A 72,089-nucleotide genomic window follows, 5' to 3' on the forward strand; every position below is an offset into this window, starting at 1 on the left:
AGTCAAATGCCAAATTTTCTAATTTCTCATGCTTACGGGCAATTGGACTAAAAATGAGTGGGTGCAGCCCCTCCAGTCAGTATGATTAACACTGCAATTACCGAAGCAATCAATTATCTTAGAAGAGATGCTCATCATTAAGAACTATGTACTGGCAGGCATGATGGCAGCGTAGAGAGTGAGGTTGTGGTCAGAAAAAAAAATCAGTTTAAGGAAATACCAGGTGTGACCAAAACATGCAATCAGAATGTCCTGAGTACAGGTCCATTTACAACAAAAGCTTAGATTTGGCTGAGTTCATATTCAAAATGTCATCTCATGCACCTCTAGACTTTGCCCAGGACGGCTGCTATATCTCAAGATACTTCAGTGGAAGTCTTTTCATGTTCCATTTGCACTTGAACTCTTTGATTGGTGCTGGATCTCCTCCAGTGTGTCAAAATAGTGATCCATTAACTTGGTGTTCATTTTTAGGAAGTGGACAAAGTTGTGAGGAAGCGAGATTAGACGAGTGGGCCAGGTACTGAGGAAAGATTGTGTTTGTGCAGCCAAAAATGCTTAATGTGCTCTGAGCTGGCACTAGAGAACAGCCTGACACACATTGCAGTTTAGTTAAGTTTATTTCTGTGTTTCATGAACCAGGCAACACACTACAGTATTTATAGCCTGGAATCGTTTGCAATGCCCGTTCCCCGGTTTAGCTAATTTCCCCCAAATATTTTTCCTTGAGCACCTGTGACCACCTTGCAGTAGAACTTTGCACTGACAGTCAGACCCTAGGAAGCAACATGTGGTAACTAAATGTTGAGAAAACTTAACACATTCTCCCTGTCTTAGTCCTCACTTGACAGTGAAAATCCACCCCATTAAATGTGGGTCAGTCTGGAACTGACGAACCAACGGGGAAGGAGGTCCGACACAAAGTGCTCTGAGGAGGGGCCAGCCGAGGGAGTCGAGGCAGGACGGGGGCAGGCAATTGGGCAGGAGAAGCAGCCGAGGGTCACCAGAACAGGTAGGCGAAAACACTCCAAGCGGAGCGAGCCACATAAACCTCTGTACATGGAGAGAAGCAGGTTATACCAGGAAAAAACAAGATCATAAGTTTAAGAGAACCAGAGACCAAGTTACCACCGGATGGCACACAATGAGCTGGCGAGGCATGGTAGACTGCTCAGGGTTTAAGAGCCCTCCTGCTGATTGCATGCGAACGCAGTCCAGGTGAGATGTGGAAGGCTCCATCCCAAAGGGACCAGCAGCCACAGATGGAAACTCCCAGGCAATCCCACGGGCCATGACAGTTATGACGAGACACACAGATCTCCTCCACCCACCTCCTCAGTTTTTCTGGAAGGGACAATGGGGCAATGCCAAGAAGATTGAGGTGTCTTCCAACTTAAATATGCCTGAAAGAAAAACCGTAATCCACTTGGCTGGAAGCAGTGCTTAAACAATGGAAAAACACAAACTTTGTCCAAAAACCTCTCATGTTGAGGTGTTTTCCACTTTTTCTTTGGTCATTTTAGCCTTTTAGGCCAGGGTGAAGGGAGTATCTGCCATCAAACAACAAGACAGCCGCATGTAACTACGATGGTGTTTGCTAGTTCACCTTACATGCATTAATGTAATAACGTGGTTAGCCTACTCAATGTAAATTACACACGAACAACATTAAGCTACTCGCCCAGAGAAGAACGGTTGCTGCTGCCATCATCATCCGTCATCATTTCTGCTACACTGGCAGGACTAGGGGCCAGGACTCTCCTCTTCGGGTTATTGGGGGATGTTGCAAACTCCGGGGTCCGATAACAGGCACCACACCCGCAGTAGATGTGCTCGGTGTGAGGTCTTGCAGCAAGCTATCAAATAAGGTGCATTTCTAGGCTTTTAAAAAAACGCTATCCGTCGCCAGGTGTTTCATCAGATTCGAGGTGTCACCTCCTTTGCACAGTGTCATCTTAAAGCACTTGTTGCAGGTTTGCATCTTTTGCTGTGAAGTACAGCCAGACTTTTGACTTAATCTGTAGCTCTGCTCTAAAAGAACGTACGCACGTACGCCTACTATCCTCGGAAAGGTAAAATGATTGGCTGGAATCCAAAGTGTATGACATCTCAGGAAAAAAAAGCACCGAAATAAAGCACTGAAATGTACGCTGCTTTTCGGTCTGGTTACTACCGTTTATGTGATACCGGTACCATCCCTAGCGAACACTACATCCCTAGAAAATACACAAGAAAAAGATGTAGAATTCTGGTATTTATCTTTTTTCTTAATCTTGTTTGAAAATAGACAAAAAAAAACCCCCACACACATACAGTAGCCAAAGGTTCCTGGCAAAAACAAACAAACAAACAAACAAACAAAACAAGCAGCAATAAGCGGTTCTGCACAAAATTCAAAATTTTTTTCCTTAGTTGGGTTTTTTCCATGCATGGTTGGGCGCTGCCTGATTTGAGAAAACCTTTGTTCCTGTATGGGATGTAAATTAACCTCCATCCTACCAAATGACAATGGATTCATCATGTAGATGGTAAACTTCCCATACTAAAAATTATCCATCTCTGGACTGCTTGCTTGTGTGTTTATTACATTAACCTTTTAAAAATTTAATTTTTATATTGGGGGTATAAGGACCCTGACTGGTTTCATCATGTAAATACAATAGAAATAGTACTTACATTAAATTACTAAAAACTAACTGATACCAGAGTCAAAAGATGGTAAAAAAGCTTTGAAGCAATAATGAGGATTGCATGTGGGATAAAAGTACAATCCAAAAGTTACAATAAAAAGTTTTGATTTTTATTTTACAGTACAAAATATGCTAATATATTGCAGCCTTGCAAACATATTTTTTCTTTAGTTGACATTATTGCACAACAGATCATATTTTTGAGAAGAAATATGGTTTTCTATTATTATTTGGCTATTACTGCACATCTGCTTCTCACCGGTGTTAAATTGGTGACATCAATATCATGACAGTAAGTTAGAAAGAAAGAAAAATAAAAATCATATGTGAGCAAGGTAGGCAAGTCGCAGTAATCTGATATGATTCAGTATGACTAATGTTACTGATGAACTACTACTCCAGACCTGAATTTCATCCTCTAACAGAAGCCACAGATGTGGCTGAAACTGTAATTAGTTAAAGTATCTTGATTCTGTCTAAAAGAAGGATTTGTTTCCAAAGACTATAAGTTTGAGAACTGAGAACAGCATTGCAACATAACTGGCAGAATTAAATGATTCTTCATGTAAAGCATCCACTTACACCTTCCCAATCAAAAAAAGGAAAAAGTAATATGTTGCTGAATTATCCAAAGAGTCCCAGTAAATTCATAAATCCACTTTTTCACAGTAATTTGGTAGGTTTATTAAAAGCTATGATTGAGTGACCAAATTTGGCTCAGAGAACAGTGTCCATGGACATCTAGTGCTATTTTCAAAAGTGCAGCAGACTTGCATCTTCTAATGCTCATGCAAAAGCAAAAGAACCCCCATTTGTTTCTGGCAATACAATATATGAACAACAATACAAGCTAAGTTTTATTTATTTATTTTTTTACCCAAAATAAACAAAGACTTCATCTAATCTCAAGGTTTGAACATTGTAATTTTCTGAATACCCTGACTGTTACAGTTTATCAGTAACCCATCCATCATTTTCAGTGCAGAAAATACTGCATCTAAATTATGATCTCTTTCCAGCATTGTGGACTGCACAGCTTGCATGCTCAAGGACCTTTTGCACGCTGGTGTCAGATTTTAATCTTTGTGGCTTTGAAGGTGACTCGTTTAACTCCTAGTCAGGGCTAATCTGTCTGGATTTTGTCAAATGTTAGAACAGCCTGTATTCTAAGATAAGGGCTGGTCGGGGCAAGAACTGACTCTAGCAGTCTGCTTTCAGAGGATTTGGAGGCTGAGCCACTGTGGTTCAGGAAAGACTTTCACACATAACGGTGGGAGGAAAATAATTCCCAAAAATCAGCAGCACATCTATAGCTTCTGAGCACAATCCTTTAAAAATGCAGTTGAGCTGAAACACCACCAGGCGTTCATTGTGGTCTTATGTTATGGAGGAGCCGCTGACTTTCATTCTGCTGTAATTGCACATTCGAGTTTCAAGTTGTGTCTTTTCGGCAGAGAACTCGTGTTCTCCTGTTATCAGAAAATTAGAAGCCAAGAACTGCGTGGGAGTCAAAGATAAATCCACAAAGCACTCTCTGCTTTTTACTAGCATAATGCCAATGCCAGATGAATGTAAAACCACCCTGCATCAATAGATTAGGCTTAGCAAAGTTGATATAAGGGTCCACCAGAAGCAAAGAATATTTAATAAAGAAAAAGGATGTTTTTCCTTATTTAGTGTACTTTTCCAAATATGGACTTTGAAATTTGAGGCAAAGGAGGCCTTTGCCCTGAAATGAAGCACTTTATGGAGGTTGGAATTCAAATTCAGGAGCCTCAAAATCTTTCTCCGATTGTTATGGCTAATTACATTTATCAAAAATAGAAATGGGAATTGGATTCTTAAACTGTCCATCAAGTATTATCATTAGCCTTTTAATGATTCAAAACCTTTTCGCTAGACTTGTCTTTGTAGGGAAACAAAAAATACAAAAGATAAAATGAAATATTTCTTAGGATGAATACTGCGATTTGATGCCATATCAGGCACTGTACTGTACTGGCACTGTTATATAAATACTGTCCATACACACACACACACACACACACTTATCTCGCCAACTGCAGGATCCCGTGAAGCATTTGGCCCTTCAAAATTCCAGAATGGCTTTAACCACCAACTAATGAGCAATACCACCATAAGTAAGCAGCTGGCTTTACCACCAGCTGTATCTGGCATGGACACGCACATCCACATCCACATCCCACACATTTACACATGCTTTCACAAGCATATCTTAAGCGCAATGACTTTTGTGATGGCTATTTTATTTCATTTTACTACAGTCGCTGGGGTTGATCGTTCCTTTCTGTGTGGAATTAGCATATCCTCCCTTTGCCTCCCCTAGTTTGGTCTGGGTACATACATACAAGTTATTAGATGATTTCATATTTGGTCATGGCTGTAAGGTAGATAAAGTATAAATATACACAAAAATAAATCAAATATGTATGTGGAAACATGAATAAAATTAAACATTGTATGAATGTGGTTAAAAGTAGTGAGTGGTGGTCAGAAATACTATAAAGCAAATATATAAACACCAATCCCAAAATATCTTGCTATTTTTTTAACAGAACCAATCTTATAAAATTTTCTCATCTCATTAAAAGGGTTTAAATCAAAGAAAATATTAAACCTTACATTAATATAAATGGGATGGTAAAAGTTGATCAGTAAAGAGCGTATTAGTTGTTATTTGTCATTTGAACATGCGTGCATGTCAGTGACAAGATTTTCTTTATTTCTTCATTTTTTTCTTTCCTTTTCTGAGGTCTGTTCTCTCCCCAGCTCTCTCTCAGTCTCAGATGATGTAAAGGCCGTCTGGGAGAGCAGAGAGGATGCATGCATGGAGTGCTAATTCCCGGGTGACAAAGCTCCTCTTCAAATGCGTGAACTCATCACTCGGAGAAAGGGAAAAAAGTAGTCCCCATCTTCTTTTCAATTCCCCTTATAATGAAAAAAATTTACACCTGGAAATGGAGGCTTTCTGCATAAGCAGGGTGAAAAGCAGTTAATGTGAATGAATGAGGTGAGAATGTGTGTTTGTGCCTGTTTGTGTGCTGTGTAACACAGCGCACACTGGGGTTGCTCGTCTTGACTCTGCATTTAAAAAAGGCAAGAATTTCTGGCAAATGTAAAGGGCAAACCAAATGGCAGAGGAGTTCATGGCTGCAGACTGATAACACTGCAATTAATATAAAATGAATACAACTGCTTATGCTTCTCCCATTAAAATACAAACTACTGTATTGCAGTGCTTTGCATTAGACAGTCAAAAAATAAAACCTCATTTAATACATATATATAATTTTCCCCTTTATTATGCAAAATCCCTCATGTTTGAATTGTGATCCCTAGAGGCATTTCATGATCCCAAATTGCTAAAGCCGAGTCAGGGTAAAGGTTAGTCGATTTTATTCACTGTTGCCGAAAACCAAGATGTTGAATTAATTTTCCATTCTGGTACATTGTGGTGCAGCCCACTTTGGTCCCAAGTGGGGCGGCCCAGTGAAACTCTTCATGAAACATTGAATCCCTGAAATATTTTAATTAGTGCTGTCAGCGTTAATCTTGTTAAAATGACGTTAACGCCATAACTGTACTAACGCGGCAAATCTCCATTAGCCAGTTACCACAGATCGTCCCGTGTGTTTTGGGGCTGCACGGCGTCAACGTGTCAGCGCAGTTAACTTGTTAATGCGTTAGCACCGTGCAGCCCCACGCACGGGGTGATCCGCGTAAACTCGCTAATGGAGATTTGCCGCATTAATGCGGTTATGACGTTAACGTCATTTTAACGAGCTTAACGCTGATAGCTCTAATGTTAATATAAGAAAATTAAGTGTGACTTCAACAATATGCCTCAGATTTTCTACATGATAAATAAATGCTGCTTTGGGCTTTAACTGTAAGAAACAAATGTGTAAAATTATAGAAAAATTCATAGTTTTAATGGCAACTTTTTTTATGTGTCAAAACAGCTGTTACATTTGAGACCTCTCAGATCAAACCTACAACACCAAACTAAATGAATACCATACACCAATAAAGAACTACAGACTTTAAAAAGCCTCCCAAAAAAGATATTGAACAACAATTTCAAATAGAATACCATTTTTTACAACTTTTTGTAGCTTTTAGCTCATGGTTTTCCCCGTTGGTAACAATTTCTGGTTATTTTCAATCACTTGCAGATGTTTCCCAGAGTTGATCAATTCAACATGACACTACAAATTTGATGGCAGAATAATGGATAGCAACACTGTCCAAAACACTATTAGCGACAGCCATGCTGACCAGTTCCATTCTTTCCTGTGGGTCACTTGTGGGACATACACTTTACAAGAGTTGTTTACTATGGCAAGATTAGAAACACTCCATCATGTTTTTGGACATGATGAAGGGAATAGCATTTTGCTTTGGCTTCTTGGAGTTCAGTAACACTGCTGTGCCACTGCTGATTCAATTACTTTTAGTCTTTTTTGTTTTTGGAATTAACTACTACAATAACTACAAATAATTTGATGCCATAAAAAAGGTGCACTATTTGGTTATAATTTTCAATTTTCAGAATTTGAATTTGCAACACAATTAGGAACAAATTAGGTGACAGTTACTGACAGTTGTGTCATGGTCCTGGGTCGTGCGACCCAGTGTTTTGAGTTTTAGTCTATTTTGATGTTTGTTTGTTTGATTAGGTTCATTAAGCTATTCTAGCTCATTTTTTATTATATTACCCATGTGTTAAGTCTCCCTTGCCCTTCATGTGTTTATGTCTGTGTGTCTTATGTTATCAAGTTCATGTTGTCGTTTCTGTCATCTTCCCCTGTACTCGGTCTCCCTGGTTCGTGCGCCTACCCATTATGTGTCATGTCTGTGTGGCTCTTGTTGTCTAGTTCGTTTCATGTCTATGTCTCCGTGTTTCCTGTTTTATTTTGAAAGAGTCTGTTCTTTGTTCACTGCATTTAGTTTACTCTTTCCTGTGCATCATTATGTATATCCAAGTCAGCTGTTTCCTCATGTGTCTCCACTTCCCCTGATCGCCTCATGTCTGTATTTAAGTCCTCTGTTTTCTGAATGTCACTGTCAGGTCGTCTGTTATCCCCACCATTGTCTTAGTCATTGTTATAGTCACAGTCATAGAGCTTCATAGTGTTTGTTTCTTAGTGTTACATGTTTAACTCCTGCCATCATCCAAATAAAGGATCACTTTTGTTTAAACCTGCAACTCTTCGTCCACAACTACTTTTGGGTCCTGTTTCAAAAACACACCGGCGCACCCCGTCGTGACAAGTTGTTCGCCAAAAGTTGCTGCATACTCTTTTGGATAATGTTTCTTGATACGATACACACACCAATACATTCAATAGTTCCAAATTCTTTCACTGTACAGTAAGTGACAGCTTGTAAAGGATTTTTTTTTTCAAAGTAACCTCCCTATGACCATAATCTGAAATGGTATAGTTAAATAAAATCTTTTACTGACAGTACATTTTCCAGTTGTCCAATATCTGTAGTTTATTTTTACAACTAATGTGAGTTGCATGTGAAAATAGCGTTTATTAAAATTTTGATCAAATGTGTAGCACTGACACATCTCTAAGTTCTTTCAGCTGTTCGCTTAACTTGACAACCATTCATCCAATCTACTTCTTGATGGCTGTTGCTGGGAAGCCGAGGAAGTACAGTGTCAAGTTTTGAAGTATTTCAAATAAGTAGCGAGTTATGATTATGTGATTATATCACAAGATTCCAAGTACACAGAGACAGCTCAACTGTATCAACACAGACAGATTTCAGATTTAAAGTGACATTTTGTCATTGATGGAGTGAAAGCACATACAGTAACACTGTTGATGTAGAGCTTAAGATTCAGCTGTCTCACTGTTATCTCTGTTGCTCACTCTCTGGTATATTTTCCTTCCAGTCAGGAAGAAGTTTCACTTTACTCCAGACTTAAAAGGGAGGATGGAAAGAGTCCAATTACTATACCTGCCTGCAATGGCTATTCACATTTCCTCCCGCTCCCCCCGGCTTGGAGAAAGCTGCATCGATTCAGACAGATAAGGTGCTTGACAAAATGGGAGAAAGACATAATTCCATTTGTCTTGGTCTAGTCCATCCCACGTGAGGTGTAAGTGTTGCTGCTGTCAGCTCTGCTCTACACCTGTTTGGAGAAGATAAAATCGCATCTCCTGACAGCTGCCCTTTAATCATTTCTGCTACTGCCAGACAGAATAGTGTGCCACTGGTGTACAGTAACCATGCTGCCACAAATGTTGCCACTCCCTCATAACTTTTCTGAAGGCTTCGGGAAGTGACTCAACAATAAATAATGAAAAGAAAAAAGAAAAAACACATTATATTAAATGAAGAAATAAATGAAGAAAAGCAAACAAAAACAAAAAAAGCACATGCAGTATAAATGAGAAAGTTGCTGACTAAAGATTGTTATACAATTTATACTATTGTCCTTCATCTAGTTTCTGCTGGTTTGTTGCTAACTGTGTCCATCAATTCTCACATTTCTGTACCAGGTGAGTTCCTGGAATAGGTGAGAATTAACCCACTTGTGGTTGCCTGGATACTGCTCCATTTACTGCATTTCTATATTTAGCTTTGGTATCTGAAATGATAAAAGAAACACCACATGTGATCTAACCTGATAACCTAACAAGCCTGCCATTTTTATTTATGTCATCTAGCCTTGAGCACTCTAATAATGTTCATTGATCTGTCACCCGTCATCTTGCAGCTAGCTATGGAAGTGGTGTTTTACACACTGACATAGTAACAATGACATATTCACATAAGGTAAGTACCAGTGGCTCAACTATGTCTTTTACATGGTTACCTGGTCCTAAACAGCTAGAACCATGATAACCAAAGAATGCTCATGCTAGTCATAATATGTAATCTCTCCAGTTTGTCATGGGTCTGCCATGAGCAATGTTCCCTCTAAGCTGCGCACGTGCGCAATTGCGCACTGCTGGCACGGTCTCTGTGAACAGAAAATTTGCGTAGCGCAAAAAAAAAATCTAACCTGAATTGAAATTAAAATTAAAACTAAAAATTCTGTTTTGCAGTGTTAGTCAGTAAGTGACTGGCTGCTCCCATAGTCCAGCCAATTCACATTCGTATATACGCAGCTAATCAACGTTGCTGACAGGCTATGACAGCGTCCTTATGTGCCGACACCGGTGTTTTAGCTAGCAAAGCGGCGTGGCTGATGTGGAGTGAAGCCACGTTAATGACAATGTGTACAACCTTTGGAGATGTGAGCAGGACAGATGGAACAATTGATGGAAAAAGTGTGGACTTTATACCAGTTTTTAAATTGTGTTTATAGGCCACGTAAAACCAGAGTTATGATAAAAAATATGCAATGTTCGGTTTTCTTCCTGAATACTATCGTTGTTTATATTTACTGCGGGAAGAAACAGTAAAAATGGCGTTTTATAAGGAAAACGCTGGAAAGCACTCTCCGCCTGTGAGCAAAAACAAAACCAAAAACCCCCCACCCTTTCCTATTGGTGGAAAAATGTACCATGTCGACCAATCAAAAAATGATATGGCACCATGGCATTCAGTTGTTAAGAAACGGGGGGAAGTTTTAGGAGTGACGGCGGTGTTTTGAGATTTGTGACGTTTAGCGCAAATCTTGTGTAGTTAGTGTGTAGTGTAGGCAATAGTTTTGTTGTGTGTCAGAACAATGAGGCGACTGCTGAATGTTACAGGTGCTACAGGAGTGATACGTCTCCTGTTGTCAGGCCTGCAGGTATCAGGCTGTTGTTCTCCTTTATCTCATAGTGGACAGAAATTATTTTTTGGAGTGGCACAAATAATTTGTGTGGCATCAAATTTGATGCAGAACAGCTGATTGTTCTGTAAATAGTTTGAAATGTTTGTTTAAAAATACCTTGGCTGCATTTAAAAAAAAAATAGCTGCAAAAAACTTTGTTGTTTGCCAAACTGAGTTACTTTTTTGAACAAGTAACTATATAATTAATTGCCCAAAATTGGTCATTATATACTGTATTTTACAGACAGAGAGTTACAGGACTCTCTCCCAGACCACAGACTCATTATACAAGTCAGAGCTTTATAAAAAAAAAAAATTAAAAAGAAAGTTGTGTTTTCGAAATTGGAATTCAAGTTATTTTTACTTCCAATAGTGTTAACATACTACACAGGTCAATGACTAGATTTTTTTACATTTTCATTGTAAGTGGGCTAAAGCAGTTAATTAAAAGTAGTCTAACATAAATGTAAATGCTGTAATTTGATTATTTTAATAAACCATGTAACCACAGTGCACACGTCTGATGTTGCTCACAGTGGTCCAAGGGGCCACTCAGGGAGTTTGTGTGTTCGCTCAGACACATGAAAAATTAGAAGGAACATTGGCCATGAGGTCTCCATCAAAGTGAAGTAGCCATAAACACTTCAAGGTTCCCAGAAGGCATCCTTGTCACATGCTTAAATCTCCTCAACAGGTTCCATTCAATATGCAGAAGCAACAGCTCTGCTTTGAAACCTTCAGAATGGCTGATCACTTCAGAACTGAACCAATAATACAACATGTGTGGTTGTCTTCAAAATCTAGATAAGGCGAATTGATCCTGTGTGAAAAGCTGAATAACTCTCAAAACATGAGGATGAAACTCAGGAACACCAGGGCCACCGCATCCAGCTAGGCAGTGTTGACATCTTAGCCTATGGGACCATGCAGTGGTCATTCATGATTATCTACATGGATCCACCTTCTTGCAGTTAGCCATGTGTCCAAAACAGCTTTGTGATGTAAGTGGATCTTTTTGCAGGATAATGGTCTGAAGCATATCCCTGTTGGAAGAAATATTTTTGAAAAATTGTTAAATCTCTGAAGTGAACACCCACATAGAACCTATGGGCCATGAAGAAAAAAAATATCAGTTCATTAATGATGCAATGTGGGTGAACTGAACTGGCAGAAATGTAAAGCAAACCACAGCTAATAAAAAAAATGTTGATTCTATGCCCAGACATTGTTAATTAGTTCTACAAGCTAACTGTGATCTTTGGCAAAACCACGATTGGGTGTCCAAATATCTATTGTTTTATCACTGAAACCCTAACAAATGTCTTTTGTTTTGTATATTTTGCTTGACAGATTTACTTGCAAAGGTTATTATAACTGATTGTGTATAGTGACACAAATCGGACTGAGTGGTCATGACAAAAAGGGAGATGCACATAAATGCCAATAAAAACACTGCATTTTAAATAAAGGAAAGAAGGAAAGAACTTAAGCTAACAATGATGTGTGTGATCAGAACAATCTGTTGTGGAAATGAGTGCATGAGCAAATAGCGTTCGCAATGTTGTTTAATGTGAAAATCCAAACCAAAGACCAACCAAAATCAAAAAGGTGCCTCATGGAGGAGAGCTCGGAGAGGTTTTGTGTAGCACTGGAACAATGGGTCTAGGTGTTGCCAGTGTCACTAATGAGAAACAAGTTACACCACTTCTCCAGTGGCTGCAGACACAAACAAGCCAAAAGGAAACATCCATGCCAAAGTTCTAGAAAGACGTTAATGGCATACATTTGTTTGTGAAAACAAACAAATGTATGTTTTGTTTCACAAACAAATGTATTCTGGAATTAGATGAAAAGCCAAGGGATCAACATTGGCACCATGGACGACTATTCTTGTTTAAATATCTTAGTTTTTTCATTAGAAAAAATCTTCAACTTTTTCTACATCTTGAACATGAGGATGGTCACAATAGCAATATTAAAATATTTCAAAAATTATTGGCACTTGCAGTTCCACCATAACAAAACAGTTAGCTTTTCAACAGTTGCACTAGGGAAACCTTTTCTGTCAATCTGGCAATTCAAACATGTTACTCCAGTATGTGGACCAGAATCTGAGTTTCTATAGAAACATAACCTTGAGTATAAACACCAGACTCATCAGATAATATCACTAAAGAAATCTTTCATTTTCTATGCCTGCCTCTCTGCTCATTTATCCAACAATCTGTCTACCTACATAAGTCAGGCGTTACTGTTAGAAACCTTTTGAGTAAGAAACTTGAATCAGCGAGAAACTTGATGAAAAAAAATTAATTCAGCTCCCTTCACACAAGGCTCCAGGTTCATCACATTTTTGATTTATGACACAATAGCTCACTCAATCACATAAAATGAAAGCAATTTCTGAGTGGCAGTGAAAGGAAACTTACTTTAGAAGTCAGATAGAACAGGAACAACAATTCTAAGTAGTCCCCCTGAATATTTGATAATTTTTAAATTTTCCATTGCTTTTTTAAACAATGGCATTGTGACCTTAGGTTGACTAGAGATAGATGTGCATATGTTGGATGAAAATAATCTACGACAAGCTTATGTTAAACTCATTTAACAATTTGGTCAGGACCACTGTAGTCAAAAGAAGACTTTCCATCCATTTGTGTAGCTCAGCAATTTATATTTGGTGGCATGGCGTTGCGCTGGGACTTTCCTGCTCTTGCATGTAATGTGTAGGGAAGGGAGAGGATACCTCCCCGCCCTTACATGTGCACACAGTGTGGAACAGAGCAGGCATTAACAACAACAAAAAAAGCATCAAGCCACATAAGGATGGGTTGCAAAGTGTCTTGGAGATGTGCAGCAGGTGTAGGTACTGTAGTACAAGACAGTTTAAGTAGTGTAGTGATTTATGCCAAATGTGAAAGATGTGTAAAAAGGCTGACACATCAGTTGATGTGTGCTAGCACTGGGATCAGATGATCAGCTGGCACTGCAGGTGAACTGGACTTTGTACCCTGCCTAAACTAACATTCATATTCAATCTGTTAATGTGAATATGCAGGCAGGAGTCGATGATCAAATACCGTTCTTTGGCTTCTGACACTTTTTATTTCTAGTTAAATATAATAAGCTTCATTTTTCACCAAATTTCAACTGAAAAACATCACCGAGGAAGAATTATTTTGCCGACTTCTACAGAGTCCGTTGTCTGTGAACATCCTTAGAACTAATGATAATTGCTTTTCCGGCCAGTAAATGCTGCTTGCTCTCATGCCCCCAAAATGAAGTAAAAAAATAAGAAATGTAAGTCAGTGCTTTGGTCTTACTCACGCTGGAGGAGGAAATGAGTACTATAAAAAGTGAGATTCTTATCAATTAATTTATCTTGCTCAGTATGAAATATTCCAGTAGGAATCAGTAATTATCTACAATCCACAATTCCCTCTGTGTGAGTTGGTGAGATGGCCTTATTTCAGTAGGATGTGATAACACTGCCAGAAGACAGAGGAACTGAGCGTTCTTTTACCACCCTTTTAAGCTGTGCCGACAAACAAAGAAGAAGTCTTCTCATACAAGTATCACCATGCTATGCGTTTTCACGAATTTAAAAAGAAATCCCAAATATATGTATTATAAAAGGGAAGCTTGGTTTCTGATTTTAGATTTTAACAGACAATGGAAAAGCAGCTGTAAATGCAACTCTCTGGGGTTAAGATAGAAAAAGGAGGAAAACACATAATTATTGCAGTGTCAGGCCAGCTTTAAATGGTTATTGATTGTCTCCACCCATATTTAATTTATTCGAGTTTTATTTTCTTTCTCCCTGTTATCAAATAAAGGCTTCACATTGTGATGTTAAGAAATGCATCTCTCTTGCAGTAGGAGATGAAACTAGCAGTGACATTTGTTCTTGTGATGGAACCCTCTAATGGGTTCACTTCCTCTGGCTTTATGCAGCTCAAGAAGAAGATGATGATGGTTTTGATAGATAGTTCAATAACATTTGAGAGTCATGTCAAACTGGGTTCAGACACCATTTGAACCGAGCAGCCAGAAAGAGACTTTGATGTATTTTTTTTTTTCCTTTGAAATATTGCAGTTAATGCCATCAACCACCCAGCTGAGTCTCTCATAAGTAAACTCCCACCCTTTGTAATGTGTAATACCTTGGTGATTTTACTTTATGAGATGATGTGGCTTTCAAATTTAAAGATTTGGGAAGGACCCTCCCAAGGAGCCCTCAAATATTTCATTGGATCCAGGTGGGATTCCTGGACACTCCACTTAGAGCTGGTTCCAAAAACACATGAGTTTAACCCTTTAAAACCGGTCAGAGCAGCACGCTCCGTTTTGCGTAACTATTTTTAAATCCCGGTAGCCACGTGAGCAAGCGCAATAATTATTTTTGCATATGAAACCGGAGGAGTTGTACTTACATCTTATGCCATCAGCTTGTCACGGTTTCCTTCCACATATGGCTTTGCAAAAACTGCATAAAAAGCACTTGCAGCAACAAAAACATAATATTCCAGAAACAGGCTTTGCCGATCCGATCAGCTGTTCATAACACTTCCTACGTCCATCAGCACGAACTATCGCATGTCCGCCATGACCTGCCCGAAACCGGAAGTGACGTCATTTTCGTGGAAATGTAGTTTTTTGCCATCAAGGCCTCATGAGCATATACTGGTGTTTTTAAAAGTTATCTTTGACTTTATGACTTTCTGTGTCATTTCTGGGATGCTTAGGACTCATATTGCACTGCTGGAAATAGTTTATTTTGATGCATATGCTGCTTTTTTGCAAATTTGCACTATAATATTTATTTTCGTTTTTCCTGCAGTGTATAGAAATTGGTGTATTTCAAAAATAAAACTATGAAGACACTCAAAATAAATTTCCTGTGGTGGGAAACTATTTTGTGCAACTTTTTTGTATTTACAGTTTTGAGGGATAAGCCTCTTAAATTTCTCTAACTAGAAATATATGTTAAAAAACAAACACGATTTTCAATTTTTTTGTAGTTTATTGCACTTTTTTGCAATTTATGTAATTACTATGCACTTAATGCATGCATATTATTAAGATTTAGGCTGTAGTGGTTGTATTGATGTATAGCAACTTGAAATGCTCCCAAAAATAGCTCTACAACATGTAAAAACATAATATAAGCTCTGGCAGACTTGGTTCTACGGTAGGTCTTAAAGGGTTAATCAAAGTTGCATGTTAAAATGCCCAACTTTACAGCATTACAAAGCATGTTTACACCCTGGTGTAAAATATTTAATAGTAACTGTGTGGTAGATTACTCCATAATAACTTATCCATTTGAATAATTTAAGGGAAATGGCCAGTTTGACATGTGGACCAAAAGGTAGCTGTGGCCGGTTGTTGTCTTGTTTATACCTTGAAAAAAGCAATTTAGTGCAGTGACTTTTGTCAAGTCAAGTCAAGTCAAGTTTATTTATAAAGCACATTTAAAAACAACCAAGGCTGACCAAAGTGCTGTACAATAAAATACAAATATAAAATACAATAAAACGCAAGTACATAAAACACCTCACTGATAAAACAATAAATTAAAACAATAAGTTAAACCTTGCTAAAAGCCAATGAGAAGAGGTGAGTTTTAAGAGCAGTTTTAAAAGTTCCTAGGCTTGTGGAGAATCTGATGTGAGGAGGTAAACTGTTCCACAGTCTGGGTGCAGCCACAGCAAAAGCCCTCTCTGCCCTAGTCTTTAATCTGTATCTGGGAACATCTAAAAGCATCAGGTCTGCTGACCTCAAAGATCTCCTGGGGCGGTAAATGCTAAGAAGCTCTGCCAGGTAAGGAGGTGCAGTACCGTTAAGAACCTTAAAAACCAGCAGTAAAATTTTAAGATAAGATAAGATAGAACTTTATTAATCCCTCGGGTGGGTTCCTCTGGGAAATTCGACTTCCAAAAAAAGCACAGCAACGACCAAAGTTACAGTTACAGAACTGTTATATATATATACACACACACACACACACACACACACACACACACACACACACACACACATATAAATACAGAGACAAATATAAATAAAATATACAAAGGGGATAAATAGAATAAATAGGAATAAAAAAAAAAAATACAAGTGAATTGCACATTTCAAGTATTGAGTCTATTGCACTGTTGACTATTTACAAAAAGTATTGCACAAGGTATTGTACAGTGAGGTGAAGAGGCACTACAGCTTAGTTGTTCCCCCCTCCTTTGTCCTCCTGTTTCCCCTCCCTCTCCCCTCCAGAGAGGAGTTAAACAGTCTGATGGCGTGTGGGACAAAGGAGTTTTTAAGTCTGTTAGTTCTTGTCTTGGGGAGAAGCAACCTGTCACTGAACAGACTCTTCTGGTTGTTTATGGCCGTGTGCAGAGGATGCCTGGCATTGTTCATAATGTCCATCAGTTTCTTTAATGTCCTTTTCTCTGCCACTGTCACCAGAGTGTCCAGCTTCATGCCGACCACAGAGCTAGCCCTCCTGATCAGTTTCTCCAGCCTGGATGAGTCCCTCTTTGCTGTGCTGCTCCCCCAGCACACCACAGCATAGAAAAGTACTCCAGCAACCACTGACTGGTAAAACATCCTCAGGAGCTTCCTGCAGATGTTAAAAGACCTCAGCCTCCTGAGGAAGTACAGTCGGCTTTGGGCTTTTTTATACAGGTGCTCTGTGTTGCATGACCAGTCCAGTTTATTGTCCACCCACAGCCCGAGGTACTTGTACTTGTACTTGTCAATCAAAATCAATCCTAAAAGCAACTGGGAGCCAGTGGAGAGAGCAGAGGACCGGAGTGATGTGGTCTCTCTTTTTGGAACCGGTCAGCATGCGAGCAGCAGCGTTCTGCACCAGTTGGAGGCGATGCAGACAGGAACGATCTAAACCAGCATAAAGGGAGTTACAGTAGTCCAGCCGTGATGTAATAAAAGCATGGACCACCCTTTCTAGATCGTTCCTGCACAGGTAGGACTTGACTTTAGCTAAAATCCATAGATGATAAAAAGATCCCTTGACTACGGAGCTGATTTGTTTATCAAATTTAAAAGCACTGTCAAAAGTAACACCGAGGCTCTTAATGGAGGAAGTACATTTGAAAGTTAGGGGTCCCATAAAATCAAAGGAAAGGTTGGGGTCTTTAGGAAGCCCAAACACAATGACTTCAGTTTTACTTTCATTTAGATGTAGGAAGTTGAGAGCCATCCAAGTCTTAATGTCAGACAGACAGGAGAATAACGGCTGCAGAGAGTCCTTACAGTCTAACCTCAGAGGGAGGTAGATCTGAATGTCATCAGCAAAGGTGTGGAAGGACACATTATGTTTGCGCAGCACATCGCCCAGAGGGAGCAAATACAGAGTAAACAGCAGGGGGCCTAGAATGGACCCCTGAGGTACACCACAAGTTAAAGGAGCTCTGGGAGATGACAGTTCACCGAGGTGAACAGAAAAACTCCTGTTATCCAGGTAGGACTGGAAAAACTTTAAGACAGTACCTTTCAAACCGACACAGTGTTCTAGGCGGGATAACAGTATGTTGTGATCAACAGTGTCGAAGGCTGCAGTCAGGTCTAAGGTTACTAGGACAGCAGCACAACCAGAGTCTACAGTTAAAAGCAAATCATTAAAAACTCTCAGTAAGGCGGTTTCAGTGCTGTGACGAGCTCTAAAACCAGACTGAAACTTCTCATAGAGATTGTTGTTGTCTAAAAATGACTGGAGCTGCCTGAGGACAACTCGTTCCAGTACTTTGGACAGAAAGGGCAGATTGGAGATGGGCCTATAATTAGAGAGTATAGATGGATCCAGGTTAGGCTTTTTGAGGAGAGGTTGAACAACAGCATGCTTAAAAAGTGTTGGGAAACAACTAGAGCTGAGACAGGCATTGATCAGGACCAGAAGGACAGGTCCAACTGAGTCCAGGACCTGCTTCAGAAGATGAGAGGGGATAGCGTCAGTGGAACAGTTGGTAGACTTGACCTTGCAGACTGTTTCATGCAGCTGAGAAAGAGAGATTAGCTCAAACTGGTTAAAGGCAGATTGGCACAAGGGAGAAACACAGGGATTGAAAGGTGGAGGTGGAATGACAGACTGCAGGGAGGAAATCTTATTAACAAAGAAATATAAAAAGTCATTGCAGAGGGTGGCAGAAGGTGTGAGGCAGGTGGACGTATGAGGATCAACAATGGAGTTTAAAACACGAAACAGAGTCTGAGGTTTATGGACATTACTGCTGACCAGGTTAGATATGTAGGAGGACTTAGCCTCTTTAGCAGCTTTCTGATAAGTTAAAAGAGAGTCTCTCAGGATATTGAAGGAGACTTGCAGCTTGTCCTTTTTCCACTTTCTCTCAGCACACCTGCAGGAGCGCCTGAGAGCACGAACAGAGTCTGTAATCCAGGGTTCAGCGTGAGCTTTGGGACGGAGTGATTTTAGGGGAGCGATGGAGTCCAGAATAGAAGTGCATGTTGAGTTAAAAAGAGCAGTTAAATCTTCTGCACACAGGGAGTCAATCCAGTCCATCGTGGAGAGCTCAGAGTTGTTGAAAGCAGCAGAGAACTGGGATGGTACATGGGTACTGATGATCCGGTGGCGGCGTGAAGGAGCTTTAACTGCAGCAACAGAACAGGAAGGTGATCAGAGATACACGCACTCTCACAGATTTCAGAGACGTGGATACTCAGGCCGTGAGACATGACGAGGTCCAGTGTGTGACCTTTCTCATGTGTGGAGCCAGACACACACTGAGTCAGGTTAAAAGAGTCCAGCAGTGGTACAAAATCTCTAACCAGAGGTTTAGATGGACAACACACATGGATATTCAGATCGCCAACAATAAGAAAATGATCAAAATCTACTGAAAGTCCTGATAAGAATTCCCCAAACTCACTGATAAAATCCTTGTTGAATTTGGGAGGACGGTACACTACTGCACACATTAATGGAGTAGATGAGTTCAGTTTAAAAAGCTGCAGTTCAAAGCTGGAAAAGGAGAAAGATGAAATCTGATGACAGTCATAAACTGATTTAAAAACACAGGCAAGGCCTCCACCTTTACCAGAAGACCTGGGAGAGTTGAAGAAACAACAGCCTGGAGGAAGAAGCTCAGAGAAAGCCACAGTCTCACCAGCATGTAGCCAGGTCTCAGGAACATAAAATCCAGTTCATGAGAAGAGAAGAAATTCTTGAGCAGAAACGTCTTATTGGAGAGGGATCGAGTGTTGATCAAAGCCATAGATAAGGTGAGATCAGTAGCTGTCATCGGGGTTGATGTGCGGCTGAGTGGGCGGAGGTTTGAAATAACGGTACCAAGTCTGCGGATCCGTGGCTGGAGAGGAGCCGATGACCCAGCACCCGGAACAGGAGCAACCAGCGACGTGCTTGGAGAGTCACGCAGGAGAGGAGCAGGCATTAGTCGTGGGCCAGAGGTGGAAGAGAGTCGCTCACCTGAGGAGAACGCCACCGCCGACATGGCGAGGAGCGAACCAGACGACTGAAGGAAGCGCGGGCCGAGAAGCGGGCCCACCGGTGAAACAGGAGCAGCACCAGGCGTAGTTGGAGAGACAGTGCGCACCCAGGGTCCTCTGGGTTGGAGTGATCCTCTCACAGTGGCAGAGTAGCAGAAACCCATTTGTACAAGGGGAGGATCAGCCAGGCAAGAAAGTGACAGGAATGCCTTTGTATGAGCCAGGAGACCACTTCGCTTCCCTCGTCTTCTCCAGCGTTTTCTCCGGTGTAGCTTGGGAGGAAGGAACCAGGTGCGACGTAGGTAAGGCGGAATGCCATCGAGCGGTGGAGGTGCACTGCTTGTTTGCCCATCAAAAACAAAGGACAAAGGTGCTGTCACTGCTGAGTCTCGGATGATAAAAAGAGTTTTTCGGTCATAAGTCCGGAGCGAGTTAATTTCCACAGTTAAGGCAAAGAACAGCAAACAGAAAACCAGAAAACAGGTGGAGTGACGGCGAGCCGAACATACTGGAGCCATCTTGTCTCCCTCCTTTACAGTAATTTTTTACATAGAATGAAGTAATTACAGTACCGTAATTGTCAGGCTATAAGCCGCTACTTTTTGCACAAGCTTTGAATCCTGCGGCTTTTAGTCAGGTGCGGCTTTTCTATGGATTGTCCATGAGCGGATTTGTTTTGTTTGTTCAGCTGTTGTACGGCACTACGTTGCCTGGCGGAAGGATCGGGGTTCAAGAGTGGTATGTTGGTCACATGTCCATCTGCCAGGCAACGTAGTGCCGTACGAAGTAGCGCGAAAAACAAACTTCAAAGTAGCACTACGCGTTCAGCGGGAGGCGTGGATGATGAGCGGCGATAAACTTGCGAAAAGCAAGTTATGCCCAACTCCACCATTGGATTCTGACTGCGTGGAAAAGTGTGAAAACATCCACGATCACCAACGGATTTCGAAGGGCTGGACTGCTGCATGATGGAGAGGAGGACACCGCCACGGCCCTTCTGAGGGTGTTCGACTCTGACAACGAGGATTTCTTTGGTTTTGAAAGTGACAACGAAGGAGAGAAGTGGAGAGTGGATGACGAAGCCATCCTGAACCTGTTCGTTTCCGACACTGGAGGAGAGGACTTTGGTGGTTTTAGTGCGCAGGAAGAAGAGAAAGATGGTGGTGAATGACTGACTTTTATTCTTGTTAAAGCCGTGTCACTGGACCTGAGCCTAAAAGGTAGGCCGAATCAATTGTTCTGGTGTGCTGTAGGTTATTGTTATGTACTACATTTGTTACTCATTTATGAAGCAAAGTACATGTTTCCTACTTGTAATTACCGGTACTTGTACATATACCCTAAAAAGTTATGCAAATATGTACCCATAACTTGTTTTTCAAAATATTAATAAAAGGGATGTCTCCAAACAGCCATCTCTTTCCTGACAATTCACTTTGTGCATATTCTCTTACATATGATAAGTCAGCATTGAAACACCTGCGGCTTTTAGTCAGGTGCGGCTAATGTATGTACAAAACAGGATTTTCCCCTGATTTTAGCTTGTGCGGCTAATATTCAGGTGCGCTCTGTAGTTCGGGAAATACGGTACTCTTTTTACTTTTCCATTAATTAACAGTTTGTCTGAAATGCACTGTGCCATATTTGGCCATTAACAACATAACCTGGGCGATTGTGGCTCAAGAGTTGGGCGTTCGTCCTGTAATCGGAAGGTTGCCGGTTCGAGCCCCGGCTCCGACAGTCTCGGTCGTTGTGTCCTTGGGCAAGACACTTCACCTGTTGCCTACTGTTGGTGGTCAGAGGGCCCGTTGGTGCCAGTGTCCGGCAGCCTCGCCTCTGTCAGTGCACCCCAGGGTGGCTGTGGCTACATTGTAGCTTGCCATCACCTGTGTGTGAATGGGTGGATGATTGCGTATAGTGTAAAGCGCTTTGGGGTCCTTAGGACCAAGTAAAGCGCTATACAAATACAGACCATTTACCATTTTACCATTTTTAACCTGTACACGTGTTTGCGTCGCACGATTGTAAGAAGCATAACAAACTCAAGATTACAAGTACTTTTTGTTTTAAAATCAAGTAAATTGTGGCTCTTAACTGACACTTTTTTGAGCTTATTACTATTGTTCATAATTTGCTAAATAATCCAGCAAAAATGTTGACTTGAAATAACTGCAACTTAAGCGTGCATGTCAATTTCACGCTGATGAGACAGGGTGGACTGGCGTGTCTAATATACATCCTACTCGTAAAACATTGCCTTATTTCACTTACAATACTGGAATAACTTGCTTCTGTACCAATACTTGCATAAACATATTTTATTGCCTATACCTATCAAAATACTTTTAAAAGAAAAAACTAATTCTTTATATCCACTGCATAAAAAAAACAATATCAAGCTACACAATTATGCAAAATGATCAGACATCACATTTGATGCATAAAAGGATACCTACAAAAAACTTTGTGTGCCTCGGCAGTGTCATTTCAGATTCTATTGCTTTAAAAAAAGCCACAACCAGACAGAAGAGAGCAACTTCTACTATTAAATTAGTTTATTACCATTAACCAAGAAGGGGCACAAAGAGGAGAGTTAATGACAAAGACAGATTGAGGTGAGCAGTTCCATTCAAGCACAGCTGAATCTTTGACCACATCTGTATTGATTTAGTTCTTTGATAGTTGCCACAAGACGGCTGATAGATAGTGAAGGATACACTTCATTAGCACAGTGTCTCCTTACCAGCCACCTCCTTATTCTCTGGTGCTTTTTGTGTGGCCGTGTCAATAAGTGTGCCATCTCAAGAGAACAAGACCCTGTTAGCCCTCAATTCTCTTTATTCCCTTCATCCAACAATGGAGAGATAAGTCATGGTAGTGTAGAGGAAAGAAAATGGGGGGAGGAAGACTAAAGAGGTCTGCAAGCTCACGTTGGACTGTAATGCAGCTTAACAGCTGATAGACCAAGTAGGAATTTTTAGGACACTTAAAAAATTGTTTTAATTTGATTATTGTTCTGGATATGTCCAGTCCCAATTCTGAATAAAGTTATGTTACTGTGTAAAACGTAAAAAAGAAAAGAATGAAATAATTGTTGAAAATCAATATTTTATTTACAATAGAACAGACAACATGTCAAATGTTTAACGTGATTGGCATAAAAAGACCATCTTAACAAATAAAAATAATTCTGTCCTCAATGTAAAATTGTAATTGTAAAAACTTTGACTAGACCATCATCTACAGTACATTATATCACTGAAAGATGTCTTTTCAACCTTGGCAAAGAAAAGAGGAAGTAGAGCCAATAGACAGAAGGATCCCAGACAGTTGGAATAGTAGAAATAGCTATGTTCAAAACAACATGAGAAACAACACAGGTTGGTCTTTATTTTCTCAGGTCTTGGCTGACCGAGGGTTTCAATTATTTAAACCAGTGCCTGGACTGATTACAAGAAATCCAATTACTTCATGCCCACTGACTGATATGACAGGGCTTGGTATTCATGAAAAAGACAGATAAACTTTTTTAAACTTATCGAGGAGCTTGATGAACTTGATCAGTACAGATGTAGTACAGGGTGGGCCATTTATATGGATACACCGTAATAAAATGGGAATGGTTGGTGATATTAAAGTCCTGTTTGTGGCACATTAGTATATGTGAGGGGGCAAACTCTTCAAGATGGGTGGTGACCATGGTGGCCATTTAGAAGTCGGCCATCGTGGATACAACTTTTGTTTTTTCAATAGGATGAGGGTCATGTGACACATCAAACTTATTGGTAATGTCACAAGAAAAACAATGGTGTGCTTGGTTTCAATGTAACTTTATTCTTCCATGAGTTATTTACAAGTTTGCCTTTGTTTACAGCCATTGACATGTCGAAGAGGTTAACACGTGAGGAGCGGATCGAAATTATGTTGATATCTGGTGAACGTAGTAACCGGGTCATTGCGGCAGATTTCAATGCAAGACACCCTACGAGACCACCCATCTCTCGTGCTACAGTTAGCAAACTGCTTGCTAAGTTTGGTGAAACTAGTTCAGTGTTAGATTTGCCAAAATATGGACGCAAGAAAACTGTCACTAATGAAGAAACATCAGTGGCTGTCCTAGCTTCATTCAGCAAGAGCCCACAGCGTAGCACTCGCCGCATGTCACTGGAGAGTGGCATTAGTCGAACATCCCTTCGGCGGATATTAGCTACTCACAAATGGCACCGTTACAAACTCCAGCTACTGCAGCATCTCAACGAGGATGACCCAGATGAATTTGCAGAATGGGCAAAACAAAAATTGGAACAGGACCCTCAGTTCACGCAGAAGATTTTGTTCAGTGATGAGGCAAACTTTTATGTAAATGGTGAAGTTAACAAACAAAACCACCGTTATTGGTCTGAGACTAACCCACATTGGATGGATCCCTCCAAGACTGTTGGACCAACAAAAGTGATGGTTTGGTGTGGTATATGGGGTACAACGGTAGTGGGTCCATTCTTCATCAATGGAAACCTCAAGGCCACTGGATATTTGAAATTGCTACATGATGATGTGTTTCCCTCTTTATGCACTGAAGCTGGCACGTTCCCTGAGTTTTTCCAGCAAGATGGTGCACCACCACATTATGGGTGCCAGGTCCGAGCATTCCTAGATGAACACTTTCCTGGAAAGTAGATTGGTCGTCGTGGGCCAGTTGAATGGCCCCCAAGGTCTCCCGATCTGACCCCCTTAGACTTTTATCTTTGGGGTCATCTGAAGGCAATTGTCTATGGTGTGAAGATACGAGATGTGCAGCACCTGAAACTACGGATACTGGATGCCTGTGCTGGCATTTCTCCTGCGGTGTTGCTATCAGTGTGTGAAGAGTGGGAGAAGAGGGTTGCATTGACAATCCAACACAATGGGCACCACATTGAACACATTTTATAAGTGGTCAGAAACTTGTAAATAACTCATGAAAGAATAAAGTTACGTTGAAACCAAGCACACCATTGTTTTTCTTGTGACATTACCAATAAGTTTGATGTGTCACATGACCCTCTTCCTATTGAAAAAAACAAGAGTTGTATCCAAGATGGTCGACTTCTAAATGGCCACCATCTTGAGGAGTTTGCCCCCTCACATATACTAATGTGTCACAAACAGGACTTTAATATCACCAACCATTCCCATTTTATTACGGTGTATCCATATAAATGGCCCACCCTGTAGTACAGATTATTGGTTGATCAGTATGTTGGAAAGAAAACAATCTAACTGTGTCAGGATAAAGGTTAAGTCTGAAATACTTCTATCTGTAATTAGCTTGGTGCTTTTTACACTAATATTAATATTTGTGGTAATAACTTTTAAGGTTATTTTTGAGGGTTAAAGATGTGAATGTTTTTTTTCTTCATTATTTTGATATCTGGCTTCAACTGAAGAATGTAGTCTTAAGAAATTGTTCACAAAAAAAAAATGACTGAACAACAAACAATCAGAAAATGGCCTCAGTTGCACAGTAATCTGGAGGCAGAACAATTCAGGCTACCACTAATCAGGACAGCACTGGCTGTGCTGTAAAACCACAGATATTGTGCACAATCTAGCTGTGAAAAACAGACTGTCAAGTGCTTCGGACTTGGAACAGGTGTCATCAATGGAAATTGGAGTTTCTGTGACAGCTCTGACACTGCATAACCTTGACCTCTGTGCACATTGTCCTGGGGGTAAAAAGAAAAAAAAATCTTGCCTTTTTTGGGCATAAAACTGCAAGATTACATTTTGCTAAGAACACGACAGATTGTGAATGAAGATTTAGGAATATTGAGAACATATTTTTTGGATAGCTGTTACCAAGACACTTGCACATGTTTAGATGTACTCTGTGAACCTGACCTGCAATAATACCAGTGATGTGGTGGGATAGTGGCAATATGGCAATATTGTAAGATAGTGGTGAAGTAATATTGTGGTTAGAAAAGGAATACTTCAGCATGATAACAAACCAAAGCACAGTGTCAAAATCACCAAAGAGCTACAAAAGAATAAAAAAGTGAAAATTCATACCTAACCAGATCAGCACTGGTACTCTCCAACCCTAGGACACTTGACTTTGCAACTACTGTACTTTGCCTATCCCGAAAGATATGGGAACAAAATCACATCACTGTGGTCACAATGTAAAATAAGTCAAAAGAAAAAACAAGAAGAAGTCAAGAGCTCAATAAATCAAAATCCTAAATATAATACAATAAGGGAAGATTATTTGTATTTGTCTCTGTGGCAGTGGAGCTGAATTATATGTTAGACTAAATGTCCAGTAGTAAAGATGGTCCAGAATAAATGGTTATTCACCATAGCTACAGTCATTTGGGTGACCTCTATGTCAGCTGATGAAGAAAGCAGGGTGGTAAGTCTAAGTGGATTCCAATTAAATGCAAATAAAACTAATTAAATAGCAACAACTGTGGAGGAGAAACCACATGGCAAGTAACAGGCATATTTAACCACTAGCAAATTTCACACTACAAAAAAGTTCCTCCCCAGTAACATGTCTGGCATTACATAACCTTTTAAAATCAGTGCAAAAATATCCCTGTAATAAAGATGTGTACTCACCCGTGTCACTTTAGGTTCCTGCTGTGGGCATGTTCTTGCATTTTTAAAAAAGTGGTCACAACGAATTCCTCTACGTGACATCTCTTCCCTATTGCCAGTAAAATGTTGTAAATGTTATCTTAAAAAAAAAAAAAAAAACAACTTTTGTAGGATTAATAATATGACGAAAGTGTATGCTTTTTTTTTTTTAGCTGATTCCCACTGTGACCAAATCACATGCAGATGGCCTGCAGGATCTGACCAGTTGATGTGGTTTCACAGAAACAGTTAGGGTTCCAAGCTGTTGCTCAAGGGCACTTGAGCGGTAGCTAATGGGAAAACAGAGATTTACTCAATTTGCATTCTCCTCACACATTTTCTCACACAGTGCAGGGATTTCAGCTGGTGACCTTCCAGTCACAAACTTGCCTGACATATCGACAAAAAGCACACTTGTACAGAAATGAGTATGCACAAACTTTGGAAAAACCATTCAAGTGAAATGTGGCATGTCAACACAAACATCAAGCTTGCTTTCTGTATGGATATTAGCAAATTTGCCCCAAGCATCAAACAGCATGGAGACAGGAAATCAGTCCAGCTGTTCATTTCCTTTCACCCTGTTCCACCCCAAGAGACTGTTCCTGTCACTAATGGACCCCAGCAAAGGTTAGACTCACTGGTGAGCAGAACAGGCCAACATGTGCTGTGACCTCTGACTCACCTCTGCAAATCCACTGCAAATACCATCCTCTCTTCTGTTACACTACAAATGATCCAGCACTTTATTACCAGCCTCACGCATCCTTAAAAGCTAAATATCATAGCATAAAGCTTGCAGATGGATCCCAAGAGAGTTCTGCTGAAGCTCCAATTTATGCAAAAACTGCTGATTTACACACACAAACACACACACAAAGACATGCACACAAAAGTTCTGGTTTATGCAGGAATTTCTTGGTGAACGTGGGTAGATATTTGTTTTTATTTGCTTTTCATGGAAGTGTAAATTTTCGCATACAGTAATTCATGCCTATCTCATAAATCTTTAAGAGATTTACATCTCATTGAGGTCATTTCTACTAGCCAGTATGTTTTTGTGGATTGTTTCTTCTCATAGTATATTTCACCAATATACATTCACAGTAAATGATAAAGGATCTCAAATTAAAGTTTTGTTTCTTAAGATATCAAACCTTCATGTACTTTCATGTAACAATATGATCTGACACAATCACTTTCCCAAGTCATTTCTCTGCATTTAGCTTTCACCTTCATCTGTGTGTTTTAACTTCGATGGAAATAACATCTGGTGACTATTAGGTATTACAGTAATCCTGTATTTGTTGGCATGGCATTCACAAATTAAATAAAAAAAGAGAAAGTTTTTCCAAGCTCTAGTCCCAAAACACCTCACTTAGGACGCATCTGTAAGGTGTCCTAGTCTGACCAACCTCAACAGACAGAAGGGCAGCAGCAGCGCCATTGTGAATGCCTTGCACATGACATAACTCATCATCCATCTGTATTTGTGAGTCCAGACACTTTTTGGAGGAAACTCGCTATCACTTTGTGGCGGACGTGGTTTGTGGCGCAGCTGCACGGGAGACCCACACACCAGAGCTCCATCAGCAATCATGCCTCACCGGCTTAAAAAGAATGAACTGGGTCCTGAGGTTGTTGTTGTGTACGTGTGGCTGGCAGCTGAAAAGCTGAGAATAAAGAAAAGTGTTTGAAAGTGTGAAATATGTGGTCCATCACTCCTGTCACACACTTGTATCCACAATTTTATGACTTTTTAAGTTATAGGTAGGGGTACCAAGGTCAACTGACCAACAAATATTGTGCATCGCTTTCACTCTTAGATTTATCTTCATTACAGTAAACCAGCACGATGTCTGTATCACTGCAGATCCTGCTCCAATCCATCTGTTAATCACCCACTCCACTCTCTCACTTTACTTATGGACAAGAACACAAAATACATGAAGTCATGCACTTGAGGCACATACCAATTACAACCCAAAGTGGGAAAGCCATCATTTTACTGGCTAGGAAATACTGCCTCAGAATTAGAGGTGCTAATTCACTGTTTGATGAAGCTAACAGGACATCTGTGAAAAGCAAAGATATGATCCAGAGACCATGGAAAAGGGTTCCTGACTGTGCCTGAGAGTTCTTTCCATAATGGTTATGAATAGAATCTAAAGGACATATTTTAAGAGCCAGAATTGAATGGGTACTGGTTCTTGAATTCTAAGTACTGAAACACACTTAGATAAAACAAACAGTTATAAGAATTTTTTACTGTTAATTCATTCTAATATACCTAATATTTTCAGATTCCTAACTACTGTATCCCCTACTAATGAAGCTGCCGGTGGTTAGCAGTTAATATTGATGCAGTTAAGATGTGGTAAGTGGACCCAAATGCAGGGCGTGACAATTGGAAACAGTTAAAGAGCTTATTTAGAGAGAGCTAATAAAGGAATTCAGATAAGGACTGCACAAGTAGGTATAGGGTAAATATGCAATTAAGGCATTCAGGTAAGTATTTTACAGACAGGTATCTGATAAGTATTCAGCAGATGTGTGGGCAGACAGTGAATCCAGAAAGCCACTACAAAATCATGAGACACTGGCTGACACACATGGGTCCCACAGAGGTGGGAGAGGTAAAGATAGGTCTTTGGCAGGATCATCCAGTTAACAAGAACTAAATATTTACTAAGAATAAACTAAGAGGCTGACTCAGACTCAATATGATGTATTTAAACGTTTAGTTTCACGTAACACCAGCGGCCCTGTAAACCAATAACAAATATAAGTTAAACAAATATAAGTTAAAAGGAAGGTAAAACAAAACAATATGATTGGGGTTATTTCTTTTTTTTTTTTTTTTAAATGACATCAGAAACAGCAGTATGCGACATTACGTGATGGCAGAGCTTCAGTTCATCCTTTGTCTTTTTTTTTTTTTTTTTTTTTTTTTTTTAATAAATAGGACAGGGGGAATGAATGAGAGAAAGAGGGGGAGAGAAAGAAAGAAAACCAAAGGGGAGAAGAGACGGTGAGAAGGGGGGGGAAGAGAGAGAGAAAAAAAAAAAAAGAACTCCTGGGTCACCTGTATGGAGAAAAAAAAAAACAAACAAAAAAAACAAACAGAGGAGACAGCAAACAACAAAGAGCAACATAATAATAGAGAAAACAAAGCACCATCACAATAAACTAGCTAGTCATAGATATCAATATTTACTAAATAATAAACGATATTGTGCAGCACGCAAGATAGACAGCGCACAGTGTGCTTTGAGGTAGCAGCCAAGAAAGCTTTAGTCCGCGTCTGTGAATACCCATGTGTGCATACCTGTGTGGATCAGCATGCTTGCATTCCAAAGGTTTCTCCATGTAATGATCTGCTAGGGAGTGTGGGGGGGCCACAGCCCCGTCCTCCAGGGTGTGAAGTGGGTATGGAGGAGATCAAAACTCCAGACATCCAGAGGCCCCCAGAACACAAGAGACCATGGAAGACCAACAGAGGGGCAGCCGCGCCACTGTTCCAGTAAGAGCTGAGGAGAGTCCCAGATGAGGGCTCGCCCAGAAGCCGCGGAGCAGAAGTCAGGGGGAGTTGCAGTGACGCGCCCGTGAGCTCCGCCGGCCCCCAGCTGCGCCTGAGTGACCGAGCCCCAGGCCGAGAGGCCGGGGGCACCCCACCTCCAAAGGGGCCCGAGCGAGCCCCAGGCCCCAGGCCCCGACAAGCGGCCGCCAAGGAGTGAGCCGGTGTGTACCCGGACGCCCACCCCCAGACACAAAGAACCACCAACACACCGACACCTGAGGGAGTCCGCCACCGGCAGGGGAAGTGGTGGTGGGTGGAGATAGGCCTCCAAACCTCGGAGGGCCTGAGGTGTCCCCAGAGAGGTGGCGTCTGATACCCAACCTGACATATAGACACAGACATACAGGCACACACAGACACAAACATCCATTCCCACCCTCATGCTCTCATATGCACTCACTCCACACTCAACCAACGTGGAGACAGACATAAAGAGACGCTGTACACACAATCACACTCCCCAAGCGTACTCTACAAACCGGGTCTAGGTACCCTTGTCCCTGGAGGGGGGAATTGCACCCAGACCCAGGTGGTGTTACCCTTTTCCCTGCGGTGGGGAGAGGCAGACCACCCCGACTCCGCAGCAGCAGGGAGGCCCCACACCCCAGACCGCAGTCGGACGGCCAACTCCTCCTACTAGCCCTCCCGCTCCAGCAGGCCGCAGAGAATGGGGGTGGGAGAAGACTCCAAACCTCCCTCCACCCGCTCATTGTAGTGTTGATGCATGTGTGTTCTAAGGTGCAATTAAAACCCAGGAGGGCATGGAGCTACCTGCCAGAGAGCAGCAGGTAAGCGCATAGTCCCTCCTGCTAGCCCTCAATGACTAAGTGTATTTAAAATTGAGAGGTGGGCAACGACGTCAGGGGTGAGGTTTGGGGTTATTTCAAGACAAAAAGGACCAACTTTCTTCAGAAACTTGTCCACAAAAATGGATTTCAGGAACTGGAATTTGTAAATTCATCTGTTGTGTAGTTACTTTTCAAGGTGCTGCAGAGCTCTTTCCAAAGTCATGGTGTTAGTATCTCGCAAAGCATTGAAATTCAAGAGATTTTGGCGTTTGCGTACTTTTGCAGGGAGGAAAAAAATAGCAGCTTGCAGTGGTCCATTCTACTGCACCCCACTTCCTCAACAGCCCCACTAATAAAACTACATTGAGCCTGAGGCACTGGCTCACATTCTTTCTCGTGCTCTCCCTTCCTTGTGTGTTCTACTGTATAATAGATTTCCCACTTTACATACTGATGAACATGTGCGCATTCACAGAAACTCAGAAGCACGTATGCGCTCACACAAGAATTCCTTTTAGGTGCTGAGATACACAGCACTGGACATAAAATGACAGCAACCCCTGAATGTTGTTTTGTATTTGTGATCTAATCTTGGCTTGTTTGTTCAAGAATTTTGACAGCGGCTTATTATTATCTTCCCCACATTTCTGAAGAAAGGGACACTTAAGGGCAATGATACGTTTGGCCGTTTTTTCAGTGCCAGCTGTCTCCTTCAAGTGCCCTCTTTGAGTTTGTTGTTCTTTTGACAGAGAGTGTTAACTGACCTGTAGCATCTAGTACATAGGGTAAATCTCTTAAAATGTAGATGCAAGGTGTTGCTAGGAGGCGTTTATTATTATTATTATTATTTATGTACAGCATGGCCAACCTAATCACTAATATCCTAACGTTTCTATGCTAATGTGTGCGCAAAAGGTACATTTTATTTGTGTGTGTGTGTGTGTGTGTGTGTGTGTGTGTGGACAATCTGCTGTAAAACCATTCAATAGACTCTCCCAGCATGTTGGTTCTAATGCCATATTGCCTGCCATATGCAGCTTAAAGGGTTCATCAGTATGTACACTGGGGATTATGCATAAGGCCTGTCTTAACATGAATACCTAAAGCAGAGAGTTGTTTTACCAGAAGTTTGGCCCAGATAAACTACATAAGATCCCCTGCTATATGATTGATAGTTGCAGAAATTCGGCGCAACCCAGATATGGAAAAATGGGACTGACTGTGAATTTAATAGCAATGACAGAATAGTGATGAATTGAATCCATTCCATAATTCATCCTTTAATTAGACTGGTCCATGTCTATCCATCATAGCTCTAGAGAGATGGATGGGATTGTTGTGGTTTATTGATGAGGAGGTAGTTCTTTTTGATTGCTCTCATATTTGACTCAAATACAGTGGCTGTAGCAGTGTTCCTTCATATTAATGGGCTGATTCAAACTCATTTTAATAGTTCATCTTGGTTTTGGACGAAACATCGTATGAGGAAACAGAGTCAAACATATGTCTATAGAAGATTAGTCATGAAAAAGTTTGTTCCCCATTCATTTCCTGATTGTTCCTTGTTCTCCCCTGTTCCCATTACAACATATTTCTTTTAATTTATTTTAGAAAACCTTTTCTACTTTTAATAATTATCTGTCTGACAGGAAACTACCAAAAACTTTGTACAGGGACTTTTTGACAAGCCATTAACCTGCTGCCTACTGTTTATTTTCTGACCCTGTGGTTCATTTGCTCACAGTGCTGTGAAGAAATTGTACAGAAATAACTAGGATGTTTCTATCCTGGCCAGTAAGCAAATCAGACAAGTAAGGATGACTCACAGGTGGAGAAAGGGACCACTTCAGACATTTTTGGTGAAAAACTGTCAGCTATAAATTTAAATTACTGCTCATGTGCTTACACTTGTCAAAAACATGTGACTGTTCTCCACCAGAACACCATCCTGAATGCATTGTGAGTAAGCATTCCACTGTAAGCAGTGTGTGTGAGTCACACTAGTTTCCTTATAAAACATGCTCATATTCACCCTAAATGTTCTGTGGTGATATGCTGAATAATTCAAAACAGGAACTGGTTCAGTCTAATTTATAGATGTGCACTGTTAGACTTTTCATCGCCACTTTACGGTACCGTGAGATACCGTTATGTCGTTATGTCGTAAATTACGTCAACAAAGTAACATCATACTGTGATTAAGAAATTGGTATACTACCGTTTATTCACGGTATGTCACTGTAAGCTCACTGCAAGGTAATAAACTGCAATATATTAACCAGTAACTTACCGTTATCACGCATCATCAGTACCAAAAATATTCATCTCTGCTAGAGGATACCGTGTCCCAACAGGCGGTCATTTACTGTTTAACAGGTCGCAATTTACCGTAATTTCAGTTAACAGTAACATACTGTAAGAGACTGGAGGGTTCCAAAAAAATTGGATGGATGGATAGATAGATAGACACACACACACAAAAAAATAATTCATGTGCTTTACACCACTTTATTTCAATTCTGATTTTTCCCTGCTGAAATACACATTTCCAAAATCAAAAACTGAAAAGAACTGAAAAGATATTTTCATTGAGGAAGCACTTGTTTTTACTAAACCATGTAATACATTATTTTCTCAGATGGTTGTACAAACAATAACCATATTATGTCATATCCATATCATGGCAGACAACATATGCTCAAGTGTTGGGTTTTCTTATTTATATTTTGTAGGGTCTTAAACCTACAATGTGAAGTGCCTTGGCATTCATTTTGTTGGCACCATACAAATAAACTGAATTGTAATGAATATAATATCAAGCCCCACACTTCTGCCTTTATATACACTTTGTCCAAAATACTGGCTCACACCACCAAATCATTGCACAAAACAGGGTCCACAAGGACATGGATGAGCGTGTGTGGTGTGAAGGAACTTGACTGACCTGCACTGAACCCTGATCTTGCTTTGTGGACTGAGTTCATTGATTTGTAGGGTGAGCCAATACATGTGACAATTAAAGTGTAAGTAGCTGAAATAATTTTTAACAAACAGGTAAAAGCAGAAAAAAAAATCAACACTGTTGCACTCAAAAAACCTATTGGACAGAGACAGCGTCTTGCAAGAGTGGCAAGAGAGCTTGTCTTCATTGTTGTTCGTCTTGTGTAAATGTCCAGAAAGCATGGGCCATGGATCATCTGTGGAGACATGGGTAACAACACATTGGTCACTTAAATTATACAAGAAATTCACTAAAATGGCAAAAACAGTTACCTAATTTGAAGTTCTCCACTCAAATACAGTAAGCTGCTGGAGGAAAGTTGTGACATGAGGGTTAATGTGAACAACCTGTGAACACAGCTTCACAGTGGTCCCAGTCTTTCTGCTTGTCCCAACCTTGGAGGTACATTTTGTTCCCTCTTCAGGGTTTATCCTTACAAAAAACCTCGCACACGCTGACTTCTGGTATTCCAGGTTTAATACATAGAATTACCAAAGAAGACTGACATTGCATCAGCAAAGGTGTTCTCTTTGTCCAGCTCAACAATTACACGCCCCTGTGCACTCACCATCCAGCAGGTGGCGGTCATTGAACTTTGTCCTTAAATGTATAGGGGCAACATGTTGTCATTATGCAACATAAAATAATTTCAATACTTCACTTCTGCACAGTCTAGATAGTCATAAAGCAAATAGCTACATACAGTTAATTATTAATGGCCTTATGTACATAAGTCCGTTTTACCATATTATAATTGTACATAATTGGGAATTATTCTGCACATTAAACACACCTAACAAAGAGTCAGCCCAGTTAAATTACTGGAGATGAATCAACTGTATGGTTATTTTGGAGTTTATAGTTTGTGCTGCTGTTAAACTTTACAGTATTGACTTCAGTATTTCTGCTGTTGGTCTAGCTAGACTACTATGTTGATCAGTAATATGTAATGTGAAATTTGATAATGTTACTTTGCTGGATTCACTGAGACACATGTCCAACAACCTTGGTTTATAAAGGAAATTACAGAAATTTGAGCTAACAAAACAGAGACTGGATACCTGTGTCCACGAAAAGCTCCTGTGCCAAACAGAAATTTTAATATGGTCTAATCAGCTCTATTTCATAAATGACTTCTTACTAGAGATGGACCGATCCGATATTACGTATCGGTATCGGTCCGATACTGACCTAAATTACTGGATCGGATATCGGAGAAAAATAAAAAATGTAATCCGATCCATTAAATATCACGAAAGCACCTCACAAAACTTGCAACACGCCGTAACTCACCTCAGAACGTTAGCACGTCGGAGCAGTATGCATCACGTGATAGAGCGGCTGTGGCATGCGGGACCTGTCGGTGGTCTGGATAGCATTTGGAGCTTCGCTAGCAACCCGGCATTTCATCTCCGACAAAGTTATCCCCGAGAGAAGTAAAGCAAGTGTGTAAGTCCATCTCTGAATGTTTCTAAAGCATTCCTGCGTTAAGCTTAACAAGCGACTGCCTCTCCTGCTGCTACTTCAATCATGAAACTGCTTAACGATCAGCTGATCGGCTTTTCTGTCGCGAGTCCTGTCTCTTGTTTGCTTTTGGCCCACTTTGCACCAGAAAGAGGAAACCAGGGGCTGAACAACAGCAGCACGTTTAAGCTTGATCAGCTGTTGTTAGAATGTATTTAATATTACTTTCTACACCAGGATCTTTTTCTACGTAGCTGACGCTGGTAACTGTGCAGGGGCGGATCTAGCAAAGTTTAGCCAGGGGGGCCGATAGGGCATTAACAGGGAAAAGGGGGCACAAAAACATACTTTTCTTTCTTATTCTCATTTAAAATGTCTAGCTTTTAATAAATAATTATCTGACACCCAAAGTTTCAATTTGATGTAAAATGAATAGAAGTCAATTACTGTATATAGTAACTATTAAGTCTAATATATATACCCTAGTAAGCTATAGTACTTTTTCCTTTGGGAAGGTACCATCTGTGCAGTCTGCAATTTTGTTGAAGAAAGATGTTGAATCTATTTAATATTTCTTGAAAAATAATTGATTTCTGTGCATTTTTTTTCACACTGCATCAAATTAAGGTTGATTACGTTGATTAAGCATCATGAGGTGGAGCGTGAGGGGTGGTTCCCTATTTTTTATTTATTTATTTTTGTTGTTGCTGGGAGTTGGAACCCTATTAGTTAGGTTGCTTAATATTTATGCTGAGTACTCTTTCAAATACCAGAATAGGGAGGATGGTGTAGGTTTAAGTTTATTAGATTGATCAGTATTGCTGAACTATGAAATATTTTTTTTTGCATACAGGTATAACAGAATAGCTTTAGTGTAGTTGTTGTTTTAAACTTGAGTATGAACTTATACAAAATGCAGCAAGATATTTAAAAAACAGTTTTGTTGATTAAAAAACACTATATCGGATTCATATCGGTATCGGCAGATATCCAAATTTATGATATCGGTATCGGTATCGGACATAAAAAAGTGGTATCGTGCCATCTCTACTTCTTACCAAGCATAATCAGCCTTGGGGTGCTTGGCAGGCTTTTAACATGCAAACTGAACAATATAAATTTGCACGCACTGAAGCCACAAAATTTAGAAATACACATAGTTGCAAAAAGTTCAGTGACCAATTACCTTTCCTAAATGACATATGCAATGCAAAAAATAAGAGTATTGTCAATAGAGACCAATTCCCAGTTTTTACAGAATAGTTGATGGCCATGTTGTTCTCCTGCTTTGCAGCTTTGTTTGAGTCAGTATTGCGGCTTAAAAGTGCAAAACTAAGAGAAGCAGATCAATATTTTCTTCTTGTTGTTATTTAATGGTGGTTGGCAACCAGCGAAAGGAGCATTAACCACCTCGAGCAATATTTTCTATCCCCATTGTTGTTTTGAAAGTGAATACCCGACATGTGCGTCATACGTCACATTGTACGTCAGGTGAAAGTGTGGTGACGGCTATCGCGCCTGTCGCATTACAAAGCTTTAAAAACGTAACAATCGCTTTTAAAACACAACCCAACGCGCTAAACTGTGATAATGTGTTATATTATCACGTATATCCAGGACATCTCTTCTGAACCAAGACGAAGAGGTGCTACAAAGGAATTATTTCTTTAGGAGAGTGTATTTAATAGCAGTCTGGCCTGCAACAAAATGCACCGCTAAAAATACAGTTTCTGCTTGTCCCAGAATTTATTAATTTTGAGAGTGAAGTTGTAGGACTGATGCTGGTTAGTGGTGTAGGTTTCATGGATGTGACACCTTAACTTGTGTAAAATGACGACCAGAGCATATTATTAGGTTGGGTCACTGTAGTTAGGCAGAGGTGTCTTAAAAAGTACCACATATGTTATACTACTTTCACAGTGAATCACATTTTATAGTAATACACTCTGAATGAGGATTTAAGTAATTACTCTTAGATCTACAGTAGAAAACAACAGAAATCCGGATGGTGTAATAGTATAATCTCAGTAACATCACCAATTGTTACATTTGCTGTATTTTACAGCTGTTTCCATGAGTACGGTGAGTTACCGTAAAAATAATGTAATCTCATGGAATTTTCCCACAAATACATGCAAATCACAGTACTAAACTGCTAACATCCTTTAGAGTTTTTTTACTGTTGATTTTGCAGTACTAAGCTATGGAAATTACTGCAAAGGCTAACAGTGTATACTGAAATAATAGATGTCTCAGAGATGCTGTACTCATAAGGAAGTGGACTGGTTCTTATAGCTTCTCTACTCTATTTGAGGATTTAAAGCACTTTATAAAATACTTTTGTGTAGGTGTCATGACTTATAGTCCGAAAAATACGGTATTACTGTAAGCATATAAGGCGCACTTAAAATCCTTTAATTTTCTCAAACATCGACAGTGTGCCTTTTAATCAGGGACACCAGATGTATGAAGAGTGGTTGTGCTTACTGACCTCAAACCGATTTTATGTGGTACACGGCGCTGTCAAAAACAGTTTTAAGCTGGGCAGACACTGTGCGATTTTTTCAGTCGCGTGATTCAGGTCCTGCTCAAACTGTACGATTGACTCGCAGGGGTTAGAAGTTCATAGGTCATGATGCAGGGTCTCACACTATACAACCCGATGCTCTGATGCGACCCGAGTGCTCACACTGTGCGTCCATAAAATGAAGGTTATAACAGAAATTCTGTCGCTCGCTCTCTCTCTGTCTTTCACTCACACAGACACACACACCACCATCATCAACTTTGCTAAATTGCTAATGAAAAACATTGACCAGGCAGCTGTGATTGAGCAGCAGTGTAGATCCAACTATTTTCACGGTTGTTGTGGTCGCGATAATTTTGTGAGGCCACATCGAAAAGGCTCGGATGAGCTTTATGGCAATTATGGCCATCGCTTGTGTCCAGATCACAAGCTGCACTGCCGTGCTGCGCCGTCTTTTTCGCTGACATTTGTGTTTGCGCGTGCGCAGTGTGAGAAACTGCGGTGACACCCTCACGACGGTCGCGAGGATTTCAAACAGGTTTGAAATCCTCCCGACCAAGCGATTGATGATCGGGAGCTCGTCGTGAGGTGTTAATCGCGTCTCGTTAACTCACGTATACTACACGATGCACGACGCACGATGAAGGCCAAAATCGGGCCGATCGCCAAATCGGTCGCACGACTCAAAAATCGTCTCAAAATGGGCCAAAAATCGCACAGTGTAAGCCCAGCATTAGTATGACTTTGGAAAGCTACGAAGCCGCATCGCTTGATGGGTTGTCAAACTAACACTGCAGCATCACTGAGCGTTAAAAACTGTCTAAATTCTTCCATCTTTAATAAAATGATCAGCATTGCTGCTTTACCAGGTGTAACAATTAAGTTTAACATCCAGGCATCCATGAAAACAGAATGTATTACATTTAACAGAGTTAGAAGTTAGCAGAAAGTTAGCTCGCTAGTTGGCACCTAAAACAATATACCATGTTCTGAGGGAGAGATTTCCTAAAAAATTAAAACGTACAGCTCTGCTATTACTTCAAACATAAATGAAGACAGAAAACTAAACAGCAGTGACGTTTGTACGGTTACTGAAGTTGGACTAGCTGGTATATAATGATGTGCTACGTGATCACTAGGGACACAGCTATGTTAGCATAACATAAACACAGTGAAGCTGGAGGATGAACCCCAACTTTTTTCCACTTGATAAAAGTTAACGTGAAGGTTCCCAATGGTTAGGGACAAATACAATTGCATGGCAGAATGCTGTAAATGGACCAAACTTCAGTCAGGAGAACAACTGAGATAATCCCTCCACAATAGGTTAGTCATTAATATACTGCAACAACATGGAATAGAGCAGCTGAGAGAGAATTTGGCATTAATGAATCAATGATACGGTAGTGGAGGAAGAAAGAAGAATGATTTGAGTAAAGTTTTACTTACCTGACTGTTTTGTTTAGCTTAATGCGCCTTATAATCCGGTTTGCCTTATGTATGAAAACAGACCCGCTCATCAACAGTGGGCCTTATAATCTGGTGCGCCTTATGATCCGAAAAATATGGTAATTCAAGCTCATCCATAAATGGTCATTTGCTCAGAGGGGTAAATTACAAATGTTCAATATAGCCAGGCCTTTGCTGCCTATCAGCTTTCGGTGTTAAGCAGGATTTTCTGATTGAGGCTGTCACATAAAAATAAGTATTTTGTGGGTCATGTGACTCAGAATGAGCCCTTCTCTTATCAGGTGTTATCAGATGATGATGATGATGATGATTATAAATTGGTGATTAAAAATATAAAGAGAACACACAAGTATAATAGTAAAATACAACACTGCTTCAAATAAGACAAGAGATTATTCCTACAGAAAACTGTTAATCTCAGGATTTAGTGCATGAGCGGTAAAATAAATATGTTAATTCAAGTTAATTATTTTATGGCTGAGTGCACTCTCAGTGCTGCTGTTTGTTTCTAAGGTGACATATTAGCACTCTGAATCTTCAAACTAGATACATTTAATCATTAAATGTTACTGTCCCACAGCCTCACAATGAAGACATGGAAACTGCTTTAGTTTGTCAAAAAAAACAAAGTGATTTCATTCATTTTACTGATTGAACAGGTATTCTGTTGTGTTCAGTGCTCCCACAGAGTAAAAGAGATTTGGCACCACATTGTCTGCCTGACCGATTTAATACATAATAATGCAATTTAACACTCACCCAGCAAAGAATCTATATTGCACGCAAAGCATACTGTAAATAAAAGAATAAGTGACAAGTGGTGCTGGTCCGAGCCAGGTTGTGTTCGGCACCAGTTACCATGGTGATTAACCAGGTGAAATGAGAGCCACTTTCTTGACATTGAAAACTCTAAGCGGAAGTTTCCGCTAAACTTTAAGTGGAAACAGCTGGCTAATCCATTAATCTCGCTTTGTAGTATACCTCTCAGGACCATTTGTTGTCCCTTTTAAATGCACTGGCTTTTATTAATGTTGTAAAGGTCCTTATTCTATTCCAAAAGACTATCACTTTGTAAACCTTATCAGTAGTTTTGGTACCTGAACCAAATTTTAATCTGTCTGGTTGTTTCTTTCTATGATTGTGAACTCCTCCAAAACCAGAAGAAGTAAAGCAACCAAACTTGGCACACAGGTACATCTTACGCTCTTGAAGGTTCCTAGTTACTAGGGATGCACCGATACCACTTTTTTGGAAACGAGTACGAGTACTTGCATTTCAGCACTCGCCGATACCGATATCGAGTACTTAATAAAAACATGATTTAAATTTGCAGGTAACAGCTTTAGTCCTATAATTTAACAAAAAACAAACAAACAAGGGACTAGTTTGGAATTAAGAACATTTATTTATTTATTTATGAAAAGCATGTTGTATGCAACATATTACAGAATAAATAATTATAAAAAAACAAGTGAACCAGCGTTTTGTGGTTTTGGGTTAAGTTATACTGCTTGAATTATGGGTTTCTGTGTTGTATTATATTTACTGTTCCTGGTTTCTAGGTTTTTGTTCTGTTTCTGTTCTCAGTGTGTTGTAGTTTTCTGTCTTTATGTCTTCCCTATGTTCCACCTCTAGTTACTTTTGTCTCTGTGTTTCATGTTCCCTCTATTCCAGAGTCTGTCATGTTTCCATGTGTCACTGTCTAGTCTGCGTCTTTATAAATTGTCTCGTACTTCCAGTGTCCTATGTCAGTGTTTCTTGCTCTCCTTCCCATGTCTTGTTATGTCAGATCAATCCCAGCCATGTCTCCCTCCTATTGTGTATTCCCCCCTTGTTACCTGGTATGTATATATAGTCTGTGCTGTCCCCTGCCCCTCCCTGTCATCCTTTGTGTTTCTCCTGCTGTATTTCAGCCTCCAAAATAAAGGCTCACGTTTTGTTTATCATTCCACCCTCATCCCTGTTTGCCTGCACTTGGGTCCTCAATTCATTCCTTCCACGCCGTCTGTCCCGCCAGACGTCACAGAATGCCATAATACCAGATATAACATTAGGTAGTAGGTACCCATACCTGTACAATTTCAATATTAGGTTAGTTTCTCAATACCCAATTTGGTACGATGGTTAAAATGAAACGAACAATATGGACTCAAAAGTCTATTTAATGGTGGTGGTTGACCAGTTATTTCAAATATTAATATATTTTGACAGGAAACAAGCTTAAAGCTTGGTTGGATCTTAGATGGTTTAACACTAAAAGAGGAACTGCTGTGTTTTCATAAGTTTCATGCTAAAAGGTATCGTAAGAGTAACGTCTCAGAGCATACCTAATTTATAAAGGGTTGTTCTAGCCTTATGGACAGCTTAAAGCAGTTTACACTACAAGCCACATCTACAGCACAATCACACACCTATGGCACATTAAGAGCAACTTTGGGGGTTCAAAATTGTGCCAAAGACAAACTGACCGAAGGAGCTGGTGATCAAATCAGTGACCAACTTGCTCTACCTCAAAAATCACAGCCGTCACTACACCGCAGTACACCGAGTGTCAAACATGACGTGAAGTTTTCATTTGACTGCTTAGGCCTTTTTATCACTTTGTATTACCCCATTGTTGTGGTTTAAAAGTCCTCAGCTTTGTTTTTTGGCTCACCATTTTCATCCAGGTTGCTTCCAGCCACAGCAGATGGGTTTTCAGTGAAAAAGTCCAATAGATCACCTGCATGCTATCACCTGCCCTGCACGAAATTAGAGACAGACAGATACAATTAGACACTAGCTGTTGAAATTAATGGAGCATCCACCAGAGCCAAGTTCCCTCATGAGTTGGTAGAGAGTAACACATAAAAGAAGAGAAAATAATGGATTTTGATTCATGCAAGTGCTTAAAAACATGTCAAGAAAAAGAAAATATTTTATTTTGTTTTTGACATTGTGTCACCTTATTGAATTTCCCTTCCTTTTTCCATCGATATTTATGTCTAGCCATATAATGGGCAAAGTTTACAAGTGTGTAGGTTGCAGGCAAGGCATACAGATTCTAGCACTGCTAGAATATGACATAACCTTTGTGTCAATACCAAATTAAAATAGTTAAATCTGTCCATGTGCAAATTGCATTGCACTGATGGTACTGATAAGCTACTATATCCTCCAAGCATTTTTGGTAAATCTACACTGAGCATAAAACTATAATTAACAGGTAAGAATTCATACACCTGCAGGCAATTATGAGTTGTGCTTATGTGTGAAGTTTTTAATATCCTGTGAAATAAATATACCATGCATACATGATAACAAAAACCCTTAAGTATTTTCTTTTTTTTTTCTTTGGCAGTTTATTTTAAAGCTATGCAAAAATTCTGCTAAACTGTTTAGAATATAGCTGCTCCCATCAACATTCAATTGGGCCTTTAAAGACTAGGAGCATCCTCTTATCGTAAATAGAAAATCTGTTAGCAGAAAATCCATTAGAAAGGAAGAGCTTTTGACATAGCCAAAAACTGATGAGCTTGACAAAAACAGAGCTGAGTGCAAATGAAGCAGAAAAAGTGTCTGTGGAAAGTTTATCTTGGTGCTTAGAAACATCTTATGGTAAATTAAAAAAGGGCTATTCCTTAAAAAAACAAAACAACCCCCCCCCCCCCAAAAAAAAAAAAAAAAACCAAACAAACAAAAAAACAGGCAGCTGATTTGCTTTCCTTCACAATATTTGTCCCTTCCAAGCAGTCAGAGTGTGAAGTGACACCAGAGAAATAAGCAAGTTTTGAAATATGAAATATAACTTTGCATTATAAAGCAAATATATATAGAGGCAGAGATAAATTCAGACATAAATGAGTGCAAGCACACAGCAACACATATGGTAAATGCACATTCAAATGATTTTTCCGCTCCCTGCAGGCAAGTCATTGTCACCCAACAGAGAATCTTGGGAAATAATCATTTGAGTCATCCCTTCACCTCAGGAGTCAAGGAGTCCTCATTGTAGCATCAATACACATCCAGCTTTTACACGCTGATTTTTTAATGTGTATCCTGTTTGAATAACACTTACTTATTACAAATATGTGTAATCATCATCATTAAGACATCCTCTAATTTAAACGGTCCTTTTGTTTTTCAGCCTGTTTTAGCTCATTTTTCTGCTTTTATGGTACATTTGCTGTATAGTTTAGGAGTCATTAACCTCATTTCAAGGAGCAGTTTCCAACAGCAAGCAGCTGTTCTAAAAGCTCGCGCTACAATTTGAAATGTTGATTAGTGTATGATGAATATGAAAATGGATTTGTCATATCGGTTTTAGAATGATAGCTTCATCATGTGCTGTCTATGTGTCAACCTATGTGGCAAAGATGCCAGTCCATGCTGTATTTTATCCCAGGGATGTGGAGATTATGTGGATTGCACCTGCTAAATTATATATACATATATTTCTATTTCTATTTCCTTCTTTTCTACTCTTTCTCTCTGACTTTTTCTGCCTAATGGTTAAAAATGACATTTAAACTTTAGTTTCATTGGATTTATTTCTATTCCTGAGCACCAAAGCTGGATGACATCTGATTGGCATGCAACCCTGGATAAGAGGAGGGCTGACTGAATAATGTAATCCATGCAGATGTACTTCTTCTATCACACAGCTGGGCTGAATGAGATGTAAAGGTGTTTTATATCAGTCAGCTTGTCTTTGGGTTACATATGAATCAAAGTGAACCATAAAAATATAAATGTAGCTTTATGGCTACACTTATACCTATCTGTAGTGGGTTTTTTAGACTGCTACATGGGGGTTTCGCCCGTGCAGTGCTTGGTCAGCAGCTTGTCTCACAAAAGATCAAATCATCATTTATGTATTTATTTTATAAAAGATAAAAATCCTTGTTTTAATGTAGATCCGTTGAGCCAATGCATCTTAGCTACCAGTGATTATAGATCGCAACAGATCAAAAAACAAATAGAGATGCTATTCCACCTGTGCCACATGAATAGAGGGTGAACAGTTTTTCTGGTGGAACACAATATTCATTCAGTTCTTTTCTGTTTCACCATCCGTAGCTCCCTCTAAAAGTATTTTTCATTATATTCCATTCAGTCTTAGAAGCAACGCACAAAGTCTGGCAGCTGTGCATTTTGATTGCTCCTAAGTATGGATATGATACAAACTTTATCAAGTTCATCCCAGTATTATGTGCGCTTTGCTTCCTTCCTACGGAGGCAATTGATCTGAGCTCTACTTACAGCTTCCAGGAATTTGCTGACAGTTGTTAAAATTATTGCCTGCGGGTGCAAGGAAAAAAGGAATGTATTCCTTCAAATTAATGCATGCATTGTTCACTTGACAATGATGGATTATAAGTCTAGATTGATGAGGATGTCTGACAATGGAATATTCAATAAAGCTGCTCAGTGAAATGGATTCTTTTTCCCGAGTAATCCTGCAAGTGTTTTCTTTTTCTTTTTTTCTCGTTCCTTAAAAAATGTCACCACCAACGTGTGGAACTCATAAGATAAAAGATATGGCCGCCATTCCATTATTCTGAAAAAACTTTTAAGGGACCTCTTGTAACCCAAATTTTTATGAAAGAACTCTTGCATCATTAACTCTAATTTCTTTAAATCCACTGAAGACTTTTAAGTATATGAAACAAACAAAAAAAAACATTAAAATTAAAATATGAAAACCTTGTCAGGTTGAGCCAAAAGACAGCTAAGAAGATTTTCTAATAGTAATCTTGCAAGTTTTTTTTGAAAGACCTTGGAGAGAAAACATGTTTCTAATATTAATGATCATGAAATTATATTCACTCCACTGAAAAAACATGAAGCACAAATGACTACCAGCAAGCTATTTGCATGTTGTTGACTACTCCCAACTCAACTTCCAATTAAGTGGGCAGTGGTACATGTGTGCCTAATGACTGATGCTGGCCTATAAAGCTCTGAATGGTTTAGGACCAAAATACATCAGTGACCTCCTGACCCAGTATGAACCATCCAGATCCCTCAGGTCATCTGGATCCGGTCTTTTATCAGTTCCCAGAGTCAGAACCAGACACGGAGAAGCTGCATTCAGCTTTTATGCTCCTTATATCTGGAACAAACTCCCAGAAAGCCTCAGATCAGCTGAAACACTCAGTTTATTTAAATCCAGGTTGAAGACTCACCTGTTCTCAGCTGCATTTGAATAAAGCACCAAATCCACACTTTTAAGCTTAAATTTCAAAACTTACATTTAACTACTGATTTTATCTACTGTTCTGATTTTATCTGTTTTGATTTTATATACTGTTGTTTGTTTGTTTGTTTGTTAATTAGTTAGTTAGTTTATTTGCTTGTTTTAATCAATTTTAAATCATGCTTTTTATTTGTTCTTGTTTCTAATGTCTCTGTAAAGCACTTTGAATCACCTTGTTGTTGAATTGTGCTATACAAATAAACTTGCCTTGCCTTGCCTTGCCTAATGTGGGCAGGAAAGGTAGTTCTGCTTTGCATTTTACTTAGTAAAGTTTCCCCTACCTGCTAACCGGTCATCCTTGATCCCTGATCCTGGTTCTGCCAGAGGTTTCTTCCTCTTAAAAGGGGATTTTTCCAAGTGCTTGCTCATAAGGGGTTTTCTCTGTATTATTGTGGAGACTTTAATCTACAGTATAAAGCACCTTGAGGCAACTGTTGTTGTGATTTGGCTCTATATAATTAAAACTGAATTGAGCTGAATTGAATTTATCACCCACTGGGATAAAAGCTGATTTCATGTGGTGCTGTGTTTAGAGCAGAGTGCAGCTTTTATATATATATATATATATATATATATATATATATATATATATATATATAAATATGTCACATGGAAAATCTTGCCATTTTTTCAATCTAGAATAACAGTTGCAGTGTTACTTACATTTATTTTTTTACCAAAGTTCACTCTTAAAAAAGCTGAGTCTCACACGATGTCTGTGGCAATTTAAAGCGGCTTGCTGGAGGGTTTAGTTTTTGTTTCTTCCTTTGACCAGACAGGAGTGTGTCAGCAGCAGACTCTGCATTTTTACTAAAACTCTTAACAGCTTATGTTACAACCCTCCAGAAAAATAATCACATAGGAATCCTGACTTCCAGTGTGGGGCAGCAAGGGCAAGCACCTGATTCAAACGTGCAGGTGACCAATTCTGTGCCTAGCAGAAGGGATAAGGCCTCTGGCTCTCAGCAATGCACCATTCTACTCTAGATCTGTTTAGGCAGCACTTGGCAGGCTAATCATGTTGGCATTTGAAAACAAGGGTTCACATCAGCGGCCATCTTTGAACTAAAGGGAGGGAGTTTGCTAAGGACTTTTTCAAATGGGAAAACTGCCATCCCTATTTTTCATATCGTGCCCAATAAAATACCAAAAAGCTAAAGCCATCTGTGGTGTCAACATTGCTTGCACTCAGCATGGAGGCTAACTAAAATTGATTTGCAATTCCAATGAGTACTGTCTTTGGCCAGAAATGTTTTTAATTCCATCTAGAATAATATGAAAAGAAAATCCATGAGTGTAGGATGCAAACAACAAGTGTTAAAAATCCCCACTATTATGTAAAAATTTAACACAATTTCAAGAAAACATGTAGAAAGAAAAACATTTTCTTGACACTGACAAAGTTTAAGTAATCATATTTCTCTAGTTTCCAGGTATCTGGGACAAGAAAGTCAGAAACTGTTAGATTATGATCTATAGTGATCTTAGAGAATAATGTTCGCACAGCACACAGAAGGACTGGTGTTTTCTTTAATGAACGAGGCAATGCCATTAGGAAAAAAAGAGACTTATGATTCTCTTCATACAGTTGTGTTGAAAGTGACTTATCTTTTCAAAAGAAAAGAATGGATTGACTGGTGATTGAAAAGCGTAAGCATGAGAGCTCATTGGTAGAGATGTAGATAGCAGTGGTGAGTTACAATCCAGAGTCATTTTGAGGTCAGGCAATCAGTTCAATACATTATGGACGGGGTCAAAGAAGAGATCTAGGGCGTTCTTTTCATACATAGAGCGTGTTCACTTAAGCGGCTCTGGTGAGTAGGCCTATTCCAACATATCTAGGCTTTCACTGGTCCTATGCATGCTGGGAAAGGCTCATGCTGGCAAATTGCTGTAGCATCTTCTATGGAGAATCAAATATGACTCATGCTTTTACTGTGACACTGACACAGAAAATGGTTGGAACATTTATGGGTGTAAGGCACATGTGGGAAAAGGACAAAAAAGATAAAAGGCATGCAGACTGTAGCCAGCAATCACATCTTCAGGTCCACACAATCCAACACACTTTCATAGTTACTGCTTGCGGGAAAAGAAGCAATAATACAAGTATAAATTGTGTAGTAATCTTTATAATACTTTTTAAATGAGTACAATGAGTGATTGACAGCTAAAAGGGGCAAAATAAGAGCGTTTAGAAAAGAACTTTGAGAGATATGGGGGGAAAAAAGAAAATCAAAGAAGGACGCTTAGAGAGAGGTTGGGTCATTGATCAAACAGCCATCAGTTTAATCATTTTTCTGACTTTTTCACCTATTCTATAGACTTCTTCCCTCTCATCATTTTCAGCATACCTAAGCCCACAAACATTCTCTCCTATCTCCTTTTCATCAGGGAATATCCTCTAAGTCTAATTGCCAAAACAGTTTCTTTTTTCCATCATAAGCTCTTAGCAGTCTAAATTTAAACAGATTCCAGCAGCAAACAGTTGGTATGTGGCCAAAAACCTTTGGTAGCACTAAGCTGTAGATACAAAAAAAGTTGAGGGATTTGTTCAGTTTTCGAGATGAAACGTTTCAGATTTGATGCCAGCAACATGCAGAACTGTGTCTGTTTTTAATGCCTTTAAAGATCACAGCCACAGGCTACTGGTTTTTTGAGCATATCCCTTGTATACAGATGTGTGAAAATACATAATATACTGCAGCTGTTGCAGTTCACAAACTACTTGCTATTTTAGAGGCACCATTGCTAAATTGTTTGAAAACTTATTGATTTTTTATTTTATTCATTTTTCTATTTTTTCCATTAGTATTACACTAATGCTGTCCTTTTTTGTCACAGACTTTTATAATAAGCATTTTCTTTTAAGTTGTAATGTTTAATATGCTGTCTTCATACCATTTTCATATACGATTTATTGCATTCTGTGTTTACATTTTGCACAGTGTGCACACTGTGCACACTGTGCACACAATATTTTAGGAGGAAAATAACAGTGCCTAACTGAAAGTTATAATAATGAATTTGTTCTTATAGCCCTGTGCCCTGTGTGATCCCACCTCTCTCCCTGTGGTAGATGGGATATGGATCCAGATCCTTGCAACCCAGAATTGGAAAAGCAGAGAAACTAGCTGGACGGATGATGGATAGATGGATAGATGTTTTCTGTTATGCTGATATTATCTATATCTAGTTGATAGCTTTTGTGTTTTGCTTTTCCACAACCGTCTGGATGATTAAAAGAAGGTACTGTGTGGATTTTTCTTCCCTTCTTTTTTGTGTGCATTTTGTTATTTTGCTCTTACACTAGCAGCATTATTTGTGTTTTTGTCACAGACCTGAGCGGAATGAAATGAAGTCGGTTGAGCATGAGCAGAGGCCTCCCGTAAATAATACAAATAAATTGATAACAACAAAAAGGTTACTTGTAAGTAAGATACATAGAGCGAAACAAGAGTGATGGAATATTTGTTAGGGCAGTACATTTGGTTTATACTGTGAATTGAACTGCAATTCTAACTTTAGTATAAATGGATACAAAACCTCTCATAATGACTTCAATTTAAAACACCAGCACTTTTCAGCAAACAAGCATTTAACACGGGAGCTCTGATGAAGTAATTTTCTGCATCGTTTGAGACAGAATAAATCACTGAGTGGAAGTTGTTGAGTTGCTGATGAGGACTGAGTCAAAACTGCAGCTCACCAACTATCATCGGGCTCATCTCACTTTCTGATTTGATCAAACTCTCTGTCAGCTGTTGTTGTTACTTTAAACACTTCTGATAGTCCCTTATATGTTAAGAGTATTAGTTGAATACTCTGACTTTATTAGGGCTTCTTAATTTTTTTTTATCAATAATTGTTTGCTGGCAAAAGAAATAAGTGCTGACATGTTTCAGACAGATGGGAGCAGATTCTAAAATTTCTTGATTAAAAACAGCATTGACAGACATTCTTCCCTGATTGCTCAATTTTTGAGGAGCAGATGGATGCAATAGAAGCCATAGCTCACTGTAGCTCTCACATAAAAATCATTTCAAAGGTAATTTTTTTACTCAGCAACCCAGTGAATCTAAAATTAGCATTTCTAACTTTTTGAACAATATTTTCCATAATATTAGATTGGTATTGTACACGTCTGCAAACCACAGATAAAAATCTTTGTCTTTTTCTCCACCTCAATGAATGAATGAATGGAAATCTTATTGATGATTCTCGTGTTTGGTTTGGCAAAGATTTTATGCCAGATGCCTTTCCTGATGCTAGCCCATCTATCTGGGCTTACAGCACTAGGAATACACTGGCGTGTGTTTGGTGGTGGTTGGTGTTTTTAATGAGTAAAGGAAAGCAGGGGTTCATTTTATATTGGAGTAATTCACTTTACGCTGAATTTCTTGTGCCAGCCGTATCTACTTATCTTCAAATCAAAGTCAGAGATTTGGTGGATTATATGTAACAGGAACCTAAACAACAGCAAAACAACAAAGGAATGTAGTCGCTACCATTAAAACAAAGCTACCAAATCTATCACACCCATGTACTGCACGCACCCTTTTTAAAAAAGTTTCATACACACATCTGTTGAATTACACTGTGTATCAAAAGGTCATGGCATGCTATATAGGAATAAAAAAACATGATGAAAGTTAAGTAAAAGGAAGCAGTGTCAGAAACCTGAGCAATATAACAATGAGGAGAATTTGCTCTGGTCCAACAGAATGGGACCTCTAGATCAGAACTGTACTCATTTATTTGTTTTTTCTTGTGGCACTTTGACCTACAACTTGCTGCACTAAATGGAAACAACGCACATAGAGTCACATTGTTTACATTATTAACCTCCTAAGACCCGAACTCTTCCACGAAATGCATTTTTAATTTCTCTTTGATATTTGGGCTGATTGGGGCCCAATAAATATAAAATCAAAGAATTACTAGATTTTTTTTAACCTTATTTTTGTTTTTAAGAAAAATAAGAGCCACATATGAGGATATCCGTTTAAAATTTTGATAGAATAGTAGCAGTATAATGTCCTCGTGAGTGGATATCGGGCCCATGTAGAGCAAAATTGAGTATTGTAGTATAAATAACCCAAAATGTGATGTCCACATATGTGGACACCAGGTCCTAGGAGGTTAACACACATAAGTAGTGTTAGTTAAAAAATAAAGATTCATTCGGAAGACTTTTATATCGTAGAGAGACATTAACTTGAGTAGACTATATAAATAATGTAGGTCCTATGATGTTCACTCTTGCATATTAAATGTAACCTACTCTGTTCAGAGGGCTCCACAGAGTGATCAGTGTCATTGGTTGGGTTATGTCCTTGGAAAGAACAAAGTGTCAGACATGTTATAAGGACAAGCCATCAAAGATCCTGACTAGAAATCCATGGGATTTGTTTTTGTTTTTTACAATTTTTTTGTATAATGACACAGAATAATGCAAGGGATTTAAATATTTTCAGCATTAGGTTGAGTGTGTGTATATGTGTGAGAGGGGTGCTGATGATTACAAACATATGTTTTCAACATTGAAATAAAAGAGCTCTCTCTCTCTCAGTCTCTCTCTCTCTCTCTGTTAAACCATATTGCAAATATGGCTGCAGAGTGGCAAATCTTCCTTTTAGAAGGACTTCTAGAAGTTTAAAGGCTATTTTGTCAGATACAACCTATTTCATTGCATCAGTGTTCAGGTAATGGAGATTATTAACAATCTGGATTACTGACAATCTGGGTAGGAAGTATGACTTGGTGGTTTGATAGGGTTGCCAAAGCAGATCACCTGACTTCATCTCACCCTATCTCTAGCATCCTCCTCTGCTGCACCAACCCTCTGAATGGCCTCTTTCCCTACATCCTTGAATCTCTCATTCACACACATGTATTCTGTCTTTGTTTCTACTGACTTTCAATCCTCTTCTCTCTAAGGCATGCCTCCACCTGCCCAGGCTTGCTTCAACTGCTCCTTACTCTCATTGCATATTACAAAGTCGTCTATGAATATCATAGTCCATGTTGATTCCTGCCTGACCTCATCTGTCAGCATGTCCATCACCACTGCAGACAAGAAGGGACTCAGAGCCAAGCCCTGATCTAATCCTAACTCCACCTGAAACCCATCTGTCATTTCTACCCTAACCCACTGTCCTGTTACATGTTCTGCACATACTTCTCTGACACTCCAGACTTCCTCATGCTGTACCATAGCTCCTCTCTTGGTATCCTATGTCACGTTTCTGCTAGATCTAGAAAGACACAGCGCAACTCCTTTTAACCCCTCTACTTCTTCATCAATACTTTCATAGCAAACATCAGATCTGTAGTGCTCTTGATCAGCATGAAGCCATGCTACTGCTCACTGATAATCACTTCGGTTCACCTATCTTCAACAATTCTTTCCAAAGGCTGGTGTGGCACATCAGCTTTATACATCTGTAGTTACTTCAGATTCAATTTAATTCAATTCAATTCAATTTATATAGCGCCAAATCACAACATAAGTCGCCTCAAGGCGCTTCATAGATACAGAGGAAAAAAACCAACAATCATATGACCCCCTATGAGCAAGCACTTTGGCAACAGTGGGAAGGAAAAACTCCCTTTTAACAGGAAGAAACCTCCGGCAGAACCAGGCTCAGGGAGGGGCGGCCATCTGCTGTGACCGGTTGGGGTGAGAGAAGGAAGACAGGATAAAAGACATGCTGTGGAAGAGAGACAGAGGTTAATAACAGATATGATTCAATGCAGAGAGGTCTGTTAATAAATAGTGAGTGAGAAAGGTGACTGGAAAGGGAAAACTCAATGCATCATGGGAATCCCCCGGCAGCCTATGTCTATTGCAGCATAACTAAGGGAGGATTCAGGGTCACCTGGTCCAGCCCTAACTATATGCTTTAGCAAAAAGGAAAGTTTTAAGCCTAATATTAAAAGTAGAGATAGTGTCTGTCTCCTGAATCCAAACTGGAAGCTGGTTCCACAGAAGAGGGGCCTGAAAACTGAAGGCTCTCCCTCCCATTCTACTTTTAAATACTCTAGGAACAACAAGTAGGCCTGCAGAGCAAGAGCGAGGTGCTCTAATAGGGTGATATGGTACTACAAGATCTGCACATCATCCTTGTTCTTGAAAACATTTCTCAGGCATCCTCTAACTTCAAGTCCACTGCCCTCCGCTCTAAACATCTCCATACCTCAACAGGTACCTCATCTTGACCAACTGCTTTTCCACTCTTCATCTTCTTCATAGTTGATCTCACTTCCTCCTTACTAACCCTTTGCACTTTCTGATTGACTAACTCTCTTCTACTCATCCTTCTTTTTATCTCATTTTATCTAAATAGCTAATTTTCCATCATCTCAACACTCTCTCTTTACTTGTTAGCACATTTCCAATTCTGTCCTTAATCACCTAACCCGCTGCACATTCTTTCCAGCTTGATCTCCCTTCCTAGCTAATTGTTCTAAGTCATTTTCTTCATCTAGAAGAACTACAGCACTTTCCCAGTCATCTGGTAAGTTCTTCCCTATTACCCAGAGCAGGTCTTGACTCCTTCCTTAACTGTGGGAAACATTCTTCCTATGTCCACCATTTAATAGTTATCTTTAGCATGAATTGCTTTTTCTTGTTGATTTCCAAATTTATCCTACAGACTACCATCTGAAGTTAGGCCCCAGTCACACAGGCCTAGAAACTGGTTGGTGACCAGTTGGTAGGAAAAGTAGGTATTACCCAGCTAGCTGCAGGCAGTTGCTGGAGATTGATGGTAGTCACTGTAAAATCGATTTTTAAAGCCTAAGTCATCCATGTCTACAGATTGGGCACCAATAACCAAGGAAAAAAATGTATTCCTCAACCACTTGGCGAGTGGCGTCTGGAGGTTTCTTGCTGTAAGAAGGTGAAAATGGTAAAAAAAAAATATGCTGCTGTTCCATTTGATTCAGTAACAGATTGCCATCATCACCTGTACTTTGCATGTAACATGCTGATTTGTGTCCACAGACGTCTCACCTTTTAACTTTGCTAGGTAGTGAAATTGACTGGAAACAAAACATGTTATTTTTGGTGGTAAGGCACAATGTTAATTTGATGAATGTTCCCTCTTTTTAGTGTGTGGTGCACTTTACAATGTTCACACGCAGACAAAATGAGTGAAACTTATGAACTTGTTGGAAAAGTCACAGATTTCAAGTTGATAAGGGGTAATATTTTGCAATAATGCAGCTCTCAGACTAGTGCACGCCACCTGAGCTGTCAGATTTATAAACAAAATCGTTTTAAGAGTCTGTCTTTATATCAAAAAGATATTGAAACTGTACTTCAACTGATAGTACTTTCAAACAGTCATCAAATCTGTTATTTCAGTTAGCAGACTACTCACACCCTGTTACTGCTTAAATTTGACCTGCTAATTTGTTCATGGTTGAATGTTGGTCACTACTCCTTAAATTGGTGCATTGTTAGTAGGTCAACTACACAACTTTTCACTTCTATTGGCATATTTTCCTTATTACAACCAGTGTTGGTCAAGTTACTTGAAAAAAGTAATCAGTAACTAATTACTGATTACTTCCCCAAAAAAGTAATCCCGTTACTTTACTGATTACTTATTTTCAAAAGTAATTAATTACTTAGTTACTTTTTAAAAACACGATTTACAACCTGAATAGGTGATAAAGCGATAGATCTTTCAGCCCAATTCTACTTTTTCTACTTAATCCATCATACAAAATGTAATCAAATGGAAAAGTCTCTTTTTTTAACTTGTTTTATCAGTTTTAATCTTTTAACTTTATGCATCAAGCAAAAATTTAATTATATGCAACATTCTCTGACTTGAATAAATTAGTTTAACATTTAAACATATTTTCTGCACATTCCAGCACATAAAATAAAATATTTTTTGTGTTTACACTCACTCTTTCAAATAGATGCAAGTAAAACACAGCAGAAAATAAATAAAGTCAAAGACTCAGCGGTCCTGTTGCTCTATTTTCACCTGTAAAGCAGGACTGCGGTAGGCGGAGGTTTACGCTGGTGCAGGTGTGCCGCGGTCAATGGAAGAATCCGCGAGCTTCTCTGTGAATTTCCCATTACATCATAGCGCACTCGGTGCTTGCTTGGAGGTTTAGGGTTTTTTTTCACTGTAAAAAGAAGTTTTCTTCCCACGCACAACGGACGCTAATGTTTTTGTCACTTTTTATGGAATCAAACTCAAAGTAAGGTCAGTACTTCCACGCTTTAAACGCTGCACGCTCATATTCTCTCCCACAATCGATATGTGATCCATTGTTGATCTGCACACAGCTGTTGTCACGAACGGCGCACTCGCTTACGTCATTGTCGTGAGACATTCTCGCAAAAAATCACAGTTTTAGTAACGCAGTAACGCAGCGTTCCTACGGGAAAGTAACGGTAATCTAATTACCGTTTTTGCAATAGTAATCCCTTACTTTACTCGTTACTTGAAAAAAGTAATCAGATTACAGTAACGCAGTAACGCGTTACTGCCCATCTCTGATTACAACATCATGCTAATTTAACCTGATTAGTAAATCTGGCTCTATGGGAGTGCAACATGTAGTATGTAGGGGTTAGTTGATGAGAAGTCCGGGATCTTTAAGAAGCCTGTCCAGTGGTGGTTTTAGCAAGATAAACCAGTCTATGCTATGGTTTTTCTTTCTTCTAATTTTATGCATTTTGTCACACTAGTCATGAGCTATCTCTTTATTGGCCAGCTGCTGCTGAGAATGGTTATAGGCACAGTAGTCCTTTTTAGTGACCCCTCTATTCTGACCTAGATGCAAGGTCACAAAATATATTCCGTGTGGTCTCTACCAAAACAGGGTCAGGATAGGTAGTGGATGCAGGCTTTGTGTGCAGAATACAGCCAACAAACAGAGAGAGCGATAGTCCCTCTTGTCAGCAAACAACCCCAGAAATTGTGGACTGCATCACGATATACAACCCTCCTGGAAAGACTATATATGTTGAGATAAAAAGAACGACTTTTGTTCCTTTGTTTAATTATTTATTTTAATTGTATTTTTAAAATGATATTTTTACTAGGACTAATAATATGTTTGTTACCCACATGCAATAAAAATTTAGATAACTCACAAATTTACATACCCTTGTTTTGAACTTGCTTTTTTGGAAATATATTATCAATCTGGGTTTATGGTATACAGAGACCACATATTGTCTGGATAAACTTGAAACAAATCTACAGTTGCTTTAATGTTTAAACTTGGCAAGACTCACTTAAATGTAGATGAAAAGCCCGTTTTGGACAGCCTTTTTAAATTAAGGTTAATTCTGCACTTGTGATCCTTTTCTTGGCATGAAAGTGGTGAGCATAGACTCATGGGAGAAAATGATTTTCCTCATCCTGCTAAACTATCTTGTCTCTACTTGAGAAAATAAAAACATAAAGGATTTATGATGAGAAACCTCAGATGACATGTGGTTGGTTTGTTTGATCTGTTGTACCAAGTGTGAAATAAATAAATAAATGAAATGACATGCCTGTGTGTAGATTCAAGAAAAAACCTTGTTAACCCTTGAAACACCATCATTCTAAGTCACAGCTGCATACAAACAGAATTTGACTGCACTAAACAATCAAATGTCTCTTGCCTTTATTGAATCAGTCTTGTTCAACTGGAAAAGGAGAGCTTCTATGCTAATCAAATCTCCAAAAGCTACTTGGAGTTAATTGTTCCAATAGACGAGATGAGATTGGAAGTGTGGGTTGTAGGGTGCCCCTCCCTCCTGATAAAGGCATAAAAAGTCTGATAACTGACAAAGTTTTCTCTTGTCAACAAAGATCAGGAACCTTTCCTTGATCTTGAGAATTAGAAGATGCATCATAGCTTTGTTAAAAGGCTACAGTCACATTCCCAAATTCTGCTATGAGACAAACTACAAATGGATGAAATTCAGGACAGTTAGAGCTCTCTGTGGGAGTGGGCATCCTGCAAAGATCACACCAAGGACACACTGTATAACCTTGAAAGAGATGGAAAAACAACCCAAAGGCAGCAAAAAAAACCAAAAAAACACCTGCAAATAAATATCTACACAGTTCATGTGTAGATATTTCAAACACAAATGGTCTGAAATATGGTTTTGCATTATTTACTTGCACATTTTTCATACATGCTAACATATTTAATTATTTGACTAGAAAGTTTCTATTGTAGTGTGATATACGGTAGTTATGTCTTAATGATTTGGCAGTATTATTGAAAAGCTTAGGAATCTGGGCATTCATACACTGAAGGGTTACATCCCAGTTTTTGTATTTTGAATATTTTGAACATTTGTTTAGGACCGTACTTGTGAGAAATGTTCCTGCAGAACTCTTCATACTGAAGTGATAGCAAAACAATTTTGTTGTAAATGCCTTTTTCTCAGGTGTGGCAGAAAAGAAGTAATTTGTGAAATGTCTATCTATACTCAAAGTGACTAGTACCACAGAATATACACAGCTTCATGTTGTAAATCTTTTGTAAACTACACATTACCCAAGTTCTCCGGTGGGTTGTATCAGTAACATGACATGATGTGTCACATTTACTGGCGGCCAATTAAAATGTCAGGTTGTCGCAGCTTTGACGTTTTAAAAAAAGGGACTGGTTTTTCAGAAAGTCACCAAAAACCTGCAAAATATTTTAATGGAAACAGCTGTCATTGGGAATTAACTTTCCACCACCTCAACAGACCTGAGCAGAGGTCTAATCACTCAGAATTACTGAAAATACCTGTGTGGGGGTGCAGTGCCCATTAGTACTGGAAGTCACTTTCTCAACTCAAGGCACAGTTCACTTTGTAAAGTGCATGCCACACTTTTTTTGATAGTTAGCTTAAACATTTAAAAGTGTGCTAGAAACTCAAAATCAATATTCAGACAGGCAATTTAAAATTTTGCCTAAGAGTTCAGGGGCTCTGCGCTTTGGTCTGCCATATTTTGACCCATTAGACAAGTTATTAAGAATATATAGGTATATATTTTGTCATGATTGCTGCACTATTTGTAGTTGTCATTTCAAAATGCTGTGGCAGATTCTAACTTCATAGTGTATGGGCTGATGTACTGTTATTATAAGATTTAAATCAATAAATGTGCAACTTTTTAAAATTGTGGTGTAGCTTTTTTATGTAACACGAGTTTACTCAAGTTTGTGAAAAGTTGAACTCCATCAGTAACCACAACCTACAGCTACAGTTTCTATGCTAATGTCAGCTGAAGGTGCTATAAATGTGTTTTTGTTCTAGTGTGGCGCTCTGCTGCTTTAGGAATTCACTTCTGTTTCCCTCTCTGCAAGTCTCCTGACAACAGAGTCCATTAGTACGACATGGCTGGTTGAGAGAGCCATGTCCAGATATTATGCAAAATGGCCAAATGGTTGATGTGATTACAGCAGTATAATGAAGGGCTTATCCATCTTGCGGCTTGAAGTTACTAGCATCCCACAGACTAGACATCTCGCAGAATTAAAATCTGAAATAAATTGCTTTCAACCTGGGAACCAATCAGTCAGTCTGCTGACTTAGCTAGTAGTGGCAATGGGTACTTTTTCTGTGCTTCCAGTGTAGCCAGTAGCTATCTGTGTCAAGATTTTCAGTTTTCTCTGCGGGTCATTGTAAACTCACTCTTTTCCTCTCCTCACTATATGCCTGAATGCAACCATAGCCAAATGAAATTGGTCTATAGAACTTTGACTACCAGCAGATTAGAAATGGAAACCAGAAATCGTCCAGTACCCTTACCAACAGATTCTGCAAATATCAATATAATGACAACAATACACTAAACTTTAGGAATCACCAGTTAAAAAAGTCCAGGTACAGCTTAGTAATAAAAAAATGAAAAGGAAACAGTGGATGAACCATTGATTTCTTGTAAGTACTTTGCAATATCAGAAAGAAAAAACCTTTAGACTAACATCAGTTCATCTATAGGAATTAAAAAGCAAATCCTTCTCCTCACTTACAAGGCTTTGTATAATCAGGCCTCAGCTTATCTTAAAGACTTCATAGTAGACCCTAACAGACCCCAATAGAGCACCATGTTTTCTTACTTGTTGCCCCTAGAATATTTGAAAGTAGAATGGGAGGGAGAGCCTTCAGCTTCCAGGCCTGTCTTCTGCAAAGCCAGCTCCCAGTTTGGACTCAGGAGATAAGCACTCTCAGTTCTTTCAAGATTATGCTTAAAACTTTCATTTTTAATAAAGTTTGTAGTTAGTGCATCATGGAAAGGTCCCAGCAGCCTATTGCAGCTAAAGGAGGTTTCACCTGATCCAGCCCTGAGTGTTTCTTCTTCAATCACCCTTTTTTACTCTCTCTGTGTTTATACTCCTCCACCCATAACCGGTCGCAGCAGATGGCTGCCCCTCCCTGAAGCTGGTCCTGCCAGAGGTTTGTTCCTTTTAAAAGAGATTTTTTCTTTCCCACTGTTGCTCTTGCGCATAAGAGGTCATCTGATTGTTGGTATTTTCTCTTTATTATTGTAAGGTTTTTACCTTACACGGTAAAGCTCTTTGAGGAAACAGCTGTTGAAATTTGGCGCTATATGACTGAAATTGAATTGAATTACTTTGAAAAATGTCATACCTGGAGAAAATATATTAGTTAATATAGTCTGTAATTAGTACATTTACCCTAATTATAACTGAGAGAATAAAATATTAACAAGTAAAACTCTTCCTCAACAAGCAGTTTTACATGGGTTTGTGCTACTGTTTAATTTTTTTTTTTTTTTTTGTGTCCCGTTTGGATCTTTAGCCATCAGAATTGTTGTCTTAAGGCCAAGAAAGATGCCAAGCGGATTTATTTTACCAAGTGGATCATCATGGCCTTGCCATATTGGTCCATTTGATTGACCTTTATTATAATTATGAATTTATTTTATTTTCAGTTGCTACAAACGGGACAGACATGACTGGGGGATAGGACAGGGAGAAAGAATGAAAGAAAGAGAGGGAGAGAAAGAAAACCAAAGGGGAGAAGAGACGGTGAGAAGGGGGGAAAGAAAGAAAAAAAAACAAACAAAACAAACAAAACACCTGGGTCACCTGTATGGAGAAAAAAAAAAGAAGAGAAAGCAAACAACAAAGAGCAACATAATAAAAAAAACGGCACCATCACAATAAACTAGCTAGCAGTAGATATCAGTAGATACTAAATAATAAATGATATTGTGCAGCACGCAAGATAGACAGCGCACAATGTGCTTTGAGGCAGCAGCCAAGAAAGCTGTAGTCCGCGTCTGTGAATACCTGTGTGCATACCTGTGTGGATCAGCATGCTTGCATTCCAAAGGTTTCTCCATGTAATGATCTGCTAGAGGGTGTGGGGGGGCCACAGCCCCGTCCTCCAGGGTATGAAGCAGGTATGGAGGAGATCAAAACTCCAGACATCCAGAGGCCCCCAGAACACAAGAGACCAAGGAAGACCAACAGAGGGGCAGCCGCGCCACTGTCCCAGAAAGAGCTGAGGAGAGTCCCAGATGAGGGCTCACTCAGCAGCCGTGGAGCAGAAGCCAGGGGGAGTTGCAGTGACGCGCCCGTGAGCTCCACCGGCAGCCAGCTGTGCCTGAGTGACCGAGCCCCAGGCCGAGAGGCCGGGGGCACCCCACCTCCGAAGTGGCCCGAGCGAGCCCCAGGCTCCAGGCCCCGATAAGCGGCCGCCAAGGAGTGAGCCGGTGTGTACCCGGACGCCCACCCCCAGACACAAAGAACCACCAACGCACCGATGTCTGAGGGAGTCCGCCACTGGCAGGGGAAGTGGTGGTGGGTGGAGATAGGCCTCCAAACCTTGGAGGGCCTGAGGTGTCCCCAGAGAGGTGGCGCCTGACACCCAACCTGACACATAGACACAGACATACAGGCACACACAGACACAAACATCCATTCCCACCCTCATGCTGTCATATGCACTCACTCCACACTCAACCAACGTGGAGACAGACATAAAGAGACGCTGTACACACGATCACACTCCCCAAGCGTACTCTACGAACCGGGTCTAGGTACCCTTGCCCCTGGAGGGGGGAACTGCACCCAGACCCAGGTGGTGTTACCCTTTTCCCTGCGGTGGGGAGAGGCAGACCGCCCCGACTCCGTAGCAGCAGGGAGGCCCCACACCCCAGACCGCAGTCGGACGGCCAACTCCTCCTAGCCCCCCTGCTCCAGCAGGCCGCAGAGAATGGGGGTGAGAGAAGACTCCAAACCTCCCTCCACCCGCTCATTGTAGTGTTGATGCATGTGTGTTCTAAGGTGCATTTAAAACCCAGGAGGGCATGGAGCTACCTGCCAGAGAGCAGCAGGTAAGCGCATAGTCCCTCCTGCTAGCCCTCAATGTCTACGTGTATTTAAAATTGAGAGGTGGGCAACGACGCCAGGGGTGAGGTGTACACCCTGATGGTAATTTGGAGTCCGTGTATCGTGCCCACCCCCAAGATCCTATATGTATGTGTAATGAGAGTGTGAGTAATGTGAATGTCTAAGTTGTGGGATAAAATTGAGGCAGAGGCAGCCAGAAGGGGACAGAGGGGGGGGGGGGGGGGGGGGTGCTACTGTTTAATTGCGTGGCATTTGAAAAGCCAGACTGAAAGTGTGGGTCTTTAAAGCTTTGCTTAGTATATATGATGTATAATTTTCTGGCCAATTTGTTCTTTTTTGTTTTTCGGATGTGATTTGGAAGGAGCCCGTGCTTTTCTTCTACCCAAACATGTCAGCTGTTGTTGTTTTTCACTGATTTTTTACTGCATCTTGAAGAAGCAAGGGAGCAGCTAATCAGCAAAATCACCTGTTGTCATGACTGTTTGGAAGGAACCCCTGTCATGGTCCTGGGTCATTTTGGCCCAGCGTTTTGTGTTTCCTTGAAGTTCATTTTTGTGCTTTGTGTTTATTCTGATTTTGTATTGGTTTAGGGTTGAACCTGTAGTTTGGTGTGTGTATTCAGCCCTACCTGTGTCTGTCCTTGGTGCTCTGTTCATGTCCCCGTGTTGTGTTGTAAATCAGTCTGTGTGTTCCTGCCTTACTTTGAAGGCTCATGTTCTGGATTTTCTATTCTATTTTGAAGGTCTGTGTCTGTTGTCATTGTGTTCAGCTTGTGTCCTCCGGTCCTCATGTGTATTAGGTTCAGCTGTTCTTCCCTCCTGTGTGTGATTACCTGATTACCTTGTGTGTGTGTATATTTAGTGGGTGTCGGTCTGTGTTCATTGTCGGCTCGTCTGCGTTCTATGGTGTTCCTGTCTCTGCGTCTCTCTGCCCCGCACCCCTTTTGTATGGTCTCAGGTTTGTCATTTAGTTCTCCCAGTTTAGGTTTCTTCAGTTGTTTTGTCATGCCTCACTGCCTGTTTCTGCCATTGTCACTTTGTAAATAAACATCACTCGTATCATCAGTCACTGCTGCATTTTGGGTCCTCCCTTTCCTCCACACCACACGGCTCACTCCGCCAGCCGTGACAACCCCTTTCAGTCCATAGCTCGTTATTGGCCTCCACTGTGCTGTAACAACTGCCAGTGGAGAGCACCAAAACAGTCATTAATTTACAAAAATGCTACATAGTTTCCCTTCAAAGTCTCTTAAATATCCAGTCTGATATTATTATTGTAAAAAATGTATTCACATATTAATACTTCCATCTGTTAACTGCCATAATTTGTTCTTAATGAGTATCATCAGTCATGTACAAGCTTGAATGAGTCACTTTTAAAATGATGGATCCCCTTTTGAATTTACACAAGATGAGAATCATATTGCTGTTTACTACACCACACAACAAATGAGGACATTTCATAACAAGAACCTTCTCAATACTCATTTCCTTGCAGTACATGTGGGCCTATTGAACATTTGTTGGGCATTTTCAGGAAGGATGAGTGTTTATAAAGATGTTCTTTAATAGCGTCTGAATCGGCACACGCTACGCTCTGCTGTCAGCATGTATGCACTTAAATTGTCGTTACATACTCTTTGGGATAAAACTCTAAACAGATTTCACCCTGTTTATTATATTCAGATGTCACTGACACACTTCACCAACCAATTACAACAAACATCAGCATTTTGAATAAAACTTTGACCTAAATGAAAACACTGAATTTATATACCATATAGTTTTCAGAAAAAAAAACTGCCAAAGAAAGGTGATGGCAAATGAAATTACAGAGCACAGTATCTTGCGGCAATTTTCATCTAAACAGAGAAATAATTGAATTTCCCCTTTTCTTTGTGGGATGTGTGATGTCAGTGGCACTTAGAGTCAGTAAAATCAGATGCCAGAGATATATGCTTCACCTGGGGCGTCTTTAGTGATTCCTGTTACATCGTCCCAGTAACACAGGCATTGGAGTAGAAGGCTTGGCTGGTAGATTTATGCTGCTCCTCAGTCCATTAAAGTCTCCTTTTTATGTGTCCATTTGGCACAGCGGCCACTCTGCTCACCTCATTTAGACCGGATGCTGTTAGGACAGTGTGAGGCCCACACTGACTCAGGTAGACAAAGAGGGAGGCGGATGGATGGTATCGCAGTTAGAGAAATCAGCCTTGCACATAAGCAGACATAAGCATGGAAGATGCTGTAGCTGGACTTGGTATTATGCACGTCTTCATGCTGTTGAAAAATACAAGCTGTGTTTATGCATTTATATTATTTTAGTGCATGAATATTTTACAGCTTTGTTTATTTTTCTTGCCTGCTTAACAGTGTGTCATGCATTGCAAGAGTGTGTGCAGCTGCAGTGGAGCCCATATATTTTGATTAATGCTGTAAGAGTCAATTTCACACATGGTAGCAAGAGAAGACTTTTTTAATTTCGTGGACTTGAAGCGACAGAAATCCTGTAATGTAACATCAATAAGCATGCTTGGTTCTACTAAAGTAGCTTCTCAAATGGTTTCCTGCAATTTCCCCTCTCTGATGGAGAAATGAACATTTTTAATGTTCTCAAGAACAAGAATGTTTGTGTTTATCTTTTTAACTTTACTGAAACATGGACAACATCCTTTTGCATGCCATTGACAGGACAGCAAAGAGAAAAACGGGCTTCGTAGTGATGTCCCCATTTCAGAGTCAATCAATAAACTTTATATAAAATATCAATGTTGCTACCCATGTGTTTCTGTCCTCTGTGGTCACTTATCAAGTCAGACGTGACCACATTTAAATGAGTGGGTAAAATTCACAAAGTTTGCAACTAACATAAGAAAGCTTTTTTAGCTGCAACAATAAAGTCTATTGGTGTACTGCACAGATACAGATGCCTGCTAATTAGTAGCAGACAAAAAACTTGTGTGCAGTTTGGAGTGCAAACATCTTTGATGGACTGTCTCATAAAGCAGGAGATATTATTTGTGAGGGAATTCCATTAAATATTACTCCACCAAAGCACACACATGCTAAAGAACTTCAGGTCAAACAAATGAATAAGTATATATATATATATATATATATGTGTGTGTGTGTGTGTGTGTGTGTGTGTGTGTGTGTGTGTGTGTGTGTAAATATACACTAGGCTCTGAACTTGTTAAATTCTGAGCTGACACTGAAAAGAATAAATAAATCAAGCGTTGGATGCTCAAATGGCCATCTGAGGAGCTGCACTTAAAGGAATTTACACATTGCCTTTCAGCTGCAGAGGTTTAGTTATCTGCTGTATGAGCATTGTTCAGGCTTTTTGTTTTGTCAGCTCAGTACTTACGGCACCATATTGCTTTGTTTGAATGAACCTTTCCAACACAAAATTTGACTGCACTGTTGACTTGGAAGCCTTCTCGTGCTTGAATAAATCTGATTCATTCAGCTTTGGTTCACTTTGTGTTTTGTTTTTTTCTTGCAGTCAATTACCTTCTCCAACAAATAGACCTACATTGCATTTTTCTACCAACCATGACAAAGGACTTCTCAGTGCCTCCTATTCACACACTCGCACATGCTGATTGGGCCAGCACAGAGCAATTTACGTTTCGGTGTTTTTGCTCACGAACACTTTGATGTGCAGTCAGCAGGAGCTTGGGATCGAACCACCAACTGCCGACCCAGTCCCTACCTTTCATACCTTTAGGAAGCCAGACGGTGTATTTGAGGACATCTGTGCTAAAGGATTCCAATAACAACAACAACAACAACAGGGAAATGCTCTAGCATTTATGTGTTTTTTTTTTCTAGACACAACCTTGGCTGCATTTAAAGTAAAAATTGGTTCTTCTGGTTTTTCACTCATCCTATTCGGCACCAGGATGTAGAATTGTTTAATGGATGGATGGATGCTTTTTCTCTGTAGCTTCTTAATTTATGGTTGATAATGAAGAAAAGCTTTGAGTCGTATCTATAAGTCCTGCCTAGTTCAGCTTTTAGGTTTAAGAATCCTCATTTTATCTGATGTCATGACCTGACCTGATGCCTCCGTGCCATTCAGCAGGCTCCCCCCTCTACCCTAGTAACAAATCATACAATCTTGTCAAGTCAACACACCTCTCACCACACCTCCAGATGGGACAATCTACTAGGGCTTCACTCTAAAGGCAGACCTCAAGCTGCTTTTTGTACACCACTCTCCTTTTCTTTCCCTCCTTTATTTCACTTTCTCTATCGTATTCTGGTGGTTTTTCAAAATAATTGTCAGCTTTAAACTTTCAATAATTGCAGTCATTATGCATATCTTTGCATCTACGCAGTAAACTGCCATAATCAATCCACATGAAAAGCTATAATCACTGCTGATATCTTTTAAAATGTGAATTTTGCCTCTACAGTTTGTCATTTGCATTTAAATAATAACAGTGACGCAGCTGCGCATTTGCCTCAGCAAGGAAGGTTGGACAAGCAACATCATTATTCTGTGTAAGTGGGATCCTATGGCAGCAAACACATCTTTGAGCTCCTGTGCTACACCCATTAGCCATTCAGTGACAGTTGCTTGTTTGTGCAGAATTTTCCATGCTCAAACAAGTCACGGAGCACACAGGAACAGCTCGAAGTGAAAAGGTGGAACTGCCATCTACAGTATGAATATAACATCTCGGTTTGTAAAGAAGCTATTGCGCACAGACAGTTTCATAAGGGTGAAATGATAGACATCCATAGCATAATTGCTTTTTAGAAGGGCACTTGGCAGTAGTAGTTTGGAAGGAAGGAGGCAGAAGTACAATAATGATGAAATATCAATGAGATGATGAAAAAGTAATCATTCTGCTGGAGAAGCACAGAGCTCAAAAGATCCAAGTGCCAACACTCAGAAATCAATAAGTCTGATCCAATGTGGGACAATTTACACACGACACATCACTCATCACTCCATATTGGAAAGCCCACTGCCAGATTGCCCTTCGGGAGAGATCATCACTGCTTGACAAGAATAATGCAGCACAATGTAGAGAGCCCAAAGTACATAGAAAGCCAACTTTTCATATTCAATTCATTCATGCTCCAAAGAGTGATCTAGCTTGTTTTATGCTTTGATTCATCTGGCCTGATTCTACAGTTGAGATGAATTCAGCCAATCTGCCATTTAACCCAAATTTAATTCACGTCAACAAAAAAGTCATTTATTGTTCCATCTGAAACTGAGAAATAGTACTCGTATGCTCGTTTACGTATTCACAACTTTATTTTTCCCAAAAACATATTTTTTCTTTGCTGAAAGACTTCTTTTTACCCTCACTTCATTTTCAATTGTGTCATCCACTTTTCAAAATCCAAGTCAGCTCTAAGTAGTCAGCTGGTAGTCAGCAAAAACACGGCATAAACCTTTCTAAGAACTGTGGGTGGCTACTGAAACCACACATACATTTGAACATAAATGGTGAACAGAAGAGATTCTTGTTCTTGATTTAAGGGCATGTCAGGCTATGTGGTAGCAGCCTGTGCCTAAGTGTTACAGTACATAGTGACATAGATATGTTATCAAGGAAAGCCTGGACTTACAGTATAACCTGGTAATAATAAAAATGCAACTCCCTTTGAAAATACAAATATTCTTGATTTAATAAAGCTGCATAAGCAATGCCAGCTGTGGGCTCAAGGCTGGAGCCGAACAAAAACTCCCTGATAACGACTGTGTTGAGTCTGTTCCTTCCCATTCCATGCAAGGCCACCAGGGTTGGCTGGAAGACTGTTGAACTATGGACATGCAAACACATACATCACATACATATACTGATACTGATAAGCACTCACTGACGCATCACCCTCCCTACCCCGGATCCTACCCGGGATCCAACGCCACCTCCAACGCTTACCTCCTCTCTTATGTGGACATCGGGTCAGCTGGAAGCGCAGTCGAAGATTGCAGCCTTCCCAGATCAGATGTACACACTGGAACACTTTCCCATGTTGCTGTCTGTGTTTATTGTGCTATGGTGTGTTGATATCTGTGCATTCCTGTATTATCCTTTTGTGTTACACATTTCGATGTTTTTTTCCTCGCTACCTAGCCTGACCTGTCTCCCCAATGTGATGTTTGTGTATTGTATGTACGGACAAGGTCTGTCATCTCGGTTGTGGGCAAAAGACCTGCAACTGACAAATAAAGGCTATCTCATCTCATCTCAAAAAGACCCTGTGAGCACTATTGATTCATTAAATGACTCAGAAATGCATTTTAAAACAAGTTATTGAGCAGAAGGCGTCTGCTAAATAAGTAACTTCTTAGCTCTGTCTTCTGTCCTGTCATGGAATATTTCCCCAAATTAAAGTCAGGGAAGCCTAAGCTTATTGCTCTCAGAAGCTGAATACTAAAGGACTTAATACATCAAGACCACATTTGTTTCAATGCCAGAGTCAGAATCAAGACATCATGTTTCATACTGAATACAATTATTAGAATTGAGTGAAGTAGAATAGACTGAGTAAATACTCTGTATGTTTCTTTCATTTTTTTAATTATTCCATAAAAGTGAATGTGTTTAAACCTTTCCTCATTATGAAATGGAGTTTGCACAGCCGATAATTTGAAGTATATGTTTTCAGTCTTATTTTTTATCTTAGTGTGCAGCAAAATCTCGAGTGTTAAATTGACACTAGAGAGTGTCTATATGGGTCCACTCTTCTGAGTGTTAAATACAACACTGTTGAGTGTTAAATGAACACTTTTGACAGTGTTATATTTTTAAAAGTAACCTAGTCAGTTTTGAAGATTAACAATGACTAACACTGAGCAGTGCTGATTTTCTAACACTGGAATAATTTTAACATTTTGAGTTATTTTCAAATTGAGCTTTCAACATCAGATAGTTTGTATTTTCACTTCAATATAAAGTTTAAATGACTTTCAAGTCATTGCATTCTGTCCTCCATTCTTGCATTAGCATTAACACAGCTTACCAAGTTTTTTTCTTTTTAAACTGAGTTGTACATTAATTAAATAAGTCCCTTGTGTGCGTGTATTGGCTACCCCAAAACTCATTATTGTAAGTACAATGCTCAGTGACATAAATCATCTTCTTGTAGGGTTAACAAGCAGTAGAAAAACAAGAACTGCAGACAATTTGCAGCAAAGCTTTTATTAGTTTGGCAATATAAGCAGAGCTGTACAGAAGTACTCTGTATACATATCTGCAGTGCCAAACTATTTCTGTCAGAATGTTCAACACAGCATTTTAGTATTTTAAAAACCTTTGCCAAAGACAGGGCCCTCTTCTCTGACAAGCCAACAACACGCAACATGCAAATTTCAGAACAGGAGAGCATGCTGAATATACATTTTCTCTTTGACTATACACAAATCTGCAACACCTGTCTTCACGGTGGAAAGTCTGAAAAGGCGGTCTTCCCCTAGTGACTACATGTGTCTCCTGTTTCATTGTCTGTAGCATTCACTCCGTAACACTCAGATCTCCCTTACACACATGCCTGCATACACGTACGCACACACACATGCATGGTTTTCTTCTGCTGAGCTCCCAAATACAGAGTGTGCTGGGGCTAGATGGCAATGCCAGTAACCAGGCCTGACAGATATTCCTCTGTGGCCATTTCAGAGAAGAGAATGGGCACAGAGCCCGAAGCACCTGCTAGCAGGCTGCTACGTCACAGCAGTTGTCACAAACAAACATATTTCCCGGCTGAATCCAAATGTATGTGGGAAGGCGTGTATTTGTGCTGACCTTCTTAACAAACCTTACCTAGCAAAATTGGCTCAGTGGCACTCTTCAGTGGAGGGACAGTAATTGCGTCACAAATGTCCCAGCAATTGGAGCTTATTTATTTGGTTAACTACTTGCACAAATAACAAGTTAAGGATGGTGTCATTTTGCTCCTAATGAAATGGGGTTGCAGATGGGCACAAGTTTCTCAGATCTTTTAATAAAGTCTAAATTTACCAAAATGCATCCTAGCCAATCGATAATTTAATCTCTCAAAGTTAGGCAATGCACCAAAACACTTCATATATCTCTCAAAATAAGCTTGTTTGACCAGGCAAAAACGATCAGTCAGATAACTTAAGGATGACTCACTTGCTTGGTCATATACCCCATGACATAAACTTTATTATATCAGTTACTACTTATGGCATCCAGTAAAGCAACCATGAAAATATTTCAAATATCTGTAGTGCATGCAAATGCAGGGCTATGGTGATAGCCCTGCAAGATAATCAGCATCAGTAAAATAATCGTGATAACAATTAATTAAATAGTCATGATAATCATTATCATGAATATTTTAATAACCACTGGAATCATCTTTGTCACAATATCTTTTTTTTAATTGCACTGCCACTTAAACAGAACACTGCTTTTACATCTTTGAATATGGGTGAATAAGGAAAGCGAGTTTAGTTTTTTGTACGAGCATTTACAGTGGATCTCTCAGAGAACAATAAAAAAACATTGTTTAAAAAAAACTGTGCCAAAACAAAAACATTAGATTGGCGGGTTACAGTCTTCAACTTTAAATTCCACTTCATCCTATAAATGAATCTTTAAACAGAAATCTTTGCAGACTCAAAGATCACCAACCCTGGCCTGCTTAAAAAAAGTTTATCGTCAATATTGGCTCAAGAGTTTATACATAATGTATTATTTTTTAAAGCGGAAATAAACCAAATTTGGTTTCATTCTTTTTTAAAGAGTTTTTTAACAGGTTTTAAGAGAAGTGTTGAATAAATATGTTGTTTTGCAGGTGGTGGAGAATAAACCAGAATTTTATTTATGCATTCTGGAAAAAGTGGCTATTGCAATTTGTGTTAACAGTAATACAAAAATATTCAGTTTTGGTCCATATATACTTATGTATTGTGGACTATTCTGAGTCATAAACTTACCCTTCTACTAATCCATTTACTTAAGAGGAGATTTTTGTGTGATTATGTAAGATCTATACTGCTGAAAGAAAGTGATGAGCTAAATATTAAATGTACCGTACATTGAATTAGACTATTATATTCCAACTTTCCTCTAATTTCAAAGATTCATCAAAAAGTAAAAACAGCTGGGTGATCATTTGCAAAGGAATGATCTATTTGAAGAGTTTCTTTCAGAGTTCAGAATTCATCATAGTACAGAAACAGCACTAATTAAGGTTACAAATGACATTTTTATTGCCTCTGACACTGAAATCACTTATGTGCTTGGCCTGTTAGACCTCAGTGCAGTATTCAGTACAGAGATTAGAGTACACTGTGGGTATTAAAGGAAATGTGCTGCAGCAGTTTGAATTGTATTTATCTGATAGATTCCAGTTTGTGCATGTGACTCTTCTTCATACACAAACGTTTGTTCCACGGGGTTCTGTGCTCGGTCATTATACATGCTTCTATTAGGCAATACAAAGACTGCATACATTTTTATTTATTAATTCATTTTCTTTGCTGGGCTACAAAGTCCACAAAGTACATCTAGAATGGTTGGGCAAACATCCAACCCCATTAAAATATTTTCCAATTGATAAAGAGGATAGACAAGCATAAAACTGGCTTGTTGTGTAGATATTCCCGGAAACCTTCCCAGGAAGTCTGAGTAGCGTGATCTTCATATAAATGGAACACATCCTCTGGTCCACAACAGTCTACCAATCCAGAGTTTCTAAAAGTACAATGGGAGCCACAGCCTTCATCCATCAGGCTCCTGTCCTGTGGAACCAGCTTTCCGTTTGGATTCGGGAGATAAGACATTCTGTCTCTCGTAAAGATTAGACTTAAAACTTCACTTTTTGATAAAGCTTATAGTCAAGGCTAGATCAAGTGACCCTTCACCATCCCACAGTTATGTTGCTATAGTTCAGACCTGCTGTTGGACTTTATGTGACACACTCTGATGCATTGGGCCTTTCTTTTTCACTCCCTTCTTTACACTCCCCACATGTTTATATACCACTGCACCATGTCATAAAATGTTTTTCATCTCACCCCCTAAGTCTGAATTGAAACAGAATTTAAATTTTTTTTAAAAAAGTATTTAAGTTTAGAGAAATATCAATTCTCACAAGATGAGGATGTTCTGCCCGTGTTTGCATGGGTAGAACTCTCTCTTTTGGTACTTTGGTGTCCTCTCATAGGCCAAAGATATGCAATTAGTTAGGTCAGGTTAATTAGGGTCAGGTTAACTGGTTATTAGTATTTAGTATTTATTTATTTATTTATTGTCATTGTCAAGAACAATGAAATTGCGTTTGGGGCTTCCATACAACCCAAAAAAAAGAAGAAAATAATAAATACCCCTTAAAACCCAAGTGTACATATTTAACCCAGTGTGACTCCAATGCAATAAGACAATCCTTAGCAATAATGTTCGTAGAAATTCAGACAAAGACCTGAGAAACATGACAAAATACAACAATGCAACCCATTCAATATTATTGTACTGTGAGATATGATATCAGATATGATAGTTATCTATTTAAGAAAGAGGGGGGGGGGGCAGGAGGGGGAAGAGAATAAAGATATGATGCACCAATGCAGACCAGTTCATTGCTATTAAGAAGTTGGATATGGTTATTGTCCGTGAGAGGGGGGCAGAGAGTTCAGGAGCCTCACAGCCTGTGGATACAGGCTGTTGGCCAGTCTGGATGTTCTGGCCTGTATAGACCTGTACCTTCTCCCTGAGGGCAGCAGATGGAAAAGGTGGCGCGCAGGGTGATGTTGGTCCCGCAGGATACTGTGCACCCTCCTCAGACAGCAAGTGGGGAAGATATTACTGATCTCTGGCAGACTTGTTCCAATAATTCTGCCAGCTTCTTTCACCACCCGCTGGAGTGCTTGCTGATCGGCCTTGGTGCAGCTGGGGAACCACACTAGAAATCCATACGTCAGAACGCTGCTGATGGCACAGTTGTAGAAGTTCAACATCAGAGATCTGGGAATGTGTGCGCTCCGCAGTCTCCTCAGGTAGTAGAGGCGCTGTTGGGCCTTCCGTGCAACTGAGGTGATATGGTTGCCCCAGGACAGGTCCTCGGTCACAGTTA

Source organism: Copadichromis virginalis, linkage group LG17 (genome assembly GCF_057382275.1).
Source record: "Copadichromis virginalis isolate Kocher_CV1m ecotype Utaka linkage group LG17, C_Virginalis_male_GT1.1, whole genome shotgun sequence".
NCBI lineage: Eukaryota > Metazoa > Chordata > Actinopteri > Cichliformes > Cichlidae > Copadichromis > Copadichromis virginalis.